At 38.7% G+C, this 72,089-nt stretch overlaps 2 protein-coding genes and 1 long non-coding RNA gene across 3 annotated transcripts; 1 reads left to right on the plus strand and 2 right to left on the minus strand.

Moving 5' to 3' along the window:
* Nucleotides 1-15,534: 15,534 nt before the first annotated feature.
* LOC104246451 (lactoylglutathione lyase) lies at nucleotides 15,535-20,989 on the minus strand. Its single transcript, XM_009802263.2, has 9 exons — nucleotides 20,816-20,989; nucleotides 20,594-20,719; nucleotides 20,422-20,483; nucleotides 19,440-19,500; nucleotides 19,243-19,322; nucleotides 19,088-19,158; nucleotides 18,217-18,306; nucleotides 16,767-16,872; nucleotides 15,535-15,772 (listed from the first exon to the last, which is right to left on the minus strand). The coding sequence occupies exons 1-8, from the start codon at nucleotides 20,936-20,938 to the stop codon at nucleotides 16,772-16,774; spliced, it is 714 nt and encodes a 237-aa protein (XP_009800565.1). The 5' UTR covers nucleotides 20,939-20,989; the 3' UTR covers nucleotides 15,535-15,772; nucleotides 16,767-16,771.
* Nucleotides 20,990-22,271: 1,282 nt separating this feature from the next.
* On the plus strand, nucleotides 22,272-26,310 carry LOC104246444 (uncharacterized). Its single transcript, XR_011403716.1, has 2 exons — nucleotides 22,272-25,339; nucleotides 25,985-26,310. It is a non-coding gene; the product is annotated as an uncharacterized lncRNA (long non-coding RNA).
* Nucleotides 26,311-54,909: 28,599 nt separating this feature from the next.
* On the minus strand, nucleotides 54,910-57,415 carry LOC138881649 (uncharacterized). Its single transcript, XM_070161893.1, has 3 exons — nucleotides 56,117-57,415; nucleotides 55,650-55,895; nucleotides 54,910-55,488 (listed from the first exon to the last, which is right to left on the minus strand). Exons 1-3 carry the CDS (start codon nucleotides 57,413-57,415, stop codon nucleotides 54,910-54,912), a joined length of 2,124 nt encoding a protein of 707 aa, XP_070017994.1.
* Nucleotides 57,416-72,089: the final 14,674 nt, after the last annotated feature.

The raw sequence follows: 72,089 nt of genomic DNA on the forward strand, positions 1-72,089 counted from the left end.
ATCAAGTTTGGCCCGGGGAGATCTCCTTTTATGAGGCTAGACGGTCCATGTTCTTTTTCCATCCTTCGGCCTCGGCCTTTACTGCATCCATCTCTATCCGATCTGGTCAAGTTTCTATTGGACCTGCGGGTTCGGACCATTATCCTCCCTATCTGACTCATCGTCACTAACCTCAAATACTCTCCTTACCTGCTCGACCAGGCTGGAATGCTCCTTCTGAGCCGCCTCTAACTCAGCTTGGAGTTTCCTGACCTCCCCCTCACGTTGCTCACTGAGAAATTTGTAAGCATCCATCTTCTCAATGAGCCCTCGGGTCTCAGCTTCATGTTGGGTAAACTCTTCTCGATATCGGAGGAAAGTCTCTTTATGGAGCACCGAGGCCTACAAACACAAAGGGAAGAGTTACAATTTTTTAATCTAAGTACATAATAAAAGTCGTCAAGAGGCATTCGAAGTTACCCTATTTAATGCTTGTTGGGCTTCGTTGAATAGGTAAGGTGCGTCCACCTGGTTCATCTTTGCTTGATCCTCTTCGGTCACCAGGCATCAAAGATAACTTACAACCCCCACGGGGGCAGAGAGGACCCAGGCATCCTCCAAAATATACATAATAATCGACCGCTTCCGGTCAGGATCTGGGCTCGGAGCTGGGAACCAGTTTACTAGTTTCGGGCTCAAAGAAGGCCTAATGGTTCCCGAAGACGGACTCTTCTTCGATATCGGTAAGTCACCCAACCCGGTGATGTTAGTAGAGTCTAAACCTTCAAAGAAGTTATGGAAGGGTTTACCACCCCTTGGGGCTCCTCATTTGGGCGTCCTTTTAGCCTTTAGGAGTCGTGGATCATGGAGTCGATAAATGAGGGCGACTCAGAGAGATATATCACTCCAAGTGCATCCTTTGGAGCATTATCCTCTGCCCGAGAAGCATCAGTTGCAGCCTTTTATTGACCTCCTCAAATTGGGGCAAATCGGCCTTTCCCCTCACTGGTTTAGAGGCCTCGATCATTGCCTCCTTATGTTTGAGGCAGTTCGGTGTTTCCTCACATGCGGACCACCAGATAGGAAGTTTTTTCTTCTTGTTCTTCGGACTCATCCCTCAACCGGTAGATTGAGTCTGATAGGAGCTCTCGGGCGGTGGTGCTTTCCTTGGATTTGCGCACTAGCCTCCTTTTTGATTTTTTCTTTTTTCAAGTTCGAAGAACTCGGAGCCTTTCTCATCTTCTTCTCCTGCCTCGGGGAAGGGGACTCTGCGAGGTTGTCCTCGTCACTAGATGGAGGCCTCATGGCAAAATCCTTGGAAAGACCTACAAAGAAAAAGGAAATAAGTAAGAACTCAACAGCAGAAAGGGGATCCAAGTGTTGCTCACTCAAGAAAGTAATCTCATCGTGAGAACGTGCCTCCCACCGGCCCTTCAAAAGTTTGCGCCATGCGCGCTCGGAATATGTTTTCTGTGAGACAATGTCCTTAACCAATTCCTTGAGTTGAGGAACCGCGTCCGAAACCTGAGCAACAGCTGCATCGACACCGAACATCGATAAGAAAGGAGAAAAAGAGAGTAAAAATAAAATTTTGGGAAAAACGGAACTTTACTTACGTTTTGTGTTCCACTCCTCGGGGAACAGCATGTCCTTGGCCGGGATCAGGTCCGAGGTCCTCACTTGGACAAATTGGCCTAGCCAACATCGGTCGCGATCTTCATCAATACTTGAGAATGGGGCTTTAGAGACCCGTCACGCAAGTTTAATCAGTCCCCCCAGAAGAATCTGAGGCTGTATAGGCGCATCAGATGGTCAAGGATGATGTGACGACCCGAAATATCATCTTATGTTTTAGAACTCAATTCTGCACTTTTAAGCTTTAAACACCTCATTTCATCCCTCCACAATTTTCATGCATAGTCGGGCATTTTTTCGAAAAGCTTTTATGTTAAAAGTGATAAAAATAAGAATTCCTGCCTAAAAACTACATTTGAGTTTACTTTGGTCAACATTTTTGGTAAACGGATCCAGATTCATATTTTGACGGTTTCGGTGGGTCTGTATCGTGATTTGGGACTTGGGCGTATGCCCAGAACCGAATTCGGAAGTCCCTAGCCTGAGATATCAGACTTTGTCGAAATTTAAAAGTTAAAGGCTTAATGAATTGGAAATGTTTGACCCATAGTTGACTTTTTTGATATCGGGTCCGTATTTTGGTTCCAAACTTGGTGTAGGTACAATACTATATTTATGACTTGTCTGTGAAGTTTGGTGAGAAATAGAGTTGGTTTGAAATGATTTGGACATCTGGTTGTGAAAATAGAAGTTTCAAAGTTTTCTTGAAAATTTTATTTTATTTGATGTTCAATTCATAGTTCTAGGTATTATTTTGGCGATTTGATCGCACGAGCAAGTTCGTATAATATTTTTAGACTTGTGTGCACTTTTTTTTAGAGCTCTGAGGGCTCAGGTGAGTTTCGGATAGGCCAAGGAGTGAAAATTGGACTTAGAAATGTTGCTGGTATTTTCAGTTATGTTCCAGGCCTCTGATCTTGTATTTGCGAGATCAGACATCGCATTTGCGACCTCTGAGGGGTTTGCATTTGCGAGATACTCATCGCAAATGCGAGTAGCTAGGCCACGCAGTTTTCGCATTTGCGAAACATACTTCGCATTTGCGAAGTGAGTCTGGGAAAGGCAGTGATCGCAAATGCGATCACTAGGTCGCAATTGCGGAGATTCTTGTTCACATTTGCGATCTAACCTTCGCATTTGTGTAGGTAGAAGGAGTGTGAAGTACTTCATATTTGCTATGGTTCCTTCACATTTGCGGGCTTCACATTTACGAAGCCCAGGTTGCAAATGCAACATCTGTAGCTGGGTAAAAATGACTTAGACAAGATTTTTGATTCATTCTTCAAATTTTCAAACTCAAGAACCCTAGAAGCGATTTTTCAAAGAACTTTTATTCCCCAAATCATTGGTAAGTGATTCTAAACTAGTTTCTTTCAATCTTTCACTACTTTTCCTTAGATTTCAACCTAAAATCTAGAGTTTTTCATGGTGGAATTGGGGGTTTTTGGGTAGAAATTAAGGATTTGGTAAATTGGGGATTTAGACTTCAAATTGAGGTCGGATTCCAAAATAAATCACATAACTGAGCTTGGGGGTGAATGGATAATCGGGTTTTGGTCCGAATTTTGGGTTTGGACCAAGCAGGCCTGGGTGTTAACTTTTGTTAACTTTTTCAATAATGACCTAAATTGAATCATTTACAATCATAGGTAGTTCCTAAGGCTTAATTTGAACCGTTTGGTTGGTAATATGCTAGATTCTATTGGTTCGGATGCTTGTTTGAAAGGCAAAGTGGTGGTTGAGCTTTGAGTTCAGTCTTTGGAGCGAGGTAAGTGTCACGGTTAACCTTGACTTGAGGGATTAGGACTTACATGTCTATTTGCTACGTGTTTAGATGTTGGGTGCAACATATAGGTGAGGTGACGAGTACCTACGCGTTGTTGTTGGGTTAAAGCATGCGGGTGAGGCTTGTTTTCTTGTAATTATTGCTTTCCTTTGATCATGTTATCCATGTTTAGACTAGTATAATCAAGTTGATCGTTCTTATCATGTTTACGGATCTTATGGTGATAATTGAGTATTGATTTCAAAGTTGAGGTTGGTATTGTGGAAACCAATATTGAAGTAAGACTTGTTCTTGTTATTTCTATCTCCCTGTTGTCTTTTGTTGATTGTTTTGTGGTAAGGGAGAGTGTTAACGCACGAAGGGTGATGTCGTGCCATGTTATGAGAGAGTAAAAGCACGAAGGATGATGTCGTGTCATATTGTAAGTTTTAATTCATGAATGGTGATGTCGTGCCTTATTATGAGAGTTAATGCACGAAGGGTGATGCCGTGTTATTTCTATTGATTATATGGTGAGGTTGAGAGTAAAAGCACGAAGGGTGATGCCGTGCATTTTCCTTTACTGTGTTTAATTGTTATTATTGGTTGAAGGTATATTGGTTGATCAAGCTCTCGTTACTGTTGTGATTCTCTGTCTTGTAATCCCCGCAGCATGTTCCCCCTCCCGATATTACCTGTCTATCTTTTACTTGTCGTTATTTTGTACATATGCACAGATTTATTATGTGGGTGTCTTTTCATAGCCTCGTCACTACTTCGTTGAGGTTAGGCTCAACACTTACCAGTACATGAGGTCGGTTGTAATGATACTATACTGCACTTTGTGCAGATTTTGGTATTGGTACCACCTGATCGAGATGCGTAGTAGCTCGAACTAGTCCATCGGAGACTCAAGGTACATCTGTCGGCATTCGCAGACCTTGAAGTCTCCGTCTATCTTTTCTTTTATTATTGTTTCTTTCACTTAAATAGTTGTACTCCTTTCAGACTTTTATTTGTAGTAAATCCTAGAAGTTCGTGAATTGTGACTCTAGATCCTAAATGTTTTAGATATTTTGGGTTTATGGTATTTGGTAAAGTAAATTCTAGTTTCTGTTTAGCTTAATTGTTCTTATTATTGAAATTTGTTAAAGTTGGTAGTAAGAATCCTGTAACGTTGTCTTGCCTAGCAAGTGAAATGTTAGGCGTCATCACGGTCCCGATGGTGGGAATTCTGGGTCGTAACAGGTGAATGGGCATCCGTTAATCTTGCTCACGAAAAATCGGAGAAGAATAACTATCCTCCAGAACGACGGGTGGATCTGACCAAGGCACACCTCGTACCTTTTACAGAATTGAATGATCACCGGGTCCAACGGGCCCAACGTAAAGGGATAAGTGTAAACACTTAAGTATCTTTTAACGTGGGTAGTGATATCTTCGTCGGGCTCGGGAACTACCACGTATTTTCTGGCCTAGTTATAGTCCTTTATGACTGTAGGGAGGGTCTCTTCGGTGATCGAGCAAATATACCTCGATACTTTCTCGCCCCGGCCCTGAACAGGTGAAGGTTTTTAAAATTTGAAGTTGGCGGCCACCGAGCACCCGCTAGAAATAAATGCGTCAAGAGAAGGTTCCGCCGCTGGTTCCTCGCCGGTCGAACGTGATGAAGAAGCAGTTTCTTTTTGAGGAATTGTCTTATAAATCTTTGCCTTTTTTCTTTTTAAATAAAGGGTAAGAGATAAAGGAGAGGAAGGTAAAAGGGCGATACTTAATGATTTGGAGTGAAGACAAGCGAGAGTTCTTACAAAGACCTCAAGAAATTTGGATACAAGTGCTAGGAAATGCAAAGATTTTTTAGAACAAGAGTAGAGAAGGTCTGAATGTAAAGTTTGAATGAATGAAGAAGGAGGTATTTATTGTTTTCAAATGACGATTCAAAACAAGAGTGGTCGACCAACAACTAACGAGCATTTAATGCCTTTAAGACGTGACTGACGAGACGTTTCGTTCATTTTTGGCGTTTCTGACACAGAGTATCGAGGCGAGATTCGGGGGCTCATACCGTTTCTCATCGTTTACTCTCCAAAAAACGAGGGGACTATCTGTATACGGTCGAGATCGGGCTCGTCTATTACATGACAAATCGAAATTGAAACGTAATAATTTTGAAGATCGACCCCGGGTTCTGTCAGACCGAGGTACGAGGTCAGAATACCCGTTCTCGAGGAAATATCCGTTCTCGAAGAATACCCCGGAATCAACCCTGAACCGAATGAGCTCGAGGAAATATTGCCAGACCGAATAACAAAAGGTGAAATATCTGTAACCGATCGGGTATCACGATGAAAATTCCGGGACATATCAATGAGAAACCGGCTAATTAGCAAATCATGAAATTTTTACATTTTATAGAATTGTAACTAAAGTGGGATTACCTTGCTATATAGAGGGGTCTGATTATTTTTAAGGGACATTTATTACACGGATCTCAAAGTAATATAATATTATTTTCTTTCTGTAAACTAATGTTCTCCTGTATCTGATACCATTTGAATTGCATCCAGTTCAAGGGAAACTCATTTTTTCAAGGCTATAATTGTTCAAGTCACACAGTTTGAATTTATTCTATCACTGTTTGCTTTAATTTCAATTCAATTCATCGCTTTGTGTCAAATTAATCCACGTATCCTTAAAACCACTTACAAATTTAATTGTTATCCGATTTTGAGGGTAAACACAAGCTAAAAGCCTACAAGAAGTATATTGTGAGAGCAACAAATATTTATTTTCACATCAAGTTAATGAATTAGTTTCTTCTATTCCAATCTTTTAGTACTAGTTTTCATCTAACTTTTGTTTTTCTTGATATTTCAATACGTATGCATATATCATCCTTTTAGTATTTATTAAAAATTTAAATATTTCAAATAGAAAGTATGAACCGGTTGTTCAGAACATAAGGGGAAAAAAGTTGAATCATTGATACAATCCCAAAAAAGAAGAGATGATTGTACTCTAGTCGATATACTCAATCAGATAAAAAGACTTGGTTCTTTTTCAAATGCTTATATTTCTTATAGAATAATAATACAAGTTCCTATAACAATTGCATCTGGCCGCCCTCGACCACAAACTGAAAACTTGAAAGAAGTTTTTTAAAACTAAAATTGATAAAATCTTACTTAAAATCAATCATGACGCAAAAAGATTGAATGGATTAGCTATATTACCGATTAAAAAAGAATTATTAGAAGAAAATTATAATAAAATAATTATTCATAATTTTGCATCTCAAAAAGCTAGAAAATTAGATTCTAGATAAATTATAGTATATATTTTCTTTCTTTTTTTTGGAAAAAAGGTTAAAGGCCTCTTGTGTTAGTTTTGCTTTAGGCTTCCAATAGTGTTGAGCCACCCCTGACTGGTAGTGTGAAAACTCGTTAGATATTATGTGTTAAATCCTATGGAAAAACTGGCCAAATAAATACTCCTCTTATTTGAGCTTAGGTGTCGAATGTTGTACTACTAGACATTATTCAACTAACTTTTGTTAGGTCTTCCTGTAGTTTAGTGAAAAAGTCCACTGTGCCCTATATATTAATTTCAAATTAATTACTCAAGTATAGATAACAATTTCGCATTTTCTACTAATTTATTAAGTGTAATTTATTAATAAGTATAGATAATTTATTAATTCAAGAATCTTGTATGATGAGAAAGAGTCATGCATGTAGAAAAATAGATAATGATACATTGAAACTTATATGTATTTGGGGATTTGCATGGTAGCTCAAGATTATTGGAAAGTGACAGGAAGATAAATTAAAATCTCAGTGTTATTTCAAAAATAAAAGGCAAAAACTATTTATATAATTGATAGCCAGTTTTATAATACTATGTGGGAGGGGACAGAAATCAACTCATGTACGTGCATGGCTAATATTAAAGTAAGGGAGAAAAAAATATTAAGTTAATTGATGATTAAAAATAGTAAAATTTCAGACGTATATCACGGCAATGAACAGTTTGATCTTTAATATCTGTATAATGGTCCCATAATATGATGGATAGGGGTTGTTTATGATATGATTGATTGATCATTGATCATTGTTTCTTGAATAATTAATCAGTATGGGAAAGGGGTCCCCATTGAAGATGACCATTTGCTTAGCAATATCATCTTAGGTAAGCTCAACATTAATTTAATAATCCACTCGCGAATATATTCCGTCCTGGCAAATCAATATTTACATTTTTTAAATTTTTTATTCGGTATCCACTACCTGCACTAGTGATCGACTAAATTTGGATTGACACCGAAAAGTTTCATATTATGGGGTAAAATGCTCCTTAATAAAGATATTTTTAGGGTTCAAGCTCGAAATCTTTGGTTAAGAATAAAAGAATACGTATCACTATACCGCAGCCGTTATTGGTTTTTGTTTCAAAGCAATCTTTATATATTTAAAACATAATTTCTTGCTTTATTTGTTTTCTGTTAAAACGTTTACTTCTTTCCGTCTTCTTTAAAGTTTGACTAATATTTTGTAATTTTGTATGCTAGTCATTTTTCAAAAAATTACTGTACTTCAACTAGCGTTTACAACCTCGCCTCTCTTTAAAAAAATGTCCCTAATTATAACTTGAGTCAAAGAGATACCTTTTTGATTAATTCATAAACTAAATTGAAGAACTTTTCAAATGAGAATAAGTTTTAAATGCATATTGTAGTATATAATTGCAATTTTGCATAATTTACCGTAAAATGTTCTTCCTTTTAAGGGTTTGTTAATCTGGGAAATTTGAACTTTTCTTTCTTTGAAATTGTATTCATGTCCCATGGTTTTTATGCGGTCTCAATCATCAAATTGCTATTAATTTTTTTCTTTTTTTGTTCGCAAATTCAGGAGACCTTAGGCCAATGATATATGAAAAACTAATTTTTTACTCTTATTTAATTTACCCTTTATTTATTAAAGAGTAAAGTCCAAGACGATGGACAAGACAAATATAAAATAGAAAAAATATTTACGACTTCTTCTCTATTTATTGTCTCCTTAATTTACTTATTAAACAAGTACTTACTTGTTAAACTAGCTAATTTGACCAACAATGTGAAAATGTTTGACAATACGCATCTAGACTTTCTCTTTCTCTATTATTTTCTCGATGATTACTTCAAATCATAGATTTGCTAATCTGACCATAATCGTTTAACTTTTAGTAGAAAAAGAAATGAACATTTCAAGGTTTAAGCAAACAGTTTAATTTTGACCCTAAAATAAATAAAATGCAGTGATTAATAGGTTTACATGCCAATCTTATCTAATGCTTAAAACACAGATAATGTGGAGCGGAATTCATTGTCTTCATATTATTGTACATTAATCATATTTTTCTTAACTAATTCTCATGATTATTTGTGTTCATCTAATATAAAATGCAAAAGTCATGCATTTTCCTTAGTACTTGGCATCTTTATAGTCAAAATATAACTCATATCTAATGCAAAAGTAAACTCATGCACTTCAAATAAACTCAATAAATTGTCCTAATGCTTCCAAAAGTAAACTCATGCACAACAATTTAAAGTCATAGGAGCATTTATTAGTTTCACTCGTTAATTAATGTGAAAGTTAATATGAAAGGCAAACTCAAAAATATCACATACATATTTTAATTTGATTGGTCAAGTGAGCTTGAGTTCTTGAACTTTGTGAAAGCTATATGAAATAATTTGGATGAATCACTTTTGAATTGCGATATTGAGAGTTAATTTAAGAAAATTTTACATTAAGTAAGATATGCACAATTTATATTAGTGCTTCTGTAGTTCTGTATTGTGTATTAAAAATCAACAAGTTATGTTTAGTACTTCTATATATGATGTTTATCCTAATTTAAAAGTCAATATTAAGCAAATAAAAGGAAAATAAAGCCATATCTTGAATATAAAGATAGACACTAAAAATATATACAATAATATAGTTTTATATTTCTTCCCCTTTCTCCTACCTATGTCTATAGTTTAGGCCTAGAACCTACCATCTCCCTGCCACCCCACTACTCTTGCTGGTTTTGCAGAAATAGTTTCTGATCAAATCATTTATCCAAAGATCTAGTTTCAACCTTAAAGATGGAAGGTTCGAGTCACTTGATTTTGAGGTATTGACTTAATGATGTACTTTCTTTAACATAAACTGAAATTAGTTATGCACTTCAAATATATTAGTCTGTCGCTAGCTTGTTTGGATGGTTGTTACGTATCGTTTCATAATGTATCGTATTGTATCGTATTGTATTGTATTGTATTGTATTGTACTGTGTAGTTTGATGAATATATTGTTTGGATAAATTGTGTTGTTTGCTGTCATTTTATGATATCACGAACCAGCAATATGAAGAATAAACTTGCAATATTATAAAGAAAAATTATGATACGGGGTAAAATTACTATATAAAAAGGTAGGATAAATGATAAAATAAAATTATTTAACAATAATTAAGGATGAGATTGAGAGAAAAAGACGAGGTACCGATGCGATCACGCCAAATCGATCGTTACATAAAGTGGCACATTTAGTCGTTACGTTACCATAGATTTAACGATATGATACAATAAAATTTAAATAACAATCAAAACAAACATCGTATTTAAAGTAATAATACGATACAATACAACAGGTTACAACCATCCAAACAATCGCTCCTAGCTAACTAGAAATTTGTCATTAATCCATCGCTAAATGAGATTAAAAACAGATCTTTCTGTTTAGTTACAAAATTTATCCGTCGCTACTTTCCTTTTTTTCTTTTATAGTGAGTGCAAATTAAAAGGAAAAAAAGAAAGAAAAATATCAAAGTCGTAATGTGTACAACATGTGATGTCCCATGACCTGCTAGGTACAATTCTTTAAAGAATAAAAATGGAAGAAGAAAGGTAAAAGCAAAGCAAAGATTGACAACGATTTTTTTTTTTCTTTTTTTGTGGCTCGATGAAAATTATAGTGTCAAAGAAAGAAATAAAGGGTAAAATATGACAGAGGAAGGAATCACCTTTGGGAAATAGCCCTTTCACAAAGACTAGAGTCCAAAATTACAAGATCAAAAGATCTTTGGTCGGTTCTACTGTTTGCATCTCCTTGTTTTGCTTTCCTCTTGTGAAAAATCATTGAGGTACTATTTAAATTTGTAGTCATTTTTTTATCTTATTGAAATTATCATCACAACTTAAAGGTATATCTCCATATGAGCTACAGGTTAGCGGTTCGAGTTGTGGAATAAACTATTGATGCTTGCATCAAGATAGACTACCTACATCAGACCCCTTTGAAGTGCGATCCTTTTCCGAACCTTACATAAACACAAGATGTTTTGTGTATTGAGCTGTCCTTTTTTTAAAAAAAATCTTATCATTGATTCCCATAGTGTGGCAGCTTAGAGTCCGAAGTCATGAAGTGCATAATTGAACCTAAATTGAGCACAAATATGTTGCTTGCTGGAGTTGCATGTGTGACGAAAAGAGATTAAAAAGTTCCATACAGAGAAGGAATATGTAACCTGCTCCTTTCTTTTTATTTCTTTGACGATTAAGGTTTTTAGACCTAACTTGCACGCATTTCGATTATTATCAGCACCAACATATGTGCTGAATAACTATATCAAATATTAGGCAACCTGAAAAAAATGTCTAGTGTTTTTCGACTTAAATTTAAACTTTAGTCTTTCATGATTTTCACAAATTACCAGTTTCTTAAGCTTATAGCACATATATAAAGGGGAAGTAAATCCGACCTTGTGGTTCTGGATTAACTGGGGAAGTAATAAAAGAAAAAGAGAAGATAATTAACTGTCCTTTTTATTTTTGTCACTGCTATTGTCATATGAGATATGGGGCAAGAGAATGTCTTTTCTAAGTGAAGTGTAAAGGTCAAAAGTTTTGTGGAAATCTTAACTGACAAACTGACACTCATTGAAATATATAAATGAATGAATACCATGAGTTTTATAAGTTCTGATTGAACAGTATATCATTTATGTTGTCAACAATCAGAAAGGACTCTCAGATATAACTCTGGAAGTTTTTGCTTAAAGATAGAAGCATAAAATTCTATCACACCCTCAGCTTTCAACTCTGTCTCTCCTTCATTAAATTTAGTAGATATTCTTCAGAGTTCAGATCTCTTCCTAGTATTTTAATAAGAACTTAAATTTTGTATATTGATAAGGGTTCGAGCCGCGAAAGCAACCACTAATATTTGTATTAGGGTAGGCTGTTGTTTATATTACTCCCTTGAGATGCGATCCTTCTCCGAACCCTATGTGAATGCAGGATACCTAGTGCACCAACGACTATCCCATCATCTGAATTTTAGTCTGTAACACCTATCGAAAATTTACTTGTTATTATCTATGAAGTGACCTGATTGTACAATTATTTTTCTTACACTATCAATGCTTATAACTTAAACGCTTTTAATGAATGTATTACCAATAGACCATTCTCACTAAATCATAGAGGCCTAGGAAGTGTAAGTTTTGAAAGAAGAAAAGCCAAAGTGTCAAATCGGATTATGAAAACTACAAATTACTACGGCTAGTAAGGTTCTGAAAAGTAAATTATCGAAGCACCACAAAACATGAAGGATAAGAACCGAGCATATATATAATATAGTTTTAAGCTTAGTTTCACTTGCTTGATAATTTCTTTCCGTACAGAGAGGTTTCATATATTATTAAAAACAAACTCAAAGCATGTTAGAGGAACCAACAAAATTCTTTACTTTTTTCTTTTGTCCTTTATCCATCTTTTAGTAGTATAAGAGGTTGGATATATGTGCCAAGGCTATCACATAGAGATGCCAAGGAGTTCTTTGAAAAAACTCGGGAAAAAAAAAATCAGATAGCATGATTTACTATTGGTGATTGAAAAATAGCCATAATTTTAAAAGTAATTTAAATTTAGTTATTTTTCATGTAAATATAAAATCTGAACAAAAATGCCCTTAAAAATCCGCAAAAATTCCAACATAATATGCTGGAGTTCAAATATTTTACATATGAGATTTCAGCATAATGTGTTAGAGTTCCAGCGTAATATGTTGGAAGTTTATACGCAGAAGCTCTATAATCTAGCATATTATGCTGGAACTTTATGTGTTCAGCAAAGTAGTGACTATTTTTTGATGACTTTGCAAATGCTGACTATTTTTCAATTACCAGTTCGAAAACTGTCTAGCCCGTGCAATTTTCCCAAAAAACTCCTCAAATTACAACTTCAATAAGATAGTTTTCGCAAGGAGATGACCGAAAAAGTTGCAAAATAAACTTTTGAAAACAAACCATCTGGATTACAAGACTAGGAAAAAAAAATCATATACTACTAACACTTGAGACATACAAAAATATTGTTATGAGTTCATAAATATTGATTTTCCATTTTCTTTTTGCATCATATAAAATTTGTATTAAATTGTGGTTAAACTCATAATCATAAGACTTTCGGTGTTTCATGTTTGAGCTGGCATATCGGTTATAAAACCTTTTGTTATTGGATTTTCATTTTATATTTGTATGGTTGATATTTTTTTAGCATTGAGATGCAAAGAAAAGTTTCGATTGAATGAAGAAATACACGTAAAAATAGCACGATATAGCCAGTTTTCGGACTGGTCATTCAAAAAATGATAGCGTTTACCAAGTCAATGAGAAATAGCCACTATTTTGCTGCAACAGAGACCGGTCCAGCATAATATACTGGAGTACGATGCACCTGTGTATGAACTCCAGCATATTATGATGGACCGGTATACTTTGCTGGCTTCAGTATAATATATTGGAGACTGGAACACCGGTGCTCCAAACTCCAGTATATTATGCTGGACTAGTATACTTCCTGGAACTCCAGTATATTATGCTGCAGTTCTAGTGTACTTATGCTGGAACTCCATCATATTATGCTGGAGTTCCAGCATACTTATCCTGGAACTCCAATATAATATGCTGGAGTTCAAGCATACTTATGTTGGAACTCCAACATAATATACTGGCATATTTTCCGTATTTTGAATAGTGTTTTCGCTCACATTTATCTTTACATAAAAAGTGACTAAATTTCGATTACTTTTGAAACTGAGCTATTTTTGAACGATCAGTTGTAAATCTGATTATTTTTGAATTTCACCCGAAATAGATGAGTAGAGTAAATGGGTCATCATGGGCTAATTGGCAGGACTTGGGCCTAAAAAGCATAAATGCTCTGGGCCTTAGCCATAATAGCCTGGCCCATACCTGGTTCATTAACGTAGAAATGGCGTGGGGTAGCCACTATTTAAGGTGGTATTTATTTTTTATTCAGCAATTCTAATGTTGAGCAAAAATAGCCACTATTCTATTAAAATTAATATGAAAAGACATTTTCACCCTTTCTTCCATTGCTTTTCTTCCCAAACCCTCGCTTCTCTCTCAAGTTCGATACCCACTCATTTTTCGTTTTCTTTCCGGGAGATATCCTAGTTTCAATTTCTAACATATTTTTCCTCTCAAATTCATTTCTCTATTCTTCCTTTCTACCTTCTTCAACCTCAGTCTCTATCTCTAATCCGTTCTCTTGTTCAATTACATGTATAGTCGAATAATGGAGTTTTCTGCTCACTCTTAGTTACTGTGTAATCATTTGAGTGACTACTACTTGTAATTTCTCATTTAGCAATAAATTCCCATTTTTCGATTTAATTTATAATTTCAATTCTCAATAATATCACATTATAGCAGAATGGAAATAACCAGTAGCAACGGCGCCATTTCTACTAGAACTTAAGGACAATAGGTCCTGAAGTCCCGAACTTAGACTAACAAGCTCAAAAGTTAAGGACAATAGGTCCTGAACTTAGGATAAGAAGCCCAAAAGTTAAGGACAATAGGTCCTGAACTTAAACGAACAAGCTCAAAAGTAAGGACAATAGGTCCTGAAGTCCTGAACTTAGAGTTACAAGTTCAAAAGTTAAGGACATGTAGTCCTGAAGTCCTGAAGTTAAGGACATGAGTTAAGGACATGTAATCCTGAAGTCCTTAACTTAGAGTTTCAAGTTCAAAAGTTAAGGACATGTAGTCTTGAAGTCCTGAACTTAGAGTTACTAGTTCAAAAGTTAATGACATGTAATCCTGAAGTCCTTAAGTTAAGGACATGAGCAGAAGGGTATTTTCGTCCGGGCAGTTAAAGTTTATTAAAGCAGTAGCTAAAGACTAAAGACATTTTAAACAGTGGCTTAAAAGTAAATACATGTGTTATTAGTGGCTAACTGTGCACTTCACCTATCCAATTTTACAAAAATTAGAAACCCCAAAGGTTATACATTGGTGGATGGTATATCAAATTGTAATTAAGTTAAAGTCTCTCTAATAGGAGTAAATAAGTTTCTAATATAGTATATCTAGGTAAAAATTTCTATGTGAAAATAAATGACAAATATACGAGACAATATTATGAAGAAAGAGATCATTACGTAGATGCTGCAGGATTCTGTAGATAGTAAACTAAGGGGTCGTTTGGTACACGGGATAAGGTGGGATAAGATGGTATAAAGTATAGTACTAAATTTATACCATGTTTGGTTGACGGTATAGATTTATCTCAGAATAAATTATACCGTCAACCAAATATGGTATAAACTTAGTCCTAGACTTAATCCTGAATATCCAATCTTATCCCACTTTATCCCATCAAACTTGATATTATTTTATTCCACCTCCCAGGTAGAATAAATTAATCTAGGAATTATAATCCCACGGGATAATTTAGTCCGTGTACCAAATCATCACTAAATAGTATAGAATAGGAGCGAAAGATTAGCAGAACACAATTTCTCGGAAAGTTGCCTCTATTACATAATAAGCTACTTCTGTAGCTTATCTTAATTTAAAAAGAATAAGTGAAACAAGGAGAAACAGAAAAATTAATCTTATCCCATTCTTTCAAATAACTAAATATGAACTTCAGCAAATGTTAATATTATGGTAATAACTTTTTATCTTTGCCTAATTTCAGAATTTCTTTTTCCAGACTGTATTAGCATGAAATCCACAATTATGAGAATCCACAGGAAGCTTCAAAGTTGTAAGCAGGTACTTCAAAATCTAAGGACTATCAATGATTGAAGAAATCTTTTTCATTGTAATTAGTTTCGCAATCACAGGAGTTTTATCAACTTATTATTTGGGATACATCAGAGGTATTGTCCACAGTCCACAGATAAAAGCCTTTTCCCTAAACACAGCGCAACACTCATTTGCCAACACATTTAACCTGGAAAGAAAACGCTGTTTACGAGAACTCTCTCTTCAACAGATAGCTGAGTTGATCAAGACTCGTGATAGACACTCGAAGAGCCCCTGCACCAAGAACAAAAGTTCTACTTAGACATCAGCCTCTCCTATTCTTTGGGTCCACGATAATCTATATCCACACATTGTATATGGGGACAAAAACATGTTCAACAGAAAACACGTTCAACAAACAAGTTATTGATCTTCCTACAACGGGGATGTATTTAGCCTTGAGGCTCAGCCTCGACTAGAAGATGCGTACATGGACACAGAGAAACACCATTTCTCCAGAGCAGACCTCCAAAACTATCAATTGGTAAGCAAAGACCAATTTCACAAACTTTGGGCTGTCAGTCTTTGCATTAAGCTCCTGATTACCTTAACCGCTTTAACACCATCTATTTGTAAACCAATCAAATCTCATTATATAAGGGATCTCAGTTGACAAATTATATGAAATTATGAACCCCAACAACATTTTAGCACAAGACAATTTTTAGTTGGATTAGCGCACACATACATAATACTTATATTTTTTTTAATCAGCAATATGGTTAATCAAGTAGTACACAGAAAAAGACGCTATGCATGTGCAATTATAATTCATTTCCAACATTGTCCACTTCTTTATAGTATACAGTTATGCAGTATATGGAGCTATTTCCCCCCTAAATTATTGTATGGAACTATGGCATTCTTAATGTTAGATATATCCCAACTGACCTCAGAAAAGAAGGGAATGAATGGTCGATGAAAGAGAGATAAACTATCTTATTACTAAACAGTTCATGGCCCCCTTCAGTAAGAGTAGTAGGCTATGTCATTTCTACTTTCCTTCCTCAATTTTTTTGTCTTTTGGATGCATTGGAGGACCACATAACCAATAACAATCTCTCAGAGGTCGCATCAAAAAGTTGGACATGACCCAGAAGAAAGAGAAAGCCTTGACCTAGGTCGTATTACCAGAATGATATTTAAACATTTTTTGGGAAAGAATTAGGGCGAAAACTTCACATTGTAATTAAATATATAGCTATGAAGGTAATGAGAAAAGATTTACCTGAATCAAGAAGCAGCATCAGCAACTTCTTTGATAGTTTTAGTGTCAAAAATCTCGATCCAATAACCGTCAGGATCTTTAACAAATGCAATACCTTTCATTTTTCCTGCATAAAGACTTCCTTGTTTAGGAGATCAACTAAAAATATTTGCTAAGATCAGCTGATTATATGATTAAAAAGACAAAGGGGTCAAAGCATTCAAGACTACTATCTATCAGAAACTAGACAGAATGAAATCCAATATAAAACAATATCAGACAAGGTAAAGGTTAATGAATTTAGAATGTGTTAGACAGGGAACATCCAATAACCTTTGAACTCAAGCTACCAACAGATCATAACAAATATCAGAGACTTACAGTTTTCTTGCTTAAGCTTTCATTTATGAGGATTATTGTTTACTGGAATTTTCAGTGATATTGTTTTCTAGTATATTTTACTAAATTGAGTACATGATAATCGATAAAAGATTAATCAGTTGCTTTTTGCGGTACAAGTGATTTTTCCTATACAGTAACCAAATACTAGTATTTGATCTGAAACTGATTTAATAGAAGGTTTCATATTAAAATCAGGTAAACACTACAAACATGTCATAGAAGCAGTTATCAAGGAAAAACAGGTAATTAGTGTGTAGCTTCTCTGTTTGAGCGATCGGATGGTTTCCTTATCTCGTTAGAGTTTCTTTGTAGAATTAGAAGTCTTGGAGTAATATAATGTAGTAAATGATCTAGATATAGTGCTGGAATTCTTGAATTCCTTATCTAGTCCAGTGAAACTCTTGTACCTATAAAGACCTCCTTGTTCTTGTAATTATATGAATAAAATTACTTACTAAGAAGGATAAATATATAATAATCAGCGTAGATGTGCTTATAGAAGCTTTTAACAGAAGACATTGTCCTCAAACATTTCCTCAATTTCTTCTACAGTTCTGCTAGTTCTTATTTCTCAAAGCTTTTATTCCATTTTTTTAATTAAAAAAGGCATTGCTATAGTGCAATTTGAGAACCCATCTTTTTAGTAATCCTTTGAACACAAGTTATGACCTAGTTTTCAGCTCACTTTTTTCCTCAATGCCCAGCATATGCTTCAAATCTTAATGTGTGCTTCATAATACTATAAAAGAATCTGTTACCATTTTCAAAAAAAAAAAAAAAACCCTTATAAAAGACTCCAGTGACTAATAGCAGGAACGTGCATGCACAGACACAAAAGAGAAGATAAGATGAAGAGAATGTATTTATGAAGGAGAAATGTCAAAATTTACTTCTCAAAATAAGCAGTTCCACTGTACCAATGAGATTCATCCATCAAAGCTCATATAATCAAAGGTCATAGCATTTCTTTAGTGTTGCATTGGCAAGTTCAGTTCAGTTGTTAAGCTTGCATTTTTACACAAAAATCATCTCAAAGAGGCCTATAAAGTCTAAACTAAGGTTAAATTACCATCAAGAGGCTTCTTTACGAATTCCACACCCAGTTGTTCAAATCTCTCGCAAGCCTTGTAGACGTCATCAACAGTGACACCTATGTGTCCTGAAAGAGGAGGAAACAAGTCAATCAGCATCAAAATAAGAATTTTAACATCTATGGTGACATGCTCTAGTTCCTCACAGAATGGCCGGTGTAGATGCAAAGAAGTGAGCAGCGAAGTTAATGAAAATAGGCAGCCAAATACTCTCAAGTGCGCAACAATTGATCTTCACGTATCTACATAGCTTGTGACGTTTGTCAAAAAACTGGGTTGCAAACTTGTATAGTACAATATGACTTCCATTCATAACCATTTTGGTGGAAAATAATCAGTTAGTAGAGGAACCAATGTCCATCGTCAGTTAGTGATCCCTTTCATCTATTCTGACAAAGGCTGTACTTTTTCCATCCCAATATACAACGCATATTCTTCATCTAACGAACCATCTCAATTGAGTTGACCAACTTCTTTATGGTGCAAACTCTTTAATTTCAAAGAAGCCAGTTTTTGAACAAAATTAACCCATATGTGAGCCTAGCTGTCATGATCATTAAAGTACATAATGTAGAAGGTTTTGTCTCCAAAATATCTGCTAAGATGTTTAATCAAAGTCAAAGGGAGAAACAAACAATTGCCAAACTGCATTAGAATAATGCAACCACAATTAGAAATAAAATACATGATGAATAATATGCATTTCTTACACTTTACATCAAGACATGGCGAGGTTAAGGTTTCACTGTGAAAGCAATGGGGTAAAATAAAGAGACGGAAAATGAAGACAAACAAAGAAGCACTCTAAACTCTAGGAAAAAGAAAGTTGAAATGTACTAAATAACATACCAAAACCGCGTGGTTCTGAATTCCCATTGTGGTAACCCGTGAAATTAGGGTCACTCTCAGTACCCCAGTTGCTGCAAATAAAAATTTAGAAACAATGAGTCACCAGATAAGAGCAAAAAACGTAGAGGTACCACACACAAAAATAGAGTTCTTACTGTGTAAGCTCTAATGTAGCTTTCTGACTAAAGGTCCAAGCCGTGCGTTCAGCTGGATCACTGGGTGCTGATGATGTATCCTACACCACCCGTAAGCAAATATAAATGAAAGGAATATCGAAATTGGAGAGGGAAATATATCCAAAAGGAAAGAAGATAAAACAGCATTCCAAACACAAAAGGTTTAAGAAACTTACCTCATATCCCATGAAGTATAAGCTGAACTTCATCTCAGAGAAATCCAATCTCTTGAGTAAGCTGTAATGGACAGGTATGAATCATACTAAAATTTCAACTCAGCATTTAGCTTAAGCCTAAACTTTGGTCCAACTAAGACAACATATATCTATATTTCATGGATTTCAGAATTTGATCAAACTCATCGTCATAAAGTTTAGATTTTTATCCTTCTCAAAAAAAAAAAAGTTAAGATTTTTATTCATCAAACATAACAACATTAGCCTATTAGGGAATCCAAACTTAAGCTATTCGAACTTATCAAATACTATCCACATCAAAATTATATAGTGTAACATGACACTAAATTCCATTAAATTGTAATTTACCAATATAAGCATTAGCAAAACACTACGCTAGGCAGGAAAACCAAGTACATTGTTAGAAATCAGTGTGTTTGTGGTGAAGAAACTGGATATACTTCAAGCAGTATACCTTGTTAAGATCACTTTCCAAAGAGAATTATTTGTCCCTTGCAAATACTCTCTTAGGATAGAATGAAGTAAAGCCAAGAAATAATGAAACAGATCTCCAAACACACAAGGATCAGTGCTGTAGTCACCAAACTTATGCAGTTTTTCTTAAGGAAGAATGTCGGTAATTAAAATATATATCAGGATATCATATGCCAAGGAATGTTCCCCTATTTATAGAGGATGTCTAATTCTTAAACAACAGGAAAGCACCAGAAAACAATAACCGAAGAGGTGCAACGAATCAGCCTAAGTGATACTCAAAGCGACGCAGCGTTTTCGCAAAGCAACATGCTGGATCAGAATTTTAAGCCAATAACCGTTTTCCCTTTTGCTTATTCCTGCTATTTTCTCTTGAAAATTCCAACATGCATAACATTAGCTTAGCAAAACTCAATGTTTCAGAGATATTGACATTTCTAGCAATAATTGAAAAAAACAAATATTTGAGGATAGATAGAAGACTTACGACATGCCCAGAACTTTGGAGTAGAATTCAAGACTGACTTTAGGGTCCTTAATTCTAAACATCTAAATTTAAAAACAAAAAAGAAAACTGGCATTAATACAATCAATAAAAACAACATAACCACTATTCACAATTCCTATGATACAAAAGAGGGAACCAATTTGGGGCTTACAGTTTGCTGCAAAATGTAACCTTTAGTTGCATCATCAGGAGTGGCATGAAGACCTGGGTTATTGGCGGGAGAATCTTTGGAATCTGAAGCCATTGATGATGATATAAACCTAGCAAAATTAGGAACCTGCAAAGAAAATGGAGGACAGAAAAAAGTATGAGAAAAAAGTGAACCAAGAAATTATTTATTTTTGTGAATCAAGAAATATTATGGGTCAGGGACCTTAGGTTTGATAGTGAAGAATACTTTAGGGGTTTGAGATAAAAATGGAAATAAAGAAGGTTTGTTAAGTGTTGAACGTAGTAGAGAGACGTAAGTGAGGGCTCTAGGTAATGAAGTGGCCATTGGGGATAATAAGCAAGCTTTGTGGTTTAATAGCCCAAGTTTCCCTTTTATTCTTTGTTTCCTTTTCGTGGATAGAAGTGACTAAATTATTCTGAAATTAAGATTTATAATTTAAAATTCAGGATAAATAAATATTATCTAATCTCTAAATAGTATCAGAATGATTATCTGTATACTTTCCCCTTTCTTTTTTTATGTCATGTTGTCTTTTTTTCTATACACATTTTGTCATATATATAAATTCTTGTCAAGATATAGATATTCAATGATACAATCTTTGATCATCATAGAACAGAATAAAATGACGTACTATGATACTTTTTATTTGTCTTTGATCTTAGTTTGGTGATTATCAATTTCCCTCGTATTTTCTATATGGCAACTTTTTTTTGTCATTATTCGAGGAAAATAGAATTTTTTTATTTTTGGGACAATTGTTAAGTTTTGATAAATGTATTAATATTCACCTTTTGTTGTATTTTTTTACAAGAGAGACGATGATCTAGTTAAAAAAGAGTAATTGATTTTGAGAAGTACAAATAGAGGTTTTTTTTTCATATGGGCGAATCACGACTGAAATTGATTATAGATTGTTACTTAATTTCAAAGAAAATGTGGAAGTGCTAATTTTAAATATTGTGCTAAGATTCAAATCTGTATTTCCATTTTTTATTTTATCATATGTAAAATAATACTTACATCTCACATAACTTAATGCGAGAAACTAAGCTCCTCGTTAGTTATGCGATGATAAATTTTTATTATGCAATTTATCAAACCCGACATTAGTTATATGGTAAATATTTTTCTTATATGGCCAACCATGTATTGTCTTATTTTATGCTAAAAGTAATTATGTCAATACAATTTACCAAACAATCCACTTGTGAATAGAAACGTAAATTGAAAAAAAAAAAAAAAAGAGAAGCTAAATAAAGTCATAAATATGTGGGGAAGTGCCTTACTCAAAAAGTCGAAAGGGAACATGCTATGCCAAACTTATGTTGGAATTGACAAGAGAGATAAGAGTGAGTTGCTCAAGTGGTGAGCACCCTTCACTTCCAACCAGTAGGTTATGAGTTCGAGTCATCCCAAGAGCAAGGTGGAGAGCTCTTGGAGGGAGGGAAAAAAAAGAATAAAAAAGAATTGACAAGAGAGAAAATAATAAATTCATGAATTTTCATATGTATTTTTAAACATAACTAAACGTGAATTTCATCTTCACTTTTGTCTCATTTTTTTTAGTTGGAACTTCCCTTTACTTTTTTTTTTTAAATCAAAAGTTCATCATATAGATGGGGTTAGGTTGGATCCCAACCTATAGATAATCAAATAGAGTCAATGCATGAAGAAGGACATAAACCTAGCCTCCTTAATGAGATGAAGAATGATGTTACTCATTCTTGTGACCCTTTGATCTATAGAAACTATTCTAGGTTGGGAGGACTCCTCCGTTGCAAGATGAGTACACTTAGCTTCACAAAAAGGTACTACGCACATATGTATCAGAACTATACAACATTCTACTCTATCAGTTAAAATTATCATTAATTACAAAATGATGTTTCCTTGTTTTGATTCTGAATCTTGGAACCTCCTCCTGATCCATCTTCACTTCCGCTTTGATTTGACCAGGTAATAATTCTACATTTTCAAAAACAGTTTGACATCTTTGTTTTTTCCAAGGTTTGTTAATAAACTAGTACAAAAACAAACTCTCCTTTGTCTGATAGTTCTTTGATCTGCTCAATGATCCTTCTAATATGCCAAGGTGGTTTTATTTTATTGTTAATCATGTCAATTATTAGCTACGAATAAGATTCCACTATAATCTTGATTCTCCTCCTACTAATGCAAAAAATTAAGCCCTGCAAGATAGCTTTGGCCTCAGCTAAATTATTGGTGGATTGATCATATAATTCAGTGAAAGCCAATATCATATTACCTATGCTATCTCTAAGAATTCCTCCACCACCTGAACTCCTTGGATTGCCTTTTACTACAGCCACCAATATTAAGTTGTAACCAATCATTATTCGATTTATGCCATCTAACCAATTGGTTAGTAGTTATCTCTTGTGCCTTTTCAATTTCTAAGCAAATATTTCCCCATGAATGAGGCAATTGTAGCATAGGGAATTGACAATCCAATAGATTCTTCATACATCAGGAAACCTGTTGATTAATGAACCCGACATTGATGTTGATATTATCAAACCTGGTAGAACACCTACTCTTCCACAATTCCCAGCATATAATAGAAGAAATACACGGCAGGAAAGTTGCATGAGCTTCATTCCTCGTCTTGTAAAGCCACCAATTCATCAGTAGTTGTCTGATATTTTCATATCTTATGTGAATGCCACAAATAGCTACTAAAGAAAGACCGCACCTATTTTCCAATTTCACTATTAAGAACAACTAAGATATAGTTTCTGGCACAAAAATTCTACAACAGACACACTGTGATGACCCAAAAGTCCGTCTTATGTTTCAGAATACAATTCTGTATTTCGAGGCCTTTAAAACCTCATTTTATTCTTTATCGATTTATGTGCACAGTCCGGACATGTTTCTGAAAAGCGTTTATATTGAAAGTTGATGAAAGTAAGAATTTTTGCCTTTAAAAGTTAATTTAGTTGACTTCGGTCAACGTTTTGAGTAAATGGACTGAGACTCGTATTTTGACAGTCCCGGTGGGTCCCTACCGAAATATGAGACATGGGCATATGCCCAGAATCAAATTCTGAGGTCCCTAGCTCGAGATATGAATTTTTGATGAAAATTGAAAGTCTGAAAATTAAATGGTTTTAAGAATTTGGTTAATGTTTGTTCTTGTTGGTATCGGGTCCATATTTTGGTTCCGGAGTACAGTAAAGGTTCATTATGATATTTAAGACTTGTCTGTGAAATTTGGTGAGAAACAGAGTTGGTTTGACGTGATTCGGACGTCCGGTTGTGAAAATAGGAATTTTAAAGTATTCTTGGGAATTTCATTTGATTTGGTGCTAAATTCATAGATCTAGGTGTTATTTTGGCAATTTGATCATGTGAAAAAGTTCGTATGATATTTTAAGACTTGTGTGCATGTTTGGTTTGGAGGCCCAAGGACTTGATTGAGTTTCGGATAGGCTACGGAGTGTTTTGAACTTAGGAAATTTTTCTGATGTGCTTCAGTCTGCAGAATTCCCTCGCAAATGCAAGGCTCGCATTTGTGAAGAATTCACTGCAATTGCGAGAAATTGGGCTGGGGGTAGACTTCGCATTTGCGAAGATAAGGATCGCAATTGCGATCATCTCAGGCCGCATTTGCGAATAATAGTTTGCATTTGCGAATGTAGTAGAGATGCGAGGAGTTCGCACTTGCGAAGCTCATTCTACATCCCATGTTTTCGTACGTAAAAATATGCCATAAGTAAATTTATGAAAGCTCGGAAATGAGATATTACATCCCGCATTTTTCGTACGTTAAAGTTTCATCGGAAATTAATTGACGTAAGTTCGGGAATGAGATTATTTTAAGATTATAAATATTTTATGCTATTTCAAACAAGTAATGAGTAAATTCGTGAAGGTGAGAAGGTGAGCAAATCGAAGAAAAATAATTTCGTCTAAGTATGGCATTTGGGATAAAATATGGCCCGAGTTAAAATACCCGGTATTTATGGACTAGTATCATACAAGGTATCTCATGGCCATGATAGTAAAGTGTATAAGGTGTGTTAAAAATAAGTAAAATTTAAAGTAATTTGAGACAGCTCTTAATTATGCGGGTAATTGGTTAATTATCGGGTAACAGGACATTACCTAATTATCTAAATAAGTGGATAAAGGTTAAAAATAACCACTCCCACCCCCACGTGGCAGCAAGACCACAATCAAACAAATGACTCTTAATTCTATTAGATTAGGTGGCAACCAAAAGATGATTGAGGATTTGGCAACAATGGCTAAAATTTGAATAACTTTCCTGGGAAGTTAATATTTTCCTTTCATGTAACAAAATCATGAAATTGTCAACACCTTCATATCAGTAAATGAAGGATTAGGGCATGGCAAAAAGGGAAGGTACTTGAGCAAGAAAACCTTGAAAATAATGGAAGCAATACGGTAGAAATGTCCCTTCCTTTTCCTTTTGGTCCCAAGATTAATCTTTTATACCAATTATGAGGGGCCCAACGTGAATCATTCTAAAGACTTTGAAAGAGTTCTCTAATTCAACAAATTCATATGATATTTGGATAAAATTCAGAAAAGGGAGATATATTCATAGCAACATAACTAGCTTCAGCAAGAGACTCATACGAAATTGCACTGTGTAATGACAACGGGATTTTGCAACTCTAAGGGAGTACGGTGCAATTCTTCTCAAGAATATCATGCGGATTTTTCCTACTCCAGGTATGTTAAGGTCATCCCTTCTTTCTTTTGGCATGATCCAAATTATACAGAAGAAAAGAGCAAACGCACAGTTTCCATAAATTACTTTATTCATAGAAATAGTATGGGCGTCTATATTCTTGATTCCCCATGAGAATTATTATTATCTTCTGTTCATGGGTCTTAGAATAATAGGCAGTTGAAAAAGTTATCCAGAAGGAATATTTAGATTATTACGTATTTTTCATGCATTTTACTCATTTATACATGTGCATTGACCCATGGCCAGATGTCGTTATATACTCGTATATATGTAAATATATGTATATGGGATATGGAAAAAGGTTACTGCATTATATACGCACCACCACCTGATTAGCTGGTATACGTTGATGATTTGCCCACAGTGACTGAGATGATATAACGGTTCAGAGGCTTGATGATATTATGAACATATATACCTATGCATGGTATGACATTTATACGCATATGCATGACATTATAAAAATGAAATAATTTACGTTGCTATGCAAGCATACATGTCAAGTCTTTTACTCCATGTCTCTTTCATGTCTATTATTTACTGATTTTCATTCCTTACATACTCGGTACATTATTTGTACTAACGTACCTTTTGCCTGGGGATGCTGTGTTTCATGCCCGCAGGTCCCGATAGACAGGTCGAGAGCCCTCCAAGTAGGCTATCAGCTCAACGGAAGATGTTGGTGCGCTCCATTTTCTTCGGAGTTGCTTGTTTGGTTAGTATGATTTAGATGTGTATTCTTAGAGGCTTGCAGACAAAAGTCATGTACGTAGAAGTTTGTATGGCCTTGTCGGCCCATGTTCAGTATATGAGTGGTTATTTTGGCCTTATAGGCTCGTACGTCTTATGTAATAGTTGATTTCACATATTGTATTTTACTTATCTCACGACAGTCTTCCGATTCAATTATCCATGATAGTATGACATGAAAAGATACGTTATGGTGGTACTCGGTTGAGTAAGGTACCGGATACCCATTGTGGCCCATCGGTTTGGGTCATGACAAAAGTGGTATCAGAGCAGTTCTGTCCTAGGGAGTCTACAAGCCATGTCCAGTAGAGTCTTATTTATGGGTGTGTCGTGCACCACACTTATAAGTAGGAGGCTACAGGGAATTTAGGACTGTCACTCTTTCTTCTTACTATAGATCGTGTGGTAGAGCTCATTTATAAGAATTCAAATTCCGAACTTCTATTTTTATTCGTAATAAGATGATGCCTATGTTAAAAAAGATGATCTATAAGAGATATAGCTGTAGAAGTGTTGAATTAGAGGAACTCGACTTTGTATCATGCTTATGATAAGTAAATGTGAGGTCTTCAGCAGATCATGTAAGTAGTGAAAGGTGTAAGCCTCTTGATAAGGAGTCTTGAGGCAAGAATACCTATCCACATTAATGGTGGAAGATAATGAGAGATTCAGAAGATAAATACAAGTTTCGACAAGCAAAAGAAGCAAGATGAAGAAGAGTACGAGACACCCAACTGATGAAGATTAACATTATTTACAATTCAAACAGAGGAATATAAGCCTTTTGAGTTGCCTTCAATAGTTACAGAGGTATGTACAATTGGCCACACCGATCTCAGCTATACCCTATGGCTCTAGAGCTAGCAGATATGGTTCAAGACAAGACATGATATCAGGATCCGGCTAGGGTTAGAATAACCCAAAATAGTGAATGGATTGTTTGTGTTAGTTGACATTTCCAAATAATTTTATAAAGGTGCTTATAGATCTCCTTGTGAGACACACCAGATGGTGCACTCTAAAATAGTAAAACTGGATATGGGTACTACAAGAATAGGCACTGGAAGCCTTGAAGGGATAAATATTACCTTATTGTGGCTCCCGTCCCTAGTAGAGAAAACAAATGTTAGGCAATCCGAAGAACCAATGGATGGAGCAAGGGGCGCAAAAAGCAAAAGAATGTCTTGCTGAAGTTTTCACAGGAAAGGGATAGGTCGAAATATTAGCAGAGTAATGAAAAGAGAGATAAGGAAGAATTATGAGTAATATGCGATACATGGATGACAACGACAGATAAAAAAGATGACGGTATTATTGGGTCCATATTCACTGAAGGAAGAGACGAGAGGTGATTGGCCTCAAGAAAACAAAAGAGTATAATCCATGAAGTCATATCCTCATTTCAAGAAGTAAGTTCGTGACTCTAACATGATTACCAATAGGAAAAGCTAGACCCCAGAATAATAGAGATCAGTATGGGCTAGTGAACAAGATAAAGTAAACATGAATTAGGGATTTAGTGATTTGATAATGGTCAACATCATGAGAATTTCAGATTTCGTACCAGCAATAATAGAATGGACATCGGAAGAAGATACATGAGAAATTCAGAGAATGGTCATTCAGGAAGACGCTTCCCTAAAGTAAGCAATGTGGGCAAAATTAAGCTTAAGAGACTATATGTGCCAGTTATAGAAATTGTCACCTCGTAAGTAAGGAATTTCATTATCCTTAGTACAAAAGGATTACCGCAAGGAGATTAAGGGTCATCAATGAGGTGGAAAGACGCCAAAAGTAAAGTGGTAGAACATCTATAGGCAGATTGTCGTAGCTTCAACTTTTAGTACTCCCCTAAAGGGGGGGGGGGATATGGAATGATGTGACATTACGTCAAAATTAAGTGGTTCCAGTAATTATGGAATGGTAAAGAAAGAATGCAATAATATGAAAAAGGGATGGGATTGCACTTATTCAAAGCCTACAGTTATGCTACGATACCAGAGAATTATGCAAACACGATATCAGTAAAAGGAAGTAAGAGTTCCTGCCCGAGATATTATTAATTAATAAGGAGCCAGTGCGAGAGGCAAGTTAAGACAAAGGAAATGACCCAAAAAATATTACACGAAATATTAATACGGGAATGGGCCAACAAACAATTAGTAGTTGATTAGAGAAGACCCTAGCTATGGCTAGACAAGAAAATACAGACAAATCAATAGATCATGCAAGATAAACATAGAGAACCCCAATATGAGGAATTCAGCCCCACAGTTATGACATCGTGATCTTGGGAAAGCACCCATATAGGAGTTGGGTAAGTTAAAAAGGAACTGTATGAGTGTTACAGAAATAAAAAAAAAGTGCCATTGTGAAGACAATCAAAATATTAGTTCAGGAGTAACCCTACAAGCACAAAGGCGTGGAGATAAGTAACTACAGTCTACAGGTAATTATAGGCAAGGAAGAACGTCGAAAATTCCGTCAGGCATACAATGTGATAAGCTCACAGCCTTACAAGAGTCAGAGGATCCTCCCTAAATACTACAATGAAAGACTAGTTGAGAAAGTAAGGAAGAAGGCTTCAACCTAAGCTCAGTGACCTAAGGAGAGAATGGTCGTGTAATAATAGTCTCACAACAATATTGTAAGCACTCCAAAGGAAAGTGGCACCTACCGTGGCTAATGAACGGGAAGTAAAAATTAAAAGTAATATTCGAGATCATATGAGTTGCACGAAAACTCTGGCATGTGTGGGCACTAAGATAAGCTAAGTATGGACGCAACATGGGGGCAGAAAGACTAGGAAAAGTAATAGCTTACCTTGAAAGAAAGCTAAGATAGAACGAAAGAAATTATTCGATCAATGATCCAGAATTGGTTACGTTATGAATGCACTTAAGGGTTCGGAGCTTTATACGTGCAGAATATACAGCCGTAGAAGATTCCGGTATACGTTAAAAGAAAGAATTAAGCCCAGTCATAGACAAAGGATTGAATTATTAAAGGATTGTATCATGGATATTCCTCAGCGTTGATAAAAGGCTAAAGTAATAATTAATACCATGAACCACAGGTCAAGAGATAGCTTAAGCCTACATAAAGGCTGATCAGAAGGAGGAGGAAACTAAAGAGTTACATCAATGAAGTAAATCAGGAATCTGATTATTGGACCTAGAGAATTATAGAAATTATGATTGAGCACATTATAGGGTCACTCTTAATATAAGAGGTACAAGAGGGATAGTACGACAACCATATTCTATAAGGGCCCTATGATGAAACCGGTCAGAAAAGTAACAGCCTCATAAGAAGTCAATATGAAGCTCCCACAGGATTGTAGTATTAACATAAAGCTCCAAGTTGTATATGTGAACCATACCTATGTGGAAGGGAGGCTATGAAATAGATACAAGATGTGATGTAAGATTTTAAGGTAAGTAAGGCAAAGGTGAACAATGTACAAAATACTCAAATGCAGAAGGCTGGGAATAGTCCATACTTCGGATGGAAGGCTAGAAGCACAGGGATTCAGTATCCAAGAATGATAGTAGCATCATCAATGGTATATTTCCCAGCCTATAGTTTCTAGATACCGAGAGATCTAGCCAAGAGAGTAAAAAAGAGATAGAGACGATGAGATGTCTCGCTTGATGTTCCATAATAATACAAGGAAATCTATGGTGAAGCAAGATTGCGAGCAATATAGATGGATCTATGTAGGTCGCAAGCTAGAGCATGATAAAGCGACAAGGTTTTAGGAAGACAAGAGTAAAACAAGAAAGGGTGAGTGAGAAGGTGATGAAAATGAATAAGTTCTCGGGGTTAAGCCCATGAAAACAAGAGAGCTGATGAGTTATCTAAGTTATAAAGGGCTTAGTATAGCCGAATAAACTCAAAGGAGTCTAAGACTAACAACATTTAGAAGAGATGGAATGCTACCCTGGTAGTGAAATGAAGGTGTAATTATGACAACTAAAAGATAACGTTTGGGCCTTCAATTGAATAATGATTTGATGAAAAAAAGGAGAAGAAGAAAAAAATTTGCGGATGGTACGAGACTACAATAGCCCCATAAGGTGAATCACATCGACATACTATGAGATACGATTATGGAAATCACTTCAAATATTCCTCGATGCAATATAAGCCCAGTGGAAATATATTATGTAAGAAATTTCAAGCTATCAATAGATGTTTGTAGATCAACATTGAGGTTAATCAACAATGGATGGGTAAAAATTGCAAAGTACGAGATGAGATTGGACTATCAGTCTTAAGATGGACAGTAATAAAGAAGCATTAAAGGACTTAGCTTTATACATATAGGATAAGCAACGAGAGTAACCTAGAGTTCGGCAGCAGACCTTAGTAGCGATAAATCAAAGTAAGAATTATGGTATGGTATGGCCTACTTAGATATAGTAAAGCTAATAACGCCCAGAGGGACAACTTGACATAATTTTGTATATGTTCACAAAGTGAAGCCTAGAGATTGGCTAAAAGCTGGAGAAAAGAGAAGAAAAGAGTCGCATAGGCGCACATACAAAGTTGGAGTCGTAAAGGCTGCATGATGGAAGGTAGCAACAGTTACGAGATTAGAAGGATTCCGACTACAAGTCGTGATGTGAGAAAGAGTCTTAAAAGGGGGAATGCCCTGATATTTGGGATTCATTCACAGAAGAGTTGCTTAAATGTCAAGAGGAGAATTAAAGTATTCATATGAGCTATGGGTTATGTGAATGATAAATGCATCAGTCAATATTCAAGGACGAATGTTCCAAAGGGGGAAAGATGCTACACCCAATGTTTTCGTACATAAAAATATGCCATAAGCAAATTTGTGAAAGCTCGGAAATGAGATATTATATCTCGCATTTTTCGTACGTTAAAGTTTCATCGGAAATTAATCGACGTAAGTTCAGGAATGAGATTATTTTAAGATTATAAGTATTTTATGCTATTTCAAATAAGTAATGAGTAAATTTGTGAATATGAGAAGGTAAGCAAATTGGAGAAAAAGAATTTCGTCTAAGTATGGCATTTTGGGATAAAATACGACCCGAGTTAAAATACCCGACATTTATGGACTAGTATCATACAAGGTATCATATGACCATGATATTAAGGTGTATAAGGTGTGTTAAAAATAAGTAAAATTTAAAGTTATTTGAGATAATTCTTAATTATGCGGGTAATTGGTTAATTATAGGGTAACGAGACATTACCTAATTATCTAAATAAGTAGATAAAAGTTAAAATTTCCCACCCCACCCCCACGTGGCAGCAAGACCACAATCAAACAAATGACTCTTAAGTCTATTAGATTAGGTGGCAACCAAAGGATGATTGAGGATTTGGCAACAATGGCTAAAATTTGAATAACTTTCTTGGGAAGTTAATATTTTCCTTTCATGTAACAAAATCATGAAATTGTCAACACCTTCATATCAGTAAATGAAGGATTGGGGTATGGCAGAAAGGGAAGGTACTTGAGCAAGAAAACCTTGAAATTAGAAGCAATATTACAGAAATGTCCCTTCCTTTTCCTTTTGGTCCCAAGATTAATCTTGTATACCAATTATGAGGGCTCAAACATGAATCATTCTAAAGACTTTGAAAGAGTCCTCTAATTCAACAAATTCATATGATATTTGGATAAAATTCAAAAATAGGAGATATATTCATAGCAACGTAACTAGCTTCAGCAAGAGACTCATACAAAATTGCACTGCGTAATGACAACGGGATTTTGCATCTCTAAGGGAGTACAGTGCAATCCTTCTCAAGAATATCATACGGATTTTTTCTACTCCAGGTATGTTAAGGCTATCCCTTCTTTCTTTTGGCGTGATCCAAATTATTCAGAAGAAAAGAGCAAACACACAGTTTCCATAAATTACTCTATTCATAGAAATAGTAGGGGTGTCTATATTCTTGATTCCCCATGAGAATTATTATTATCTTCTGTTCATGGGTCTTAGAATAATAGGCAGTTGAAAAATTTATCCAGAAGGAATATTGAGATTATTACGTATTTTTCATGCATTTCACTCACTTATACATGTGCATTGACCCATGTCCAGATGGCGTTATATACGCGTATATATGCAAATTTATGTATATGGGATATGGGAAAAGGTTGCGATGTTATATACGCACCACCACCTGATCAGCTGGTATACGTTGATGATTTGCCCACAGTGGCTGAGATGATATGACGGGATTTCCTCAGAGGCTTGATGATGTTATGAACACATATACCCATGCATGGTATGACATTTATACGTATATGCTTACATTATAAAAATGAAATGATTTACAGAGCTATGCAAACGTACATGTCTATCTTATGTCTATTATTTACTGATCTTCATTCCTTACATACTCGGTACATTATTTGTATTGACGTCCCTTTTGCCTGGGGACGCTGCGTTTCATGCCCGTAGGTCCCGATAGACAGGTCGAGAGCTCTCCAAGTAGGCATCAACTCAGCGGAAGATGTTGGTGAGCTCCATTTGCTTCGGAGTTGCTTGTTTGGTGTGACGACCCGACCAGTCGTCTTAAGAACTAATGCCCCAATCCCGTATTAACTGCTTTCCCCAAGTTTATTTCTACTAATTTGATTTGCCGGGATGTTCGGTTTTGAGTTTCAGAGAGTTTTGAGACACTTAGTCCCTAAATGAGAGCTTAAGTATTGGAAAGTTGACCGTAGTCGGAACAGTATAAAGATTATCTCAGAATGGAAATCCGATAGTTCCATTAGCTCCATTGGATGATTCTGGGGTTAGGAGCGTGTTTAGATTGTGCTTTGGAGATCCGCAGCTGATTTAGGCTTGAAATGCCAAAAGTTGAATTTTTGAAGTTTCCGGTTCGATAGTGAGATTTTGATCTGAGGGTCGGAATGGAATTCTGGAAGTTGGAGTAGCTCAGTAGTGTTTAATGTGACGTGTGTGCAAAATTTCAGGTCATTCGGACGAGGTTTGATAGACCTTTTGATCAAAAGCGTATTTTGAGGAAATTTGGAGTTCTTAGGCTTAAATCCTTGGTTAATTCGAGGTTTCGATGTTGTTTTAAGTGTTTTAAGGATTGGTACAAGTTTGAATAAGGTATTAGGTGATGTTTGTGCTTTTGGTTGAGATCCCGGGGGCCTCAGGGTGATTTCGGATGGTTAACGAGAAATTGAGGAACATGTTGTAGCTGCTGTATTTTTGCTGCTTCTGGTATTTTTGCATCTGCGGTTTGGGGACCGCATGCAGATCCGCAGAAGCAGAATTTGGGAATTCCTCAGGAACCGCAGATGCGGTGAAATGTTCGCAGAAGCGCAACCGCTCCTGCAATTAGAGTTCCATAGATGCGGAAGCTGGCATTTAAATGAAAGTAGCAGACGCGACGTAGTTTCTGCAGAAGCGGGACCGCAACCGCAAATGCGGGAATCGTTGGGCAGAACATATAAATAGTTGCCTTTGCGATTTTGAGCCATTCTTTCACCATTTTTCATCCGGGTTTGAAGATTTTGAGAGAGATTTTTGAGGAAAACAAAGGGGAATCGCTTGGAGGTAATATCCTTGACTTTATAACTCGTTTTTATGTGATTAAAGACCTAATTAGTGGTGAGAAATTTGGCAAAAATGGGTAATTAGGGCTTGAGTTTAAGAGGCCTTTAAATGAGGATTTGAGGGGTCATTTTGACTCCGATTTTAGTGTTCTAGTTATGTATAGACTCGCGAGAGTACGAGGTTTCTGAAAATGTAAATTTCACCTGATTCCAAGCTGTGGGCCCGAGGGGCATTTTGGTCATTTTACATAATTTCACGTATTAGCTTAGACTTTAATTGTAGAATCAGTTACTTGAAGTGTTATTTACATTATGCAATTGAATTGAATAGATTTAGGCCATTTGAAGTCGAGTACTTGTGGCAAAGACGTGGTGTCGGGTTGATTTTGAGCTGGTTCGAGGTAAGTGGCTTGTCTAACCTTGTATGGGGGACCTTCCCCTTAGATATGATATAATTGACAATTGAAATGCCACGTACGTGAGGTGACGAGTGTGTACTTGAGCTAATTGTTGAAAACCGATTTTACTTAATTATTTAAACTGAGTTCCTATCTTTCCTGTTTTATTCTACTTGCAAACTTAGCATGTTGTTAGTTTAGAAAAGCATGCTTAGTTGACTTAATTGCCTATTTGCAACTGTCTTAATTGCATTTCGTGAAGCATGTTAGGCTAGAATTTACTGTTTACTTAGTACGAAATTAGCATTTAATTTAATATTCTTGTGTTGCTGCTGTGTGTTTTAATTTAGGACTACGGGACGGCATCCGGGGAGACCCCCTATACGTATTTATGATTGGACTGAGGTGCAGGATACCAAGAGATCCCTGGCATGTAGATTGAGGATACCGAGAGATCCTAGGGATACCAAGAGATCCCTGGCATATATTGAGGATACCGAGAGATCCTTGGGATACCAAGAGATCCCTGACATATATTGAGGATACCAAGAGATCCTCGGGATACCAAGAGATCCCTAGTATATATTGAGGATACCAAGAGATCCTCAGGATACTAAGAGATCCCCCGGTTATTATCCTTGTTGTGAGTAGTATTTCCTTGTGGTTTGTCTTTATCTCTGTTTCCGTTATTGTACTCTTATTATACTTTATAGATTCTTTTTATAGATTCTCAATATTACTGCTTATCTTATCCTATCATTTTATTATTTATTAACCTCAGTAGGGCCATGACCTTCCTTGTCACTACCCGACCGAGGTTAGGCTTGGCACTTACTGAGTACCGCTGTGGTGTACTCATGCCCCTTTCTGCGCATGTTTTTCATGTGCAGATCCAAGTACCTCTACTTAGGCTTACCATTCTTGAGGTGAGTTGATTCTACGGGACTTCGAGGTATATCTGCCACGTCCATAGATCGAGGAGTCTCCTTCTATTCCTGCATTTTAGTATTTAGCCCTTCTGTACTTTTGTTCTTGTTAGACATTTCGGAGATTAGAGCTATGTAGTGTTTTTCTCAGCTTGTGGATCCGTGAGTTTCCAGGTTTTGGGATAGTGTATCAGATTTCGAGAAGTTATGTGTATATGCCAAATGACATTTACATATTGTTTTCCTTTAGTTATTTTCGGCATTTGATTATTTACTCCGCAAGTTAGTTTATTTTCCGCATTTGTTAGGCTTACCTAGTCATAGAGACTAGGTGCCATCATGATAGTTCACGGAGGGTGAACTGGGGTCGTGACAAAGTTGGTATCAGAGCTCTAGGTTCATAGGAGTCATGGATCACAAGCCAGTTTAATAGAGTCTCGCTGATTGGTACGGAGACGTCTGTACTTATCTACGAGAGGCTATGTAACTGTTAGGAAAATTCCACTTCATTTGATTTCCTTGTCGTACGATATTTTGACATCACCATTCTAAACTTCTATTTTCTATTCTTTCACAGATGGTGAGGACACGCGCTACCCAAAACGATCAGGCACCCGTACCCCTACTGCAGCCGTTAGAGGCCGAGGCCGGGGCCGGGGTAAAGGCCGAGGACGTGCACGTGGTGCAGCCAAAGCACCTGCGCGAGCTGCCGCCGAGGTACCACCAGCAGATCCAGCTGGAGTCTAGGTGATTGATACGCCTACTACTACTACTACACCAGACCTTCAAGAGACTTTGGCGCAGTTCATGAGCATGTACACCCCTTTGGCTCAGGCAGGGTTGCTTCCCCTTGCTGCAACCATATCCTAGGCCAGGGGAGGAGCACAGACTCTTGCTGCCCGCACTCCTGAGCAGCGAGTAAATGTTGAGCAGGTCCTTGAGATTATTCCTGTACCGCCTGCAGTACCAGTTTAGTCTGAGGACAGGGCAGCAGCTTCCTAGGATGAACAACTGAGGCTTGAGAAGTTTAAGAAGTACAAGCCTCCTATATTCAATAGTCTAGCATCAGAGGATGCTCTGGGATTTCTTGATGAGTGTTACTGCATTCTCCGTACCATGGGTATCTCAGGATCGAGCGGGGTTTCTTTCACTACCTTCCAGCTTCGAGGAGTTGCCTATGAGTGGTGGCACACCTATGAGTTAGACAGTCCAGATGAGGCTGCTTCACTGACTTGGGCTCAGTTTTCAGATCTGTTCCTAATTGAGTATGTTCCTGAGAGCCTCAAGGATGCATGGCGCGTAGAGTTTGAGCATTTGTGCTAGGGTGCTATGACTGTTTCAGAGTATGCTGTCCGTTACACCAGTTTGGCTAGGCATGCACTAGCCTTGGTTTCTACTGTCCGGAGAGGGTTCGCCGGTTTATTGAGGGCCTTATCCCAGCATCAGATCTAGCATGGCGCGTGAGTTGGAGATGGATATTTCTTATCAACAGGTGGTGAGCATTGCTAGGAGGATTGAGGGTATGTATGCTAAAGAGAGAGAGGAGAGGGAGGCCAAGAGGTCTCGAGAGTCGGGCCATTATTCTGGTGCCTGTACCCCAGCTGCAGGTCGTCATGGTAGGGGTTATATGAGTCGCCCTATTCATTCAGCTCTTCCAGTAGCCAGTAGTGCTCCAACTCCTCCTAGGCCTCATGTGCCTTATTATGCACCTCCGGTTTCTAGCGCGCTTCCTCCGCGGGGTGCTTTCAGAGGTCAGTCCAACAGACCTGGCCCTAGTTAGTCACAGCCACCACGTCCTCCCAGATCTTGATTTGAGTGTGGTAACACACACTACATGGTGAGGGATTGCCCTAGACTTGGGAAGAGTGCACCTTCATAGACTTCTCAACCACAACGTGCCCCGCAGAGTTATCAGGCTATGATTATAACTCCACTTGCTACCCCACCTGCTCAGCTAGCTAGAGGTGGAGGTCGAGGAGGTAGAGGTCACCCTTGAGGGGGAGGCCAGGCCAGATACTATGCCCTTCCTGCTCGTACCGAGACTGTTGCCTCCGATTCTGTCATCACATGTATTGTCATGGTTTGTCATAGAGATGCATCGGTTCTATTCGATCTAGGCTCCATTTACTCTTATGTGTATTCTTATTTTGCTCCGCATTTGGGTGTATCTCTGGATTCTTTAAGTTCCCCTGTTTATATTTCTACTCCTGTGGGAGATTCACTTATTGTGGACCGCATTTATCGGTCGTGTTTGGTTATTTATGGTTTTGAGACCAGAGCCGATTTGTTATTACTCAGCATGGTAGATTTTGATATTATCTTGGGCATGGACTGGTTGTCTCCCCATTATGATATTCTTAATTGTCACGCCAAGACCGTGATGCTGGCTATGCCAGGTGTACCGCGTGTTGAGTGGAGGGGTACTTTAGATCACACTCCTAGTAGAGTTATTTCTTTCCTTAAGGCTCAGCGTATGGTTGAGAAGGGGTGTGATGCATATTTAGCTTATGTGAGAGATTTCAGTATTGATACCCTTTAGTTGATTAAGTCCCAGTAGTACGGGATTTTCCGATGTGTTTCCAGCTGATCTTCTAGGCATGCCGCCTGATAGAGTTATTGATTTCGGCATTGATCTGTTGCCGGGCACTCATCCCATTTCTATCCCTCCGTATCGTATGGCTCCTCCAGACTTGAAGGAGTTGAAGGATCAGTTACAGGAATTGCTTGATAAGGGTTTTACTCGGCCTAGTGTATCACCTTGGGGTGCTCCTGTCTTGTTTGTGAAGAAAAAGGATGGTTCTATGCGTATGTGTATTGATTATCGCCAGTTGAACAAGGTTACAGTGAAGAACCATTATCCTTTGCCTCGTATTGATGATCTGTTTGACTAGCTTCAGGGTGCTTGAGTGTTTTCTAAGATTGATTTGCGCTCAGGTTATCATCAGTTGAAGATTCGGGAGCTAGATATCCCGAAGACTGTTTTCAGGACTTGGTATGGTCATTACGACTTCCTTGTTATGTCATTTGGGTTGACTAATGCCCCAACAGCCTTTATGCATTTGATGCACAGTGTGTTTTGGCCGTATCTTGACTCATTCGTCATTATCTTTATTGATGATATTTTGGTGTATTCCCGGAGTTGGGAAGATCATGAGCAGCACCTGAGGACTGTGCTTCAGAATTTGAGAGAGAAGAAGTTATATGCTAAGTTCTCGAAATGTGAGTTTTGGTTGGATTCAGTGGCATTGTTAGGCCACGTGGTATCGACTGAGGGTATTCAGGTGGAATCGAAGAAGATAGAGGCCATACAGAGTTGGCCCAGACCATCCTCCGCTACAGAGATCCACAGTTTCCTTGGTTTGGCGAGTTACTACCGTCGTTTTGTGGAGGGGTTTCCATCGATTGCAACCACTATGACCAGGTTGACCCAGAAGGGTGCTCCATTTCAGTGGACGAAGGAGTGTGAGGTGAGCTTCCAGAAGCTCAAGACAGCTTTGACCATAGCCCTAGTCTTGATATTGCCTACAGATTCGGGGTCTTATGTGGTCTATTGTGATGCCTCGAGGATTGGCCTCAGAGCAGTGTTGATGCAAGACAGTAGGGTGATTGCCTACGCGTCCAGACAATTGAAGATTCATGAGAAGAACTACCCTGTTTACGACCTTGAGTTAGCTGCCATTGTTCACGCCCTAAAGATTTGGCGCCATTATTTATACGAGGTTCCCTATGAGATTTATACTGACCATCGGAGCTTGCAGCATTTGTTCAAGCAAAAGGATCTAAATTTGGGCCAAAGGAGGTGGTTAGAGTTGTTGAAGGGTTATGACATCACTATTTTGTATCACCCGGGCAAGGCCAATGTAGTGGCTGATGCCTTGAGTCGCCGGGCGGAGAGTTTGGAGAGCTTGTCATATTTACCAGCATCGGAGAGGCTTATGGCGATGGATGTTCAAGCCTTAGCCAACCAGTTTGTGAGATTGGATCTTTCGGAGCCCAGTCAGATTCTGGCTTGCGTGGTTTCTCGGTCTTCCTTATTTGATCGTATCAGGGAGCGACAACATGATGACTCTCATTTGCTTGTCCTCAAGGACAAGGTTCAGCACGGTGATGTCAGAGATGTGACTATTGGTGATGATGGGGTATTGAGGATGCAGGGTCGGATTTATGTACCCAATGTTGATGGGCTTCGAGAGTTGATTCTGGAGGAGGCCCATAGTTCGCGGTATTCCATCCATCCGGGTGTCGCGAAGATGTATTAGGATTTGAGGCAGCATTATTGGTGGAGACGGAAGAAGAGAGATATAGTTGGATTCATAGCTCGGTGTCTCAACTGTCAGCAGGTGAAGTATGAGCACCAGAGACCGGGCGGGTTGCTTTAGCAGATAGAGATTTCGGAGTGGAAGTGGGAGCGGATCACCATGGACTTTGTAGTTGTTCTCCCACGGACTTTGAAGAAGATTGATGCTATTTGGGTGATTGTGGATAGGCTGACCAATTTCGCTTATTTCATTCCTATGTGTACTACTTATTCTTCGGAGCGGTTGACGGAGATTTATATTCGGGAGATTGTTCGTCTGCATGGCACTCCAGTTTCCATTATTTTAGATAGAGGTACTCAGTTCACATCATGGTTTTGGAGGGTCGTTTAGCGTGAGTTGGGTACTCGGGTAGAGTTGAGTACAATATTTTACCCTCAGACGGACGGACAGTCCGAGCGCACTATTCAAATTCTTGAGGATATGCTCCGTGCGTGTGTGATTGAGTTTGGAGGGTCTTGGGGTCAGTTCCTGCGATTGGCGGAGTTTGCTTACAGCAACAGTTATCAGTCCAACATTCAGATGGCGCCGTATGAGGCTTTATATGGTAGGCGGTGTAGGTCTCCGGTGGGTTGGTTTGAGCCGAGTGAGGCTAGTCTATTGGGCACAGATTTGGTTCAGGATGCTTTGGAGAAGGTTAAGGTGATTCAGGATAGTCTCCGGACAGCCCAGTCCAGACAGAAGAATTACATAAACCGGAAGGTTCGTGATGTTTCCTATATGGTTGGAGAGTGGGTTTTACTTCGGGTTTCGCCTATGAAGGGCGTCATGAGATTTGGGAAGAAAGGGAAGTTTAGTCCGAGGTTTATTAGCCCTTTTGAGATATTGAGGTGTGTTGGGGAGGTTCCAAGACCCCACAGTCTCATCCGGTATTTCATGTTTCGATGCTCTGGAGGTATCACGGGGATCCGTCGCACGTGTTGGATTTCAGTTCAGTCCAGTTGGACAAGGACCTATCTTATGTTGAGGAGTTGGTGGCAATATTGGACAGGCAAGTCAGAAAGTTGAGGTCAAAGAACATTGCATCGGTAAAGGTTTAGTGGCAGGGTCAGCCAGTCAAGGAGACGACCTGGGAGACCGAGTAGGATATGCGCAGCCGTTACCCTCATCTTTTCACTACTTCAGGTATGTCTCAATGCTCGTTCGAGGACGAACAAATGTTTAAATGTAGGAGGATGTGACGACCCGGCCGGTCGTCTTAAAAATTAATGCCCCAATCCCCTATTAACTATTTTCCCCAAGTTTATTTCTGCTAATTTGATTTGCTGGGATGTTCGATTTTGAGTTTCGGAGAGTTTTGGGACACTTAGTCCCAAAATGAGAGCTTAAGTGTTGAAAAGTTGACCGTAGTCGGAACAGTGTGAAGACGGCCTTGAAATTGAAATCTGATGGTTCCATTAGCTCCGTTGGATGATTCTGGGGTTAGGAGCGTGTTTAGATTGTGCTTTGGAGATCCGCAGCTGATTTAGGCTTGAAATGCCAAAAGTTGAATTTTTGAAGTTTCCGGTTCGATAGTGAGATTTTGATCTGAGGGTCGGAATGGAATTCTGGAAGTTGGAGTAGCTCAGTAGTGTTTAATGTGACGTGTGTGCAAAATTTCAGGTCATTCGGACGAGGTTTGATAGACCTTTTGATCAAAAGCGTATTTTGAGGAAATTTGGAGTTCTTAGGCTTAAATCCTTGGTTAATTCGAGGTTTCGATGTTGTTTTAAGTGTTTTAAGGATTGGTACAAGTTTGAATAAGGTATTAGGTGATGTTTGTGCTTTTGGTTGAGATCCCGGGGGCCTCAGGGTGATTTCGGATGGTTAACGAGAAATTGAGGAACATGTTGCAGCTGCTGTATTTTTGCTGTTTCTGGTATTTTCCCATCTGCGATTTGGGGACCACAGATGCGGAGCCGCAGAAGTGGAGTAGAGGCCGCAGAAGCGAAATTTGGGAATTCCTCAAGAACCGCAGATGCGGTGAAATGTTCGCAGAAGCGCAGCCGCTCCTGCGGTTAGAGTTCCACAAATGCAGAAACTGGAATTTAAATGGAAGTCGCAGACGCGATATAGTTTCCACAGAAGCGGGACCGCAAATGCGGGAATCGCTGGGCAGAACATATAAATAGTTGCCTTTGCGATTTTGAGCTATTCTTTCACCATTTTTCATCCGGGTTTGAAGCTTTTAAGAGAGATTTTTGAGGAAAACAAAGGGGAATCGCTTAGAAAAGCATGCTTAGTTTACTTAATTGCCTATTTGCTTAAACTGTCTTAATTGTATTTCGTGAAGCATGTTAGGCTAGAATTTACTTTTTACTTAGTACGAAATTAGCATTAAATTTAATATTCTTGTGTTGCTGCTGTGTGTTTTAATTTAGGACTACGGGATGGCATCCGGGGAGACCCCCTGTACGTATTTATGATCTGGACTGAGGTGCATGATACCAAGAGATCCCTAGCACATAGATTGAGGATACCGAGAGATCCTCATGATACCAAGAGATCCCTAGCATATATTGAGGATACCGAGAGATCCTTGGGATACCAAGAGATCCCTGACATATATTGAGGATACCAAGAGATCCTCGGGATACCAAGAGATCCCTAGTATATATTGAGGATACCAAGAGATCCTCGGGATACTAAGAGATCCCCCGATTATTATCCTTGTTGTGAGTGGTATTTCCTTATGGTTTGTCTTTATATCTGTTTCCGTTATTGTACTCTTATTATACTGTATAGATTCTTATTATAGATTCTCAATTTTACTGCTTATCTTATCCGGTCATTTTATTATTTATTAACCTCAGTAGGGCCCTGACCTTCCTCATCAATAACCGACCGAGGTTAGGCTTGGCACTTACTGAGTACCACTGTGGTGTACTCATGCCCCTTTCTGCGCATGTTTTTATGTGCAGATCCAGGTACCTCTACTCAGGCTTACCATTCTTGAGGCGAGGTGATTCTACGGGACTTCGAGGTATATCTGCTGCGTCCGCAGACCGAGGAGTCTCCTTCTATTCCTGCATTTTAGTATTTAGCCCTTATGTACTTTTGTTCTTGTTAGACATTCCGGAGATTAGAGCTATGTAGTATTTTTCTTAGCTTGTGGATCCGTGAGTTTCCGGGTTTTGGGATAGTGTATCAGATTTCGAGAAGTTATGTGTATTTAAATATTGTTTTCCTTCAGTTATTTTCGGCTTTTGATTATTTACTCCGCAAGTTAATTCATTTTCCGCATTTGTTAGGCTTACCTAGTCGTAGAGACTAGGTACTGTCACGATAGTTTACGAAGGGCGAACTGGGGTCGTGACATTTGGTTAGTATGATTTAGATGTGTATTCTTAGAGGCTTGCAGACAAAGGTCATGCACGTAAAAGTTTGTATGGCCTTGTCAGCCTATGTTCAATATAAGAGTGTTTATTTTGGCTTTATAGGCCTGTACGTCTTATGTAATAGTTGGTTTCACATATTGTATTTTAATTATCTCACGGTAGCCTTCCAGCTCAGTTATCTATGATAGTATGACATGAAAAGATACGTTATGGTGGTACTCGGTTGAGTAAGGTACCGGGTACCCATCGTGGCCCATCGGTTTGGGTCGTGACAGCTCAGGTCGCAAATGCGACATCTGCAACTGTGTAAAAATGAAGTTAGACGGGATTTTTCATTCATTCTTCAAATTTTCAAATCCTAGAAACCTAGAGGCGATTCTTCCAAGACAAGTTCCTCTTCAAAACCTTGGTAAGTGATCCTAACCCACTTTCTTTTAATTTCCCATCACATTTCATGAATTTCCAACCTAAAATCTAAGATTTCCATGGTAGAATTTGGGGTTTTTGGGTAGAAAGTAGGGATTTGAGAAATTGGGAATTTAGACCTTGATTTGGGGTCGGATTCCGAAGCTAATTATATATTTAGGTTCGGGGGTGAATGGGTTTTGGTCAACCTCGAGTTTTGACCAAGCGAGCCCGGGGTTGATTTTTGACTTTTTGGGAGAAAGTTTGGGAGACCTAAATTTATATATTGTAATTGATTTCTTTAGCAATATTTGATGTTATTAAGTTAATTATGTCTAGATACGAGTGGATTTGAGCGGAAACTAGAGGAAAAGCAGTAATTGAGCAATGAGTGGCCTGTGGATCGAGGTAAGTATCGTGCCTAACTTTGACTCCAGGGATTAGGAACCATTGACTTATTTGCTATGTGAAATTCATGCGAGTGTCGTATAGGTGAGGTGACGAGTACCTGTGCGCCGCCAATTTATCTGTTTTGCCTGTTCCTTCCTGTTCTTCTTATATTGTCTTTTCCTATCTTAACTGCTACATGCTTTACTTGTATTTCTATGCCTAATTGCTACTTTCAGACATCGTCTCTCTTTGTTGAAAGTATTAGTTTTTTCGTAGCTTCGTTGTCTCCTATTATTTGCTTAAGTTATTGTTGGTAATTTCAAGGCATATTTTTTGGATTGGTCTCGCTGTGTAGTATTATTCGTGTAGATTCTATATTGATTGGGGTTTTCTTTTCTTGGTTCAGTTTGGTAATTATTTATCGTAAAGGCCTTGTGATTTATACTATTGATTTTGTACATTGAGTGGTTGGTTCTCATATGGAGGGATCAAGATGTACGCCGCAACAGGTATAATAAGGGAGGATTGATATGGTGGAATAAGGGTGAATATATATATATATATATATATATATATATATATATATATATATAATTGGGTTGCATGCCGTAATAGGTGTAATAAGGGAGGATTGATATAGTGGAATAAGAGAGAGAGAGAGAGAGAGAGAGTGTGTGTATATATATATATACATGGTGTGATCGGGTTGCACGACGCAACAAGTGTAATAAGGGTGGATTGATATGATGAAGTAAGGGTGAAATTACGATATTGATATTGATATATGGTGGGATCGGGTTGCACGCATCAACATATATATATATATATATATATATATATATTACTTACTGTCGTTGATATTGTTATGGTGGAATAAGGGAGGATTATGTGTTATCTGGTGGGATCTGGTTGCGCGCCCAATAACCTATATGTTTCTATTTCCTGAGATGCGTTGTTTTTATGATATTTTTTGTTTGAACTGGTAAGATTGGTAATTCTGGATGACACTGGTTATTTTTGAGGTTGTACTTATCATTTCCTGTTGGCTGATTAATTTCGTACTGTATTTCAATTATTTTGTCATTAGTAGATACTGCATACGGGTTTTAGCGTAAGTTACTCGCCTTAGCCTCGTCGCTACTTTGTCGAGGTTAGGCTTGGCACTTACCAGTACATGGGGTTGGTTGTACTGATACTGCACTCTGCACTTTCTGTGCATATTTTGGAGCACGTAGTGGCTGATCGAGAGGTTGCCCGTATATTTTTACAACTAGGAGACAAAGGTAGTCCTGCTGGCGTCCGCAGGCTCTGGTGTCCCCTTCTATGCTCCTACACTTACTGTTTTTACTTCCCTTCATAAACAATTATATCTTCTTTCGAACAAATGTTTGTAGCAAATCTTAGTGTGTTCGTGGATTGTAACACCGGATTCTGAGTAGTAGTAGTAGTAGTAATAGTAAAAGTAATGGTAATAGTATATAACCAAAGAGGCTATTTACTTACTTTCACATTTATTTTTATTGGTCTTAGCTAGTTTATTGTTAATAACGGAAACGTAAAGGATTTGATTAATAAAAACTCTAACGTTGGCTTGCCTAGAAAGTGTGATGTTAGGCGCCATCACGGTCCCGATGATGGGAATTCCGGGTCGTGACACACACCTAGCAGGGATTGTAATGCCAACTTTCTAAATAGCATCATTTGTGGGTTACCTATGTTGAAGCAGTCTCAACATAAAAAATAATATCTTAATGGAAGCTTTTTCTGCCAAATCATCTTGGATGTCATGGAGATATTTCTTTGCCTTCTCACAGACTGCCAGGCAGTTTTACATGTGAAACTTCATGTGGTCTCAGATGTCTAAATAGGAAAATCATCCCTCCCTATATTTATGTCAATACTAATGATGGTATTGACAATATTTGTAGGTAAGAAGGTTTTGAGTAAATACACCTTCCAATTACCTCCTTCAAAGAAATCTTTGACTTTTTTATTCTTTGGTGAAGCATAAAAAAGAATTTATTTTGCTAGGGCCCCTACACTTATCCAATTATCTCACCAGAAGGAGATGTTACCTGATCCTTGATCGGGTCCAAGCCTACATTACTATTGAGTAGCGAGGGTGGTCGATGCAGTTTTAACCCAACTAGGTTGGGATCGAATTCACATGGAGTTAATGTTTGGAATTAGGTTTATATCTAAGCTAGATGCGAGCTTTGAGCCTAATTACACTTCCACAAGTTTTGGTTTGATTTCTATTTCTACTTTACTCTAAAAATTGCAATGAGTGAAACTAAAGACAATATTTTTGTGTTGTTGTTTTTTAAGTATTTAAAGAGACTAGGGTCGTAACTTCTACCTAGGTGGATATCTATCGGGTAGCAAAATCTAGGACAAGCTTGATTAGTTGGGATCTTAATATAGCTATCACACCCGGGTACTCACTCTATACCTCTCGATAGTTTGAGTGATTTTGCTCAATTTGGTTTTCTCAAGTCCAAATGGGTATTCATACAATTCAAGTGATATTAGCTCAAGTCGGGTATTACTATCTCTAGGTTTAACCCTTTAATTGGGGCTATCAATTTCAATCGCGGCCACACATTTCTGGTGTGGTCCGCGTTCATCTTTTAGCCCAAAAATCACACTCTCTGAATCTCCCTTATGCGGACCGCGTAATTATGCTCGCGGTCGCGTCATGGCTTTCGCGGCCGCACAATATTTGTGCGGTTCGCACTTCAGAACTCTTTTCCCAGCCTTGGTTTTTGTTCAACTTTTAACTCCTTTGTGAGTTGATTAAGGTTCCTTCGGCTCATTTTGAACATTTCCTACAAGTAAGCATATTTCATTAGTTTTCGGGAATACCTTCAAGCATTTTTGGCCTAAAACACAAGTAAAAGAGAGTAAATAATAGGTTAAAATCCCTACTTATCAACTCCCCCAAACTTAAGCTTTTGCTTGTCCTCAAGCAAATAAGGTAATTCTCACCTCCACTAAAATAAAATGATACTTCAGCTGGCGTAAGATGAATCAATCATGCATCAATTGGGACTAACATTTACCCTCAACACAAATGAATTATCAACAACACCATGTTTTGACCTTCTGAGTACCATAGTTCCACTATAATACTAGAGCATCAAGAGTTGACTTAATTCACCAAGGAAGCTCGCTCTATTACATAGGTTATTGTGGAACCCAAACTCCTCCTCCTCCACTCTCCATAAGCAAATCTCACTTTAGAATGAAACACTCAAAACAAGGATTGTGAAGAGGTAAGCTCATCTCTCTCAGACGAATGACACAAGTCCGTCTCTAAGCACCATAAGCTTGCCCCTTATGTAAATCACCACTAATGTAAGCTTACTCAACTTGAAATCATATAAGGCTTTTGTGGTAATATAATGAAGGATTTTGGATTAAGGTAGGACTTATCGACATATGATGGTTTCATCTTTCCTTAAGCACTCTATTTTCTCATTTTAGCTCATACTTTCTTGACTCTTTGAATCATTTTCTTCTTCCTTAGGGGAACTAGAGAGACACACTATCACTCTTTCTTGCTCATGACAATCATTTTTCTCCTTTTCTAATCATTCCATGCCTTTCACCATTGCTTTCTTTGAATCCCTTCAACTTTCTATCTTATTCACTTTCTTTTTGACATATTTCTTTTTGGCCTTTCTTTCTTTTCCTTGCCTTCCCTTTTCTTCATTTTTTTTGTTCTTTGTACCTTTTATCACTTTCACATTCCTCGTCTATCCCCCAAACTTATGCTTTTGCCAATTGTCTATCAAGAATGCCAAGGAAAGATCGGGTCCCAAGAGAAGGTCATTATAGAACGGATAAAGGCTTGTAACATGGTTATCGAAAGAAAAAGGGCTTCGGCTCAAAGAGGTCGGCTAGGGATATCACATTGGTAGGCTACGAAAGCTTTCAAGTTTAAATTGGATCAAGAAGAGCCTACAATCATTTCTCAAGTCGAGCTACACTTAGAATTTCGCCTAGACAAACATTCAAGGCAAGTTCTAGACTTATTGGCACAGAACTTGAACTAGCAATTCAATACCTCACCTCTCAAGCTGCTGGATTGTTAAAGAGAACAGAGTCGAGGGCCCACAACAACCCTAGCTAAGATTGAACATCACAAATGGCTCAAAGAAACCACTCGATGATTGTTTTAGTCAACACAAGAGTCTAAAGGTCACAACTAGAACTATTCTTTGCCAATCAACTTGTTTCTAGCCATAAGGTCGAAGGTAAATGTGTTAGTACCAAGTGAAGCCTGCTTGAGACACTTTTATTCACTACTACTATATATATACCAAAACATAAAGAAAACGGACTCAATCCCTTAAAAAGGTTGTCACGCCATCCATCGCTGGGAAGAGCCGTCCGGTTCACACAACGTCCACCTTTGAAAAGAACCGTGGCATTAAGAAAACCAAAGGCTTATTGTCAACACAAAACTTAAAAAGAAGCTAACAAATTAAAAAGAAGCTACTAAAGTAAATAAGAAGCTATGCTACTAAGGGAAAATAATGAAAGAAGTTATGAAGTAAATTACGGAAGATTAAACTGAATATATACAAAATTGAAGTAAAGCAAATATATACATAAATGGAAATGAATCTATACATCGAATGGTAAAAATATATACATACCAAAAGTGAAAATAAAGATAATAAAAAGAAAAAAATAGTATAATGGTTATTACATACCAAATGTCACCAAATCAAAATGGATCACCCCCAAATGAAAGATAACATTGTCCTCAATGCTAATAACAAATAAGAGCAGGGAAAATGGGTAGAAAGTAAAGAGAACTCACTATGTATTCTCTGTCTACATTGGGTCCTCAACATCAACACCCTCCATATATTCTAACTGGATCTCCACATCCTCTGACTAGGGGACTACGGGGTTGCTGAGCATCTGAATCAGCTCCTCAACAGTGTGTGATGTTGTAGCTAGCTCCTCAGACTGGTTGGCTGCTGGCCCTGGCGCCTCGGGCTCTGCTGCATGTGCTTTTGGGACTGTCTCCTCCATGAGAAGGTCCATTGGCAAATCCTCTACATGTGCAATCTTCTCAACCTCTTTGCTCAACTTCTCGACCGACTCCTTTTGAGTCTTTCGCACCTTCTTCATCTGCTTCCCTAAATCATTGATTATTTTCCCGTGTGTATCAAGAGTCTCCCGGATCTTCTTCTGGTCGTACAGAATCTTCTTTTGGTTGTCTAGAATCTTCTTCAGTGAGTCCTCCATTGATGGAGGTACCTGAAGCGCTGCTGGGTCTGAAGACTGTGCTGCCGCTGCACTGGATATGGTAGACAGCTTTGTGGTAACTGCCTGAATCCAGTTGATGAGTCTGGATAGTGTCTGGGAAACCTTCGGTGTAGTGTGATGGTAGGTAGAAGATGAAGAAACTGACAGTGGCACTGAGATAGATCATTCGAAAGATGGAGGCGGCATGGCTGCTACTCCGGTAGAAGTACCGTCTGTTCTGTGGAGGGCTCGACAACTGACCCAGTGGACACTACCCCTGGCTCCCCAGACTAGCCAGTGGATATAATGGCTTTGCCCTTTGATTTAGGGTTGTCCGCTCCCTAGAGGTGATACCATGGGAAAGGCTTTTTAGCCTTTAGCTCTACATCAAAATGTCTCGTCTCTACCCCTTGATCTTGGAAATACTCAGTGAGGAAGTTAGGGTAGGGATACGATCTTTCTTCTTTCTGGATTGCTTTGGAGATGCTGTAGGACATCAAGTTCCCCACATTAATAGGATAGCCTGCCTTTATGGAAGCTACCAATACTGCTCGGGGAAGTGGAAGGACATTCTCATGCAGGCAAGGGTCAAGACGGCTGCACACGCATGTTTGCCACCCTTTTGCTTCAAAGTTAAGGGTGGCTCTGAAAATATGCACTCCTGCTGTGAGCCATGGAGGTGTTGTTCCCGGAATAACAAGTATCTCAGCTAACCATGGGCGAGTTGCACCACCCAAGGCTAACTTCTCTAGGTATTGCATAGCCTCAACCTCCTCGAACCTAACATATTTCTTTAGTGCTTGGCCATCCAACCGGATTTTCAAGTTTCGGACCTTCGTTACCTTTGTACCCTTTTTGATGTGGGCAACATTGGCATAAAATTCCTTGACGAGGTATTCATTGGCATCTTGCATCCGGCTGGTAAACCATTTCCATCCTTGTCTCTCTGTGAATTGCATTAGAACATTTGGATTGTGCCGGCTCAGGTCTTTGTTTATGAATTGTCGCTCAAGAGTGAGCGACCTTTTGGACCACCATTCCCGAAACTTAGAATATGCCTTCTCACTAACAAACTTATCAGCCCACACCTCCGGCTTTCTTGATCTAGCTAGACCTCCCGCAATTGTGTCACCTCCTCTCCCATTATCCGTGACCTTATCATCATCATCTTAATTGATAGGAGTAGGAGGAGCAGATGAGGAAGAGGGCTTAGACTTTTGGCTCCCCTCTTCCGAATCTTTAGATGAACTAGCGGCTGAAGAAAACTCATCAACCAACCGGAGTCTCCCTAGGAATTGTGTTGATTGGGCTTCCAGCTGTGATTGCACGGAGTTACCCTCAGAAGCCTCCCCGGATGGGACATACTCACTAGTCTTAGGGGTATCAGAAGGTCTATTGGCCATGGCTTTCTTGTTTATGATCTTTTGGACTGATAATTGCATGTTGGGTTTGCCTCAACCCCTACCTCGGGAGGGTTCTGCCCGCCCTTTAGAAGTATCAGCTTGACCACGCCGAATGCACCATTGTCTGCAACACACAAGTAGTGAAAGTTAGTTAGTATTGGGTTTCAACATGTGTTATTAGATTATAGTTGAAAAGAAAGACACTGCTTTTCAGAACAAGGCAGCGCGAACCGCATAAAAGTGAGTGCGGCCGCGGATTGCCCATCACGGACCGCACAAAATTGAATGCGGCCACAGAATGCTCATCGCGGACCGCATGATTTTGAGTGTGGCCACAGAGATACCAGGTTCAGACTACTGGTTATCTTAAAATAACCAATCGCAGACCGTACAAAATTGGGTGCGGCCGCAAAAAATCAACTGCAGATCGCACAAAATTTGAGTGCGGCCACGAAAAACCAACCATGGACAGCAAAACATTGAGTATGTCCACAGAATCTAAACAATTAAAAGTTCCTTGAAACTAGGGTATCGCAGACTGTACAATTTTGTATGTGACCACATATCCTATCGCGAACCGCACAAAAATGTGTGCGGCCACAAAATTCAAACCATATCGACACTGAGGTACGATTAATACTAGGGTTTACACTAATTAGGCATGATTTATGGCAATTAGACAGTAAAAGCTACCAACCCCAACCCCCATTATGCATTCAAACACTACCCATATGTTTCTAAGCAAGAATTAAGCATCAATTTGACATATTTGGTCATGAACCTAACCCTAGCTAAAGAAGAAAACTAAAACAAAAAGAAAAGAAAAGAAAAAGATGAAATTGATTCATTGAAATGAACATACAAGTAGTGAAATGTAGTAGGGACTCAACACTTGATGAGTAAAAGATGAGATCGAAAACAAGGAAGTGCATTGTGCTTTAGTCTTGCTTGAGAGGTTAGAGTGTGTAAAGTATGTGTAGTTTCAAGAAGTCCTATTAATACTCTGACCCCAGTGACCCACCGACTTACCTGAGTGCGGCCATACAATTTTGGTGTGGTCCGCACTCTTTACTTTTTATAGCTCAGCATCAGATTCATTGGCGTGGTCCGCATAAAAATAGCAGCGACCGCACAATTTGTGCGGACCATGAAATTTCGGGTGCGTTCATGAACTCTTAAGGGATTTTGTCAGGCCAAACTTCAGAGAGTTGAATTTTTCTCATTCTAGTTGTGTGACCGCACACAGAATTGTGCGGCCGTGAAGTGCTTTTGCGGTTCGCATAATTCTGGCGCGTCCGCACAATTTCACCTCTTAGCCAAATTTCCCTTGTCAATTTCCTGCACTGCACAACCAATTCCTACATACACTTTACAACTAGTTAGTCCAAAATAATGCCTAATCTAAAAAGAAAATCAAAAGAAAGAAAAATACATGGGTTGCCTCCCAAGAAGCGCCCGATTTAACGTCGCGACATAACGTATGTTACCATCATTCATTTGAAATGGATCAATGCCACAACGTGGCTATCATCAACCTTACCAAGGTAGTGCTTCACTCGGTGTCCATTGACTCTAAAGATCTCACCATTCTTGTTTATCAAATCTAGAGCACCAAAAGGAGTCACATGTACCACTTCAAAGGGACCACTCCACTTTGACTTTAGCTTTCCCGAAAAATATTCATAACTGAGAGTTGAATAATAGACCAAGGTCACCTTCTTTGAATTCTCTATTCTGGATATACTTATCGTGTAGGTACTTCATCTTGTTTTATACAAGGACGAACTGGAGTAATCATGGAACCAGAACTCATCAAGTTCATTCAATTGCTCCACCCGAAGATTGGCAGCTACATCCCACTCAAGGTTCAATTTCATCAATGCCCTTATGGCCTTATGCTCTAATTCAACCGGCAGGTGACATGCTTTCCTGAATACCAACCAATAAGGAGACATACCAATTGGAGTCTTGTAAGCTGTTCTATAGGCCTATAGAGCATCGTCAAGTTTCCTTGACCAATCAGTCCGATTTGTATTGATAGTATTGGATAGAATACTCTTGATCTCCCTGTTTGAGACTTCACTTTGTCCACTTGTTTGAGGATGGTAGGGGGTCAAAACTTTCTGAGTGACACCATACTTTGTGAGTAAGGTATCAAAAGCTCGGTTGCAAAAATGCGAACCCACATCACTAACAATGGCCCTCGGAGTACCAAACCTTGTAAAGATGCTTTTCTTCAAGAATACACCACACTCCTCGCTTCATTGTTGGGTAAAGCAAAGGCCTCGGCCCACTTGGAAAAATAATCAATCGCGACTAAAATGTAGGTGTTTCCACAAAAGCTAAAAAACGGACCCATGAAATCAATACCTCACACGTCGAAGATGTCTATCTCCAAAATGGTGGTGAGAGGCATTTTATTCTTCTTAGAAATCCCACCGGCTCTTTGGCACTCATCACAACTCTTGACAAGCTCACTAGAATCCTTGTAGAGCATAGGCCAATAGAATTCGCAGCTCAAAACTTTTGCCGCCGTTCTTGCTCCCCCATGGTGACCATCATACAGTGAAGAGCGGCAAGCCTCAAGAATACCTATTTGTTCTTCCTCTGGCACTCATCGCCGGATCACACCATCGGTATATATTCGAAAGAGATATGGCTTATCCCAATAATAATCAAGGCAATCCTATTTGAGCTTCTTCCTTTGGTTTGAAGAGAACTCATATGGGACAATGCCGCCCACAAAATAGTTGGCTATATTAGCAAACCATGGCATCCTGATCATTGAAATAACTAGGAGTTGCTCGTCGGGAAATAAATCATTGATCTCAAGGCCGTCATGTGGCCTCCCCTCCTCCTCCAATCGGGACAAGTGGTCCACCACTTGGTTTTTACTACCCTGACGGTCTTGAATCTCTAGATCAAACTCTTGCAATAGAAGAACCCACCACATCAACCTTGCCTTAGAATCTTTCTTGCTCATCAAATATCAAAGCGCAACATGGTCGGTGTGAAAAATCACCTTAGTACCTGATAAGTTAGGATTTTAACGTGTTTATGCCTCTACTTGCCTATGCTTTGAATATAAATTGCTACAAAATAGTCCCAAAATGCTCACAAGTTGTGCTTGATTGCAGGTTTGATCGACAAAGCGACGAAATGTCAAAGATCGACTCAAAAAAGGAGTGAAACCTGCTCAAGTATCAAAGACCAAGAGAATTGAAGAAGAAAGGGCCTAATGCAGACCACACAACAGTGACCGTGGCCGCACTAGAAGGTTCAGAGACATGACATATTCAGGCTTAAAGTCACGCGGCCGCGATAGGATTTTCGCGGTCTGTGGTGAAGCTTCGCGGCCGTACTCCTGCTTTGTGTGGTCCGCCTTCGTAAGGTTCAGAGAGTTGGGCAAGGGACCAAAACCATGCCACGCGGTCCGCGTCCTATTTGTGCGGACCGTGCCAGACCCTCTACGCGGCCGCGCTGCACTTTCACGCGGTCCGCATCTTCCAGTTCAGAGAACCTAAAGTTGAAGTCAAAAGAGCCAGTGCGGCCGCGGCTGCTTTTGTGCGGCCTGCACTGACCCCGCAGGGGTATTTTTGTCTAGTTTTTCCAGCCCACTATAAATAGGACATTTTACCATTTTTAGGTTAAGTTTTGTATTCAGAAATGCAACTAAGCTCGTGAGACCGATATTGTAGCCATTTTTTGGCATTTTTGCTTCCCATTAATAATAGATTATTGTAGTTTCTTCTAAGTAATTAATTAATATGTTTAGTTCTTCATCTATTTCTTCAGTGTCTTTTTTAATTATGTGTAGCTAAACCCATTAGTTAGGGTTGTGGCTCAACCCTAGTGTGGGTAATTGATGGGTGTTGCCATCTAGGGTTGGATTGATATTTGGTTTTTGCTGTTTAGGTTGATTTTACGTTTTTATTCAAGAATTGATGGTTGCAAACACTGATTCAAGCTTAGTGGGTTTAACTCTTCTCGAAAGAGAGAGTTTATGACCCCAAAATTGACCCAACAAAGAATTGGGATGGACCCATGAGAAATAGTAGTCCCAATTAACGGGTTAAATCTCGAGAGAGTAATCACCCTACTTGAACCCTAGTTGCTTGGTCTCATTGGCCTACCCAATTGATCTTGAGAGAGTCAATTGGGCAAAATCACTCTCTCTACTGAGAGGTGTGAGAGTGGGTGCAATTGTGCAACAGTTACAGCATAATCCCCAAATATGTCAATCTATCCTTAGTAACATCTACCCGTCAATTAGCTACCTAGGTGATGCTACGACCCTAGTGCTCTTCTACCCATCAATTACAACTTAGCAATATTCTCTTAGCATAATTTATCTTTAATCCTTAGTTTTATAATAGTATTTATAAATACAAAAACTCAAAAATGTTTGAAGTGACATTAGAAGCACAACCGCAACTCTAACCTAGATAGAAAATACAACTCCACTTCTAGCTCCCTGTGGAAATTCGATCCCGGATCTCTATTCGGGTAAAAGCTATTGCGACCCGCTCTTCCTACCATAGCGTAGTGTTGAGTCGGCAGCGATCAATACCCATCAAATATGGCCGGAACTTCTCCATAGTAAAGACAATAGCAAGTAGCTCCTTTTCGGTCACGGTGTAGTTGACTTGTGCATCATTCATGGTCTTCCTTACATAATAGAACAGATGGAATATTTTGTTGATTCTTTGACCCAACACCGCTCCAAACGCAACATCACTAGCATCACACATGTGCTCCAAATTCAAGCTCCAATCTGGTGCCATAATAATATGAGTAGTAGTCAACTTGAACTTGAGCAACTAAAATGCCTTCATACAATCATCATTGAACACAAATTTGGCATCTTTTTCCAAAAACTTGCATATGGGGTTCACCACTTTTGAGAAATCCTTGATGAACCGACGGTAAAACCCCGCGTGCCCTAGAAAGCTCCTCACTCCTTTGACGGAAGTAGGAGGAGGGAGTTTTGATATCACTTCAATACCATTCTTGGAGATCTTGTGGCCGAGGATAATGCCCTCCTCGACCATAAAGTAACACTTCTCCCAATTAAGCAGCAAGTTGGTCTCTTCACAACGTGCCAATACCTTCTCAAGATTATCCAAACATGTTTCAAAAGAACCCCCCACAACAGAGAAATCATCCATGAAAACCTCGTGGAAGTCCTCCATCATATCCGTGATTATTGCCATCATACACCGCTGAAAAGTAGCCGATGCATTACATAAACCAAATGGCATCCTTGAGAATGAAAATGTTCCATATGGACAAGTGAAGGTGTTGTTTTCTTGGTCTTCTGGTGCAATAAGAATTTGGTTATATCTAGAATACCCATCTAAGAAGCAATTACAAGCACGTCCGACTAGCCTATCCAACATCTAATCAAGAAATGGAAACAGAAAATGGTCTTTCCGAGTCACTTTGTTGAGCTTCCTACAATCCATGAATACTCTCCAACTAGTAATAGTTCTTGTGGGGATCAGCTCATTTTTGTCATTTGTAACCACAGTCATGCCCCCTTCTTTGGGACACATTGCACCGGTGAAGTCCATGAACTATCAGAAATGGGGTAGACAACCCCAACATCCAACCACTTGATGATCGCTTTCTTGACTACCTCTTGCATGGCCTCATTCAACCTTCTTTGATGTTCCACGGAGGGTTTGGCACCCTCCTCCAATATCATGTTGTGCACGCAAAAGGCGGGGCTTATTCCCCGAATAACCTCCAATGTCCAACCTATTGCCTTCTTCCTCCTTTGGAGCACCGCAAGGGTGGAATCTACCTACACGTTAGTTAAGCACAAGGAAAGAATAACAGGTAAAGTGGAACAAGGTCCTAAGAACTCATACCTGAGGTGTGAAGGCAAGGGCTTCAACTCCAATGTGGGAGGCTCCTCGATTGAGGGCTTTGTTGGTGGAGTCTTCTAGTTCTCAAGGTCCAAGGAAAGTTTCAGGGCTCATATGTATATGATCCTATTCCTCGCAAAGTATTGACACATTCTACCAAGCCTTCCTTCTCATCCTCATCATGATTCAATAACACAGCTTCAAATGGGTCTTCAACATTAATCATAACACTTGTGTCATCAATAATTACTTCAGTAACAAGATCCACAAACGAACACACTTCGTTGCTATTAGGCCGCCTCATTGACTTGCAAACATGGAACACAACGTTTTCATCGCCCACTCGGAAGATGAGTTCCCCAGCTTCCACATCAACTAAGGCCTTCCCTGTTGCTAGGAAAGGTCTCCCCAATATGATTGGCACCTCGCAACCAACCTCACTATCAAGTATCACAAAATCTGCGGGAAGTATGAACTTGTCGAACCGAACTAGCACATCATCAATTATCCCCAATGGCCTCTTCATTGTCCAGTCTGCCATTTTCAACCTCATGGATATGGGTCTTGGTTTCCCAATCCCCAATGTCTTGAACATAGAATAGGGCATCAAGTTAATGCTTTCCCCCAAGTGACACAAAGCTTTAGAGAAATCAGCACTACAAATAGTGCATGGGATTGTAAAGGCACTAGGGTCTTCTAACTTTGGAGCCATAGGGTGCACAATGGCACTCACTTGATGTGTCATTTTGATCGTTTCACAGTTCATTGATCTCTTCTTTGTTACCAAGTCCTTCATGAACTCGGCATATCCCGACATTTGTTCTAAGGCTTCAACCAATGACACATTTATGGACAAACATTTCATCATATCAATGAATTTATTGAATTGATTCTCATTGTTTTGCTTTGCAAGCATTTGAGGATATGGTGGAGGAGTCCTTGGCAAAGGAGCCTTAGCTTTGGGCACTACCGGATCCGGTATGTCTCTCACATGTCCCCTAGACAGGTTCACATCATCGTGTGTCTCCTCCACATCTTCATCAATGTCTATCCTCACTTCCTCATTTACTTGAACCTCATTACTTGGTTCATCATCATCTCGCATCACCACATCATCATTCACAATCTTCCTTAAGTTTGAGGTGCTAACAACTCCAGCTTTCCCACTTCTTGTAGTCACCGTCATAGCATGTCCCGTATTGTTCCCACCCTTTGGGTTTACCACCGTATCACTTGGTAGTGCCCCTTTACAGAGAGTATTCAAAGCTTGAGAAATTTGGCCAAGTTGGACTTCCAAGTTGCGGATAGAAGTGTTGTGGGAGGCTAATTGGGCATTAGAGTCGGCATTTTTCTTCATCATTTGCTCGAACATGGTTTCAATCCGTCCCATCTCATTGTTGGAAGAACTAGGATCTTGTGACGGATATGGAGGCGGGTTGTTCGGTTGTTGATACATCGGGGACCTTTGAAAGCCCGACCCCCAATTTCCTTGATTATTGTTGTTCCAAACCCCCATGATTGTTATTTCCTTCCTAATTACTATTATTTTTGCCACCCCAATTGACTTGATTTCCTTGATTACCCCAATTTTGATTGTTGTTGTTCCCCCAATTGACTTGGTTGTTGTTGTTGCCACTATTCCAATTTCCTTGTTGACCTTGATTGCCCTAATTTCCTTGTTTTCCTTATGATCTCCACTATTGTTGATTCGGAGCATTGCTCCATTGCCCTTGATAATTGTTGACATAGTGAACCTCTTCACTTTGATCATCATATGAATCATCTTGATTGTACCCACTACCACTTTGCTCAAATTGATCCAGATTGTTTTGAACTTGTTGGCCTTGTTGCCTTCTCTTGTTGACCATCATGTCCACTCCTTCCATGGCATTCACTTGTTTTGGCCCTTGAACTTCCTGAATCTGAGCCTTAGCCAATTAGTTCATGGTAGTTGTCAACTTGACTATAGTTTGCCCGTGGTCATGTAGCTCCTTGTGTAGGTGAATAACATTAGGGTCACCTTGTGGCACATTGGCTCTACTTTGCCACGCCGAAGAGGTATCCACCATCTCATCAAGTATTTCATAAGATTCGACATATGGCGTGTTCATGAAGTTCCCCCCAGCGATTTGGTTAACCACACATTGGTTTGTTGTGTTGATCCCTCTATAGAAGGTCTGTTGGATCATGACCTCAGTCATATCGTTGTTCGGACACTCTTTAACCATTGTTCGGTACCTCTCCCAAATCTCATGTAACGATTCATTTGGCACTTGTTTAAAAGCAAGGATCTCATCTCTTAACGTTACCATATGTCCCAGAGAAAAGAACTCTACGATGAACTTCTCGGCCAACTCATCCCAAGTGTGTATGGAATGGTTAGGTAACCTCTCTAGACAATCCAAAGCCTTCCCCCTTAGATAAAATGGGAAAATCCTTAACCTCAATGCGTCCTCGGAGACATTAGTTTGCTTGCTCCCCCAGCACGTGTCAACAAAACCCTTGAGATGCTTATAGGCGTCTTGGTGTGGAGCTCCGGTGAAGAAACCCCTCTGTTCCAACAATGTAAGCATGGCATTGGGCATTTGAAAGTTGCCCGCCCTAATCCAGGGCGGGACTATTGCACTTGCATAGCCTTCATTGGGTAACACCCTATGTGCTACCCTTGGAGGAGGCGGGGGAGGGTTTAGGATGTTGTCACGAGGATGGCGACCTCTCCTTTTTACTTGAGGTTTGGGTTAATCTCATCCACTTGATCATCATCTACCTCCTCCCCCAATGGCAAATTTCCGAGGGCTTCGTTGTTAAGAGTCGTTGTTAAGAGTCATTTATATCTAAGCTAGATGTAGGCTTTGAGTCTAATTACATTTCCACAAGTTTTGGTTTGATTTCTACTTCTACATTACTCTAAAGATTGCAATGAGTGAAACTAAGGACAATATTTTTGTGTTGTTGTTTTTCAAGTGTTTAAAGAGACTATAGTCGTGACTTCTACCTAGGTGGATATCTAACAGGTAGCAAAATCCAGGGCAAGCTTGATTAGTTGGGATCTTAATATAGCTATCACACCCGGGTACTTACTCTATACCTCTCGGTTGTTTGAGTGATTTTGCCCAATTTAGCTTTCTCAAGTCCAAATGGGTATTCATACAAATCAAGTGATATTAGCTCAAGTCGGGTATTACTATCTCTAGGTTTAACCCTTTAATTGGGGCTATTAATTTCTTGAGTTCACCCCAATTCCTTATTAGCCTAGTTGGCCTAGACTTAGTCCCTCTTTCTCAAGTAGAGACTAAGTCATAAAGGCATGAATCAATGTTTGCAACCATTAATTCTATAGTTCTAGCAAGAACTAGGTTAAATATCACTAAACCATTCACATTCAAGCCCTAAAATCAAGTACCCATTAAATACCCACACTAGGGTTGGGTCACAACCCTAGCTATGGGTTTAGCTACTCATGAAAATAATAGAAATTAAAGATGAAATAAAGTTAAAATCCATAATATTAATTTATGGAATGGAAATCTAATGTTAAGAGATGAATCTAGTGTCGCGCCCCCTTTTTCCCTCTTCGCATCGGAAAATCGGGTTTATGACATTTTGGGTATAGGACAACTCATTCCTTTTGGGAACTAGATTTTGCATTTGAAGAGTCGCCACCTAATGATTTAAGGTGCATTAGGACACCTATAAGGTTCATTTCTAAGTTTGTTTGATAACCAGAGATAGGGTAAGGGCTTGAAATTATCTAAAGGGGAAGGTGTTAGGCACCCCTCAGGATTCACTAGTATGGTTCCCCGCCAGACAGTTTTGTGAATTTTATACAATTAGTAGATAGGCAAATATAGGCTCAAATAGTAGGGGATTTAAGTTTGAACACACAAGAGTTTGAACACAATTAAAAGGCGAATTTTGAAAATGAGTTATAGTTCTACAAATACTTGAGAATATAAAAGGAGGGGGGTCCTAGGTTTATTTATAATATGGATCACATCAATGCGATACCCGGTATGACACTCCTCAGAAAAGGGGATACACATAGTATTAGTGCACCGGTCATCATATCCATATCTACCCTTCTCACTCCATTAAGGTATTAAAGCACGGATTGGTCTCGACCTCTATTGCGTGCTATTACCCGTCCCATTTCTATCAGTCCCGGAGGAATTCAAGACTACTATTCCTATAAGAGGGAGGATTTTAGGCTGACTCTTGGGTTTTAAAGGTAAAAAGGCTAAGGCGACATGCAAAATACGTAGGATTGTATATTAGGGGAAGACATATAAACAAATAAGAGGCTCATGTATACCTCCGCAGACAATGCACATAAATAGCATGCCTTAAATATGGTTAGGGTCAGGATTTAAAGTACTAAGGCAGGGGTGTTTTAATTATTGAAGCATACCAATTTATTACATAACTCAGATAAGAAGTCCGAATCAGGCCTGCCTGCTGGTTGTAGCAGTTGCTAATTAAACAAAGACGGATTCAGTTTTATCGTTATTATCTAAGGCTTGCCTAAGTGGGTATTGGTGATGTCCTATAAGCATGATGTCTATTACTTATTAGGAATGTAATAAAGGGTGTGTTTGGTATAACGAAAAATGTTTTCCAAGAAAAGGTTTTCTTGGAAAACAAGTAGTAATCTTATTCATTTTTCAGTGTTTGGTACGCAAATTAAGGAAAATGACTTCTCAAGAGTATTCATAAATAATTTAGATATAATAAACTTGAAGCCATAAACTTTCAAACCAGCAACCTTCCGGACCCATAAATTTCATAAACTTTCGAACCACTAAACTTTCAAAACCGCGGAATTTCGAACCCATAAACTTTATAATTTCTAAACCCGTAAACTTCCAAACACATAAATCTCCGAACTCATAATTTTGGAACTTGTAAATTTTTGAGTCTTTAAACCGATAAATAATAAAATTAAAATTGAAAAATATATTTAAAAAATATTTTTTTCCGGAGAGGGGGCAGGGGGGCGGAGCTTGGGGGCAGTAAAATGGAAAAAAATAGAAATTTAAATTACAAAAAAAAGTAATTTTTTTGTGCGGGTGGGTAGGGGGCAGGTGGGGTGGGGGAGTTGGGATGGGTGGTGCAGAAAAACGAAAAAACGGAAACTTAAAATTGCAAAAACAAAAATTAAGGTAAAAAAATATTTTTTTTGGGGGGGGGGGGGAGGGGTGGAGGGGTAGTAACGAAAAAACTGAAATTTAAAAAAAAAATTTGGAGAGGGGTGGGGTGAGTTGGTGAGGGTGGGGAAGGTTGAGAAGGAGTTTTGGAAAATGTTTTCCCTTCTCTTGATAAGGAAAACATTTTCCTCCAATTGGAGGAAAATGAGATCATAAGGAAAACGTTTTCCAAAATATTTAAGACATGGGAAAATTGGAAAACATTTTTCGGAAAATATTTTCCTTCATACCATACACACCCAAAGTGGTTAATTTTAAACAGGCGATTTGGATCCTATAGGCATGATATCTAAACCGTATTAACAAAAGGAGTAGGTTGTTTAAACTGATTCAGAACAGTACGAGTCAAATTGATTTTAATTAAACTAAAATGGTCTCAGATCCCATAGACATGCTCTCTATTATTACTGATTTTAATTCCTATAGACATGGTATATACGTATTAAAAGCTGATTTTGGTCCTATAGGCATGGTATCTAATTGAGCATGCAGTGAAGTAGGCAGGATTTATTTGATTAAAGCGAAATTCCTATAGGCATAATTTCTATTAAAAATACTGATTTTAATTTTATAGACATGATGTCTGATTATAGCCATTTAGATCCTATAGGCATGATATCTAAGTGTGGAAGTGAAATATACAGAATTTATTAAACAGATCTTAGAGGCATGTTATCTAAGTGTGGAAGTCAAACATGCAGAATTTATTAAACAGATCCTATAGGCATATTATCTAAGTGTAGAATTAAAACATGCAGAATTTAAAAACAGATCCTATAGGCATGGGGTCTACCCTCCTAATAGCTAAAACATGCATAATTACCCCCATCCCTCTTCACTAGCCAACCACAATATTTGTTACAAATCATTACATACCAAATACTGCATTACATCAGAAAAGTGTAAAATAAGAAGTTACAACCATAAGAAGCCTGATTCTTAGTTCCTCTCTGTGTTATGGGATAAATCACCTCAAATGCCACTTGTTTCAAAGCCTTTCTTAGACCTGGGCGTGTCAAAGTTCCCTAAGGGTCTCAAAGCCCTTATGCTCACACAAGAGGGGCAGAACCTAGGTTCTAAGAGTATAGTGGAAGTATAGAAACAGAGATTTCTTTAAAACTGAGTTGAAAATAGTAAGGGGTAAGGGTGATTTGAAAACAATAGTAGCAAAACTTAAATTACACAGACTCAATAATTGCACAAAGGGGTCAGGAGTTTTAGGAATACAATGCATGAAGCATATGACCCCAGGAAGGGTCAGATTTGGACATGCACAACACTAGATGATGATGGCATGCCCACAAACCAGCCAGAGAACACAAATACATAGGGGGATATAGGGGTTTGGGATTCATAAGTCACCAAATCACATAACAAGTGACTGACAGAGTACATACATAAGGGAAAACATTAATTTAGAAGGGGAGGGAGCAGATTATAACATGCTTAGTAATGTAACTTGATTGCATAAACATAAGCAGAAGCAGGCAAGAGTGAAGGAAATTGAAACAGCTAAAGAAACATGTTGTTGTTGATGCTTGAAGATTAACTAGGACATACCAGTAGAGAAGCAAAGTGCAGAAAGAATGAAATAAGCAAGATTCCACAGTCTATCTTTGGCTTTCAACCGGCTAGACGAAGCAGTAGCACAAGTAGTAATAGAAAAGAGAAAGTTTTGAGTGTGTTCTGAACTTAGATGGTTCGTGTCTTTGAAAGAAAAGAGGGTGGGTATTTATAGTTTTGAAAACAGGTGAAGAATAAGGTAATAAGTAAAGTCTTAACACAAACATGGAAACAATCACAAGTCAGAATTAATTACCGCAAGTGATTCCCTTTAATTAAGGAATCACTGTTTAACGAGTAGCAATAGGTCTAATTAAGGAAAGAAAATCAGTTTGGAGACAGATTGATTATTTCCATAAAAGAGGCAGTAAAAACATGAAGTAAACAATCAAGTCTAAGTACAAAGATATGCTTATTTTGGAAAAGATTAAAAAAAGGTTAACATCATAGTAAAGGGAAAGGAATCAATTAATTTTAAACAGGCGAGTGAAATTAGGGGTCACAAAAGAAAAGCTTTTGCAATCAGTCACCGGATCAAGATCAATCAAGGAAGAAACACGATTCTGCACTTCAGTATATAAATAGAGTGAACGGAAGCATCAGACATGCGAGGCCAAGCACATTGGCAAAAGAAACAACATACAATAGTAGCAAAAATAAGCTAGGATTTAGTACTAAGAAAGATATTCGAAGCACAGTAGTCAAGTATGTCAAGTAATCACATTGAATCAATTGTGAAGAAAATGTAGAAACATGTAAAGAGAATCAGAAACCAAATAAAGGTCTCACAGTATCAAGTGAGGAAAACCTTTTACGAAATTAGGGTTTCACCAATAGTCGAGTTAAAAGATAGTAAAACTCAGAATCAGATAAATCACATAAAGAAAAGAGAGTTTGAAACAAGGAACTTTTAATCAAGTCACGTATACATTAAAACAAGAAATTTCATACCAAAAGACTTAGGGTTTTCCACAATAATCGAGTTTAAAAGATGGTAAAACTTGAAATTAGATAAGTCAAGCAAGAAGGGAGAACTTAATCGAACAAGCACATATTTAAGCAAACAGTTTCAGAACTCGAATGAAATCAAAAAGGAATTAGGGTTTTAAACATATTGACTCAGAATGAAGAACAACATGAGCAAAACATAGCAAAATCACAAACAACATTAAAATCGGAGAAGAGATCTTTAGAAAAACTTAAAGGAAAACCCTAATAAAGAGTCATTTTGAAAGAAAAGTTGAAGAACTTGCGAGAAAACACTCAAGACATTCATGGTAAGCAAAAATCTATGGAGATCTGAAAGAAAAATTAGAAGATCTTAAAGATTAGGGTTTCGAAAAACCTAGAAAAGGTGAGAAAAACCTTGAAAGTTTCAGATCTAACCAGAAAGTCAAGGATCTACCTTGAAAGGCCATGAATGGTGTCACAACCCAAACGCCGAACCCGGTTGTGATGGCGCCTCTCATGAAGACAAGGCCAGCCAATTAAACCCAATTCACTTTTTAAAGCAGTTAAACAAATATAAAGGCAGTCTAATTATGAATTAATGATAATGAGTAGTGGATATACAACCCAACACAACCCTAACCAGGGTGTCACAAGTCACGAGCATCTACTAGGGTATAAATACAATTGAAAGCCTGGAGTGTGCAAATATAGACCAATGAAATGGAGAGAGAAAGAGAGAAGCAGTGCTGCGAACGCCGGCAGCTACCTTGCTAAACTCCGATGACTCTGCCTCCGATCCGCCAAAAACCCGCTATCGGGTGCATAAATACCGGAATCTGCACACAAGGTGCAGAGAGTAAAGTGAGTACTCCAACTTAGTGAGTAATAATAATAAATAAAGACTGAAGGCAAGAAATCACGTAAAGCATACCAAGATGCTGTATAGAAGCAGTTCAAAACTAGCAAGAAAGCAGTGAAGTTGTAAAATCTCTTTAGAATATTTTGGTTCAGTTTACTTCTTTTGAAAATGGCTTTTCCAACAGTTACGCAAATGAATGCCAAAAATAGTTAGTGCAGATAAGCACAGAAATCCACTTCTGGGGCACAAATACCATAGTTTAACAAGTAAAATGACAAGTAAATATGAAAGGTAAACATATAAAGGTTCGCCCCTCGGGCACAATGCCAACAACTCCGCCCCTCGGCAATATCTCAGAACAATAACAACCCCTCGAGCAATCAGATAGAACGGTACCAGCACCTCGGGCAAATCACATAGAGCAATACCAGCCCCTCGGGCTATCACATAGAACAATATCAGGCCCTCGGGCTATATCTCACATCACAATGGGTACCCGCGCTCACTGGGGGTGTACAGACTCCCGGAGGGGCCCCTTACGGCCCAAGCGCAATATCAAGTCATTTCGTGGCATAAAATCTAAGCCCTCAGCCTCATATCAGTCAAGCCACCTCGTGGCGTATAAATGTATCTCAGGCCCTCGGCCTCATATCACTCAGTGTATCCTCACATCTGGCCCTCGGCCGCACTCAGTCAAAAAATCATCACAAGCCCCTCGGGCATTTGTAAAACAGTAGTGCTCAGCCGAAAACATCGTTTAGCAATATCATTTAAGTCTCAAAATTGAGTAAAAGTGGCTGAGTTGTAAAACAGTGGAAAACAACAGGACTGAGTTCATGTCATAAATCAATACAGTGAGGAAATAGTGATAAAAATCCCTGGAGGGTTCAAATAGTTGGCACGAAGCCCAAATATAGCAATCAGCCCAAACTGTGATGATAACAAACAAGTTTCAGTCAAATACACGGTAAAATCATCAATCGGGACGGACCAAGTCACAATCCCCAATAGAAAACGACCCCACGCTCATCATCAAGCTCGTGTCTCACCTCAATATAGCACTACGATGTGCAATTCGGGGTTTCAAACCCTCAGAGCATCATTTACAATCATTACTCACCTCGAACCGGCGAAATCCCTAGCTCGCGATGCCTTTTCCCCTCAAATCGGTCTCCACGCGCGTTGAATCTATCCAAAATCAAAACAAATACATCACAATATGCTAGAGGAATAAATCCCAAGCGAAAACAATCAATATCGGGCATAAATCCCGAAATTATCAAAATCCGAGCCCCGGGCCCACTTCTCGAAACTCAGAAATTTTCACATCATTAGATTCCTTATCTCCTCACGAGTTCATACATATCAAAGGTTCTCAAATCCGACCCCAAATGGTCCTTCAAATACCAAATCAAATGTCCAATTTTTCAAGCCCTAGTTCTTCAATTTTAGGCTTAGTTTTCCATGAATTTCTAGGTGGATTTCACAATATAATCGAGTTTTAAGACCAAGATTCTTACCTCAAGTCGATTACTCTTGAACCCCTCTTTAATTTCCTTCAAAAATCTCCACAAACGAGCAGCCATGGGTGAAAATAAACCCAAAATCGCGGACAAGACGACTTAAAAACATTCTGCCCACGCCTGACTTACCTTCTTCGCGAACGCGGTCAACCACCCACGAAGGCATAGCACATAAATTGCGTTGACCAACTTTACCCTACGCGAACGCGACATGCCAGTCAGGAACGCAGTGCTTCTATAGCCTTGACCTTCACGAACATGTTTGCTCTATCGTGAACGCGATGACTAACTGACCATCAGATCCAATTCCTCCTACGCGATCGCGTATACACCCTCGCAAACGCGATGCATTCCTCTCACAAACCTTCACGAACGCGGAATGGACCATTGCGAACGCGATGCTTACGAACCCCGGCCTTTCGCGAATGCAAAGGCCAACATGCCTGCAACTAAAACCTGCAATTTCTGAAGTTCTCAAAACATGAAATTTATCCGTTTAACCTCCCGAAACACACCTGAGGCCCTCGGGACCTCAACCAAACCTACCAACATAACCCATAACATCATTCGAACTTGTTCCAATAATCAAAACACCTCAAACAACATCAAATTATTCGAAACTCATCTTCAAACCTAAGTTTTCTAAAAACTTCCGAAATACATTTTCGATCAAAAACCCAACCAACCACGTTCGAATGAACTGAAATTTTGCACACACATCCCGAATGACATAACAAAGCTACTGCAACTCTCGGAATTCCATTCCGACTCCCGGATCACAATCTCACCTACCAATCGGAAATCGCCAAAATCTCAACTTCGCCAATTCAAGCCTAGTTCTACTCCGGACCTCCAAAACTAATTCCGATCACGCTCCTAAGTCATAAATCACCCAACGAATCTAACCAAAGAATAAAAATTCCATTTCGAGCTCATATACAAATAAGTTAACTCTTGGTCAAACCTTTCAAATTCAAGGCTTTCATCTGAGACTGTTCTTTCAAATTTATTTTGATTTTCCTGAAAACCAAAACCAACAATCTATATCAGTCATAATACATTACACGGGGCAAGTCATGCCCGAGAACCAGCGATCAAAGTGCAAAAGCTCAAAACGACCGGTCGGGTCGTTACATCCTCCCCCACTTAAACACACGTTCATCCTCGAACGTACCTAGAGTTATTCTAGAAGCCAACCAATAACTGAATAACTTTACCATGCATATACCCGGGGGTGATCCCACGTCACCTTATCTCATATAGGTCCGATAACACATTGCAACTGAAATTACACAATCAAGTCTGCCCCCTAAGCCATAGAACCACATTTCCACTTCTAAAACCATCAATACGATCAAAACCTCACACCTATACTCTGAATAGACCCGAACCAGCTATAATAACCCATGCCTGCAACCTCGGGAGCAATCCCATGATATACCACATAACTCAAACACTCGTAGCGATAACTTCTATTCACAGCAGCTGTCCACAACAACTGAATACTGGTAGAAAACCTCTTATCAGCCAAAGTCTCATTCCAACACTCTCATATACTGCCAACGATAAATGAAATACGAAATAAACCATAACCATTTTCTCAGATCACCCATTCATGAAGCTACTTCTCCTCTGACAAATACTATAGCAAATTTTCGAGCAGAACCTCGATATTAACCTTCCAACATGTTGAAATTGAATTCGTTCGTATTCATTAATGATCCCAACGATCTCCTCTAATCCAACACACCACTTTGGTGACATGACACATCAATAGAGGCCTAAGCCACAACTAGCATAATACGCGCACCAATAAGCAACGGTCCGAACATAATCAAATCATGAAAATGACTCAAATGAAAGAGTTGTACCTCAAGCTCACCAGTGCCACTACAATACAAGGCTGAGAACCCGTCTCACATCATAGAATAGAACACACGAATCTAACCCGCAAGGTCATATCCCACATAGCTTCGCTGCAATGTGCAATCCTATCCAAACACTGCTCCACATGAGACACCTCAAGTCACTATGCTTGAAATTGACAACCATGCACATTTTGATGTCTGGAACCAAAGCGAATCATTACACCCACGGTGAAACAAGTAACATATACCATGCAAACCCGATAGGACATAACCAATATGCCGTTCACCGAGCAACACCCAATTACTCTTCTCGCTTGACTTCCACTATGAACCCCAATAGAACCGCACCATGTGTGCCCATAACCAACAAATCATAACATCTCATAACACAGACATGCAACTCATAGATCTCCTCAGATCACTAATAAACTCGATAACGGTCGAATCAACCTATCCCTCAACAATATAATTCGGGGCCAACCAAGCCAACTCAAGCTAGAACACGCATCCACATTGGCCTGCCAACGAACTCCTTACCAAGGAAGCCTAAAGTTGCTCCTTCCACTACTATAACTCTTGCCGAAGCCATACGATACGGTGCCCGACACCAAATCAATACCGAAATATGCAACCTCGCCCAGCGACATGCCCGGCCACAAGAAACACATCCAAAAAGTCCCTCAACACCGAAACTGAATCAATGGTAGAAACCTCTCCACTAACATCTATCACGAAGGCCCAATTAAGAAAGGCAATCCTTCCTAGTCGTCCGCTGGGTCCTTGAAATATAAACCACTCTACTAGAACATAATCCGACGCACCTCGCCACTCAACCCGTGGCATTTCCGGCATAGCCCAAAGCACAATAGTCCGGAATAACCCAACACGGAGACAACCAGTCTAAACCCTAACATCACATCCAAAATCTAATATATCAAGCAAATAAAGATCAACTTGGGCCTCCAAATCCCAGTATTTGCTAAATAGTGTCGATACACGCGATTTACAACCACATCATAGCCTGAATATGAGAACTTCCATCTCCACATCCACACGGCACATGAATCACCATATCCGATCCCAATTTCACCGTCTGAACACATGCAACACCTTTAATACCTAATCATACTACGATAGATACTCTAAAATTTCCCTGTGCAACCAAGCAATCCCGAATATCACCAGTCGATCTAACAAGAAAGTGCTGCAATACTACCAAAGTGCCATTAACTTAATCACATTGCCCTTCTACTGAAACATATACTTTCGTCAAATCACTTCCAATTAGCAGTACCATTTCCTTAATCATCTGAGGCTACCCACTGCTTAAGGGTTTCATGAACTTCCTTTCAGAACTGACCGTAAATTTACACATGCAAATCTCGATCCTCACATACCGCATATACCATACCGTCCTAGGATAACATGATAACTTCATCTCCCTTCCGAGCCACAGACAACTATGCACTCCACTAGTCAAAACTTTCCATTGGCCCCGACTAGAAGAAAAATCATTATACATCGCATGTCCATAGAAGATATATATCTCCAAACCTCGGTAAAAACCATCAAGAACTCTCCGAGTTCCCTTTGCACAAATCAGACCTGTCAGGACTGAATCCTTCTAACTCGATCAAGCTAAGCAATCCATCAAAACCTAAGAGCATCGCTGCAAAATACCTAAAAGAACTTATTACCTCGAACACACACAAGGAATTAATCATATCCTTACCATACTGATTCGGTCTACTATCAAGCTACTCCATCTATCTAAATTTCCTTCTGATTCATCTTCAACTTGATATTCTCTCTTGTTGTAGCACCAAAATTCGTCAATCCAGGGTTACCACACGAGACCCAAGCATAAAACCACATTGTCTAAGACTCATAAGCCGCTGAATACTCTCCTAAATATTCCCAAATGCACCACACTCGAAATACTTTGCTCTGAAGAACTTCCTGCGAATTTAAATCCATTACCTCCTGATACTGATACATAGAATCCCACAATTAATATAGAAAACACCACAAGTCTTGACATCTTCCAATGAAAACTCAGTCTCTAACCACATATACAACTTTAACTTACCCTATTGTTACATGTAGAATCTTGAACACATTAGAACCACTCCCACGAGTTATTCACTCTACTAAAACTGCAATTAGTTTGATCAAACGAACCGATCAACCTGTGCTTCATTAGCACTCCGACACCGCAGAATGTGACATCATTCCATTACAACCAAGGAACTTCATGCTCTATGCATCGAGCATCCTTTACCAATAACAACTCAAGACATTCTGTGATTCTTACACACTTATGAAGTATACTATATACCTTGTTAAGAATTTTTCCTTTACTCGAGCCATCCTCGATCTCAATCCCCGTAGGCCATAACTGATTCGTCTGAATGCCTCGAATTGGGACAAACATAACACATAAACGTACAATCAACTAATCAATAGCAGACTCCCCCATTTGGCCCGAAGCCATAGATCAAAACACATTTAATAACTCATAACGCATATACTCTATTGCTGCCATAATACCATAGTGAGATTAACTCAATCCTTCATAAGCTCGTGGAACACAAACCATCTGGTACTTCATATCTTCTACAAATCTTGCATTTACTCTCGTAAAAATTAAACCCACTCTCTTAAGCGACCCAAATAAAATTCACACATATGTTTCACTTGTAAATGGGATCTTCTAACAGACAACATAAAGATTACACAACCCCAGAACACTTCGCAGGAGATAACCCACCTGCTTCGCCTTAAACTAACTTTTATGTATACTTTCCACCGTCATAACCATTACACAGTCACTTAGTCTTCCTGAGTCTGAACTCATACCGTAACATGAAATCTACTCGACTCCCAACTAGGAGACATGAAAAGATTCTTCACACGCCCATAACTCGGGCTATAACTCGAATCAAGACGGAAATCAAGCACCTAATAGTTCTTCTATCCTCCAGCAGACCTTTCTCGTCACTTCCAAATCATACGAATACATCTCGCAACACTAACATTCTTATTACATAGCCATCCCGCCGTCTCTTCCACTAATAGGAAAAATATCGAACATATAAATTCAAAAGCACTTGCTCACACAATTAGCACCTCGGTGCTCAATCTATAGGCAAAAAATCTGGCCTCAAGTCCTCCAGAATGGCCCAACATCAACACACAGAGATCGTATCTCTCCTTTTGATCGGGGAATTACAAGCCATCGATGCATATCTGATGCTGAGCGCTCATGCGCGCATACGAATGCGTAGAAGGAATTTCAAAAGTTACTTTTCAAGCTGAATCAAGGACGCACGATAAGAATTCAAGAATGTAAAGTTTTCCTAAAGGTTCTCCAGCCTCTCGAGGATAAATACAGACGTCGCCGTACCAATCCGCGAGACTCTACTAAACCTGCTCATGAGTCGTGACACCTATGTAACATAGGCTCTAATACCAACTTGTCACAACCCAAATCCCGAACCCGGTCGTGATGGCGCCTATCATGAAGACAAGGCCAGCCAATTAAACAGCTAAACAAATATAAAGGCAGTCTAATCATGAATTAATGATAATGAGTAGCGGATATACAACCCAACACAGCCCTAATCGGGGTATCACAAGTCATGAGCATCTACTAGTATAAATACAATTGAAAGCCTGGAGTGTGCAAATACAGACCAATGAAATGGAGAGAGAGAGAGAGAGAAGCAGTGCTGCGAACGCCGGCAGCTACCTTGCTAAACTCCGATGAATCTTTCTCCGATCAGCCAAAAACCCACTACCGGGTGCATAAATACCTGAATCTGCACACAAGGTGCAGGGAGTAAAGTGAGTACTCCAACTCAGTGAGTAATTATAATAAATAAAGACTAAAGGCAAGAAATCACGTAAAGCATACCAAGATGTTGTATAGAAGTAATTCAAAACCAGTAAGAAAGCAGTGAAGCTGTAAAATCTCTTTAGAATATTTTGGCTCAGTTTACTTCTTTTGAAAATGGCTTTTCCAATAGTTACGCAAATGAATGCCAAAAACAGTTAGTGCAGATAAGCACAAAAATCCAACTCTGGGGCACAAATACCATAGTTTAACAAGTAAAATGACAAGTAAATATGAAAGGTAAACATATAAAGGTTCGCCCATTGG

This window comes from Nicotiana sylvestris, chromosome 11 (assembly GCF_000393655.2).
Source record: "Nicotiana sylvestris chromosome 11, ASM39365v2, whole genome shotgun sequence".
Classification (NCBI taxonomy): Eukaryota; Viridiplantae; Streptophyta; class Magnoliopsida; order Solanales; family Solanaceae; genus Nicotiana; species Nicotiana sylvestris.

Coding starts and splice junctions, on each gene's coding strand:
- LOC104246451 (XM_009802263.2), bottom strand. CDS start 20,938: ATGGCCACTTCATTACCTAGAGCCCTCACTTACGTCTCTCTACTACGT. Junction 20,484..20,593: donor GTTACATTTTGCAGCAAACT/GTAAGCCCCAAA, acceptor TTTTAAATTTAG/ATGTTTAGAATTAAGGACCC. Junction 19,159..19,242: donor GCTACATTAGAGCTTACACA/GTAAGAACTCTA, acceptor TTTTATTTGCAG/CAACTGGGGTACTGAGAGTG.
- LOC138881649 (XM_070161893.1), bottom strand. CDS start 57,415: ATGTATCAACAACCGAACAACCCGCCTCCATATCCGTCACAAGATCCT. Junction 55,896..56,116: donor AGGATGAGAAGGAAGGCTTG/GTAGAATGTGTC, acceptor ACTAACGTGTAG/GTAGATTCCACCCTTGCGGT. Junction 55,489..55,649: donor ATAGTTCATGGACTTCACCG/GTGCAATGTGTC, acceptor TTTCTTGATTAG/ATGTTGGATAGGCTAGTCGG.